At 43.9% G+C, this 70237-nt stretch overlaps 8 protein-coding genes across 8 annotated transcripts in view; 4 read left to right on the forward strand and 4 right to left on the reverse strand.

Moving 5' to 3' along the window:
* LOC128709144 (cartilage oligomeric matrix protein) overlaps positions 1-5121 on the forward strand; it is a 6924-nt gene extending 1803 nt beyond the window's left edge. Inside the window, exons 7-17 of the mRNA XM_053804129.1 lie at positions 1-134; positions 203-320; positions 415-536; positions 2494-2594; positions 2758-3119; positions 3186-3405; positions 3476-3763; positions 3828-4062; positions 4145-4373; positions 4457-4965; positions 5045-5121. The exon at positions 1-134 is cut by the window's left edge and continues 43 nt beyond it. Of these exons, the coding sequence (XP_053660104.1) occupies positions 1-134; positions 203-320; positions 415-536; positions 2494-2594; positions 2758-3119; positions 3186-3405; positions 3476-3763; positions 3828-4062; positions 4145-4373; positions 4457-4965; positions 5045-5121 (2395 nt within the window). The remainder of the gene's footprint in view (positions 135-202; positions 321-414; positions 537-2493; positions 2595-2757; positions 3120-3185; positions 3406-3475; positions 3764-3827; positions 4063-4144; positions 4374-4456; positions 4966-5044) is intronic.
* Positions 5122-5583: 462 nt separating this feature from the next.
* On the reverse strand, positions 5584-7358 carry LOC128706854 (adipokinetic hormone/corazonin-related peptide receptor variant I). The gene is made up of 7 exons (XM_053801796.1): positions 7192-7358; positions 6986-7109; positions 6765-6913; positions 6303-6402; positions 6028-6235; positions 5843-5966; positions 5584-5776 (listed from the first exon to the last, which is right to left on the reverse strand). Exons 1-7 carry the CDS (start codon positions 7356-7358, stop codon positions 5584-5586), a joined length of 1065 nt encoding a protein of 354 aa, XP_053657771.1.
* Positions 7359-9591: 2233 nt separating this feature from the next.
* On the reverse strand, positions 9592-12402 carry LOC128709458 (hepatocyte nuclear factor 4-beta). Its single transcript, XM_053804455.1, has 7 exons — positions 12285-12402; positions 11861-12074; positions 11675-11769; positions 10982-11524; positions 10797-10896; positions 10276-10412; positions 9592-10196 (listed from the first exon to the last, which is right to left on the reverse strand). Exons 1-7 carry the CDS (start codon positions 12400-12402, stop codon positions 9592-9594), a joined length of 1812 nt encoding a protein of 603 aa, XP_053660430.1.
* Positions 12403-22777: 10375 nt separating this feature from the next.
* LOC128709471 (myosin light chain kinase, smooth muscle-like) lies at positions 22778-27551 on the forward strand. Its single transcript, XM_053804470.1, has 7 exons — positions 22778-23651; positions 23963-24287; positions 24361-24678; positions 25678-25952; positions 26046-26850; positions 26925-27365; positions 27450-27551. The coding sequence occupies exons 1-7, from the start codon at positions 22789-22791 to the stop codon at positions 27549-27551; spliced, it is 3129 nt and encodes a 1042-aa protein (XP_053660445.1). The 5' UTR covers positions 22778-22788.
* A 4204-nt stretch (positions 27552-31755) lies between these two features.
* Positions 31756-42706, forward strand: LOC128709009 (uncharacterized). The gene is made up of 3 exons (XM_053803993.1): positions 31756-32131; positions 39182-39310; positions 42597-42706. The coding sequence occupies exons 1-3, from the start codon at positions 31756-31758 to the stop codon at positions 42704-42706; spliced, it is 615 nt and encodes a 204-aa protein (XP_053659968.1).
* A 3858-nt stretch (positions 42707-46564) lies between these two features.
* LOC128719426 (zinc finger protein 70-like) lies at positions 46565-48670 on the reverse strand. Its single transcript, XM_053813051.1, has 4 exons — positions 48508-48670; positions 47867-48443; positions 46866-47806; positions 46565-46800 (listed from the first exon to the last, which is right to left on the reverse strand). The coding sequence occupies exons 1-4, from the start codon at positions 48668-48670 to the stop codon at positions 46565-46567; spliced, it is 1917 nt and encodes a 638-aa protein (XP_053669026.1).
* A 684-nt stretch (positions 48671-49354) lies between these two features.
* Positions 49355-58556, forward strand: LOC128709475 (RNA polymerase II-associated protein 1). Its single transcript, XM_053804473.1, has 7 exons — positions 49355-51211; positions 51286-51371; positions 56388-56625; positions 56736-56887; positions 56980-57610; positions 57701-58261; positions 58362-58556. The coding sequence occupies exons 1-7, from the start codon at positions 49355-49357 to the stop codon at positions 58554-58556; spliced, it is 3720 nt and encodes a 1239-aa protein (XP_053660448.1).
* On the reverse strand, positions 51969-53935 carry LOC128719427 (general odorant-binding protein 69a). Its single transcript, XM_053813052.1, has 3 exons — positions 53870-53935; positions 52139-52415; positions 51969-52069 (listed from the first exon to the last, which is right to left on the reverse strand). Exons 1-3 carry the CDS (start codon positions 53933-53935, stop codon positions 51969-51971), a joined length of 444 nt encoding a protein of 147 aa, XP_053669027.1.
* Positions 58557-70237: the final 11681 nt, after the last annotated feature.

Here is a 70237-nt window from a genome sequence, read left to right on the forward strand (position 1 = left end):
GGAGCTAAAGGAAGAGGTGAAAGGTCAGCGACATGAGATTAACTACCTGCGTGGTTTGATCGAAAACTGTGCCGGCTGTCAACAGGCACAGCCATTACGCGAGAACTGTCAGTACAGCAATCCATGTTTCCCAGGTAAGATATGACGCCAAGATCATCGATCGACAGATTGATGGCGACTATATATTGTTTTTGTTTTGCAGGCGTGCAGTGCTATGACTCATCGACCGGCATGCGTTGTGGTCACTGTCCACGTGGGTATGTCGGTGATGGCCGAAACTGTCGCCCAGGTCAAACTTGTGCGGACCAACCATGCTTTAAGTAAGTATCATTCGTCCTTGTATATCTGGCAACCATGCGTGTTATTTGCGAGTATTATACCTTTGCTATTCTTCTCTTTCGTCCCTGGGCACAGTGGTGTCCAGTGTTATGACACGGTCGAGGGTGCCCAGTGTGGTCCCTGTCCGGTGGGTTACGAGGGCGACGGTAAGCACTGCCGGTTTAGGGACGCCTGTGAAGATAAGCCGTGCGCGCCAGGTAGGAACCAATAATCAAAAGCTCCCAGAAGCTATAGCCTTGATCGAACATCTTTCTCCCATATTTAACCACCTACGGCTGACCTACGATACTGCCGTTGAAGAAGGTCTTTAGCCCCTAGACGGCTAAGGGGTTTCTTGAGGCGAACGATTTTCTCCTCCATCAGTTACAATCCTTATCATTGCGCAATTGTGAATGTAAACCAAGGAAGTCCATATCCAGGTCCATGACGAGTGTGCTGATGTTCTCATAATACTTTTTACTCTTTGCCACAACGAACGAGCGAATTATATACTGTGTTACATGTCTCATGGTTCTTATTATTGTTTCTACATTTTTTTCGTTTATCTTCAATAATATACCATGTACTATCTCGTATTCGGTAATGCGCTAAATGTACTTAACCTTAAGCTTCACTAAGCCAACGATATTTACGATACCCAATAATAATAATAAACTGATCATTATTGTTTGTCAAGTTTGGTTAATTGGTTTGATATTAGTTATTTACTTCGAGGTTGGCCGTGTAACACGCATTTAACATCTTTGATAACTTCCGAAACTGATAGCATAACATCGAGTAGGAAACATTGCGCATGCTATTTTCATGATTTCCCCGTTTCCTAGGCTAATCATTTACTCTCGGTTGACTATCCGATCGAGAGATCTTCGATTTGCGATGCTAAAATTTGGGGAAATTATCAAATGCGTTGTTTAGTTCTTTATTATAATATTTACAATATAAATAGCAGTGTTATCAAATACGAACCGATAATGTATGCATTGGTCTGATTGGACTGATTTGAGTAATTTTCTGCATGAGTTCCATTAATTGCTAGCTTCATCCCGAAACAAAGAACTTAGAGAACAAGACAGGAGGCCCATGGTCAGAAGTAGTAATCGATCGAAAAGTGCAAAAAATATAATTACTTAATACCTAGGACAAATTTCCACCAGAAAAAATTCTACTGCTGATTATCAGAGAAAAGGGCATATTTTCTCTTTCAAAAGAAGGCACAAGTGATCATCGGCCCATTATAGGAAAAATAGACCACTTGAGAAGTTTAACAAGCTGATCATACGTTCAAACTCGAATTCCAAACTCCCTCTCCTGTTCATCGCCCTGGCCTGTCAAAACTTTTTGTTTTAATAGTTCAGTTTTTTCGTCACCTTGATTATCAATTGTCGTCATTGCGTGCCCTAAAAATGTATCCGGTCTTGATTTTATTGGATTGGACTTTCTGGCTGAGATTTGACCACTGCTTCCGAGTGCCATTAGGTAAAAAACGGTAAAATTTGTCATTTTTATAGTGATTTTAGAAAAAAAAAATTGATTGTCTACTGGCAAGATGCGACTGTTATTGAATGCGATAAACACTTTCACAAAACAAATTCCAGTTTATCCAATTATTTCTTCTCTGTTTGGCCGATTGCTACAGCTTCCAGGGAGGATACAAGGATCACTTTGACTTCGTTGTTCATCTTTAGGTTCTACCGCACTTTACGGTGAAGTCTGCCATCGCGGAATTACGTACTGTGGCGGCCGTACTATGTGTGTAGAACAAGATCGCCACTTGGCGCTCTGGCGTTCGAAGATACCATGTAAAACTTTTTCGGGGCAGTGCCACAACTGGCAGTTTTAATATTTAAAGCATGTGTCTCACAATTTTAGTAGTGACCATTACACATTACACTGTCAAGTTCTCTTCTAGATGGCAGGGAACTCGTATTAAAAATTGCTTAAATTTGTCCTTTTTTTTAATGCATATGTTATTACGCCCAATACCATAACGCATCTCGCATCTCTCCAAAAAAACTGGACCTAAGATTTAACCCAAGTGTGTGTCCAAATGGAACCGAAGTGTGAATCATGAAACCACAATCACGTACTATATAGATAATGTAATGTAAGCCCGAACTTTAAACACACCCTTCCTTGAATGTTCTCCACATGAAGGTGTACATTGCAGTAGAATAGATCAGCACCCGTTCTTCCGCTGCGGTGCCTGTCCGGCCGGTTTCACTGGCAATGGTACTGCCTGTCATGATTTCGATGAGGTATGTGTGATCCGTTCGTTGCCTTGTGCCCGATTCCCGATGAACTCTCCCGGTATTGGTAATCGGGGCCAAGTGCTGAACGTCCATATCTAAATACGTTGTCTCTACCCTGTTCTACAATCTGACGGTGCCTTTCTGTTACTGCTTCCTTTCCCGTTGCAAGTGTGATCTTGTGGAACCGTGTGATGTGCGGGTACGCTGCACCAACACCGTTCCCGGTTTCCGATGCGATCCATGCCCCGGTGGATATATAGGTGTACACTACGAAGGGCTTACGGCCACCTCGTTTGATGGGTCGATGCAGCGGCAACGGTGCACGGATCGGAACGAGTGTACCGACGGTTCGGCACGGTGTGGGAAGAATATGGTTTGCCAGAACACGGAAGGATCGTACGAATGCCAGTGTAAACCGGGATTTATCCATAGCCCGTTGCACGATTGTTTGCCATCGGATCGGATGTGTCAGGATGGAACGGTTTGCGACACAAATGCCATATGCAAACATGCCGGAAACAACAAGTACAGGTAACAAATGGAGAAATCAGAATGGTACCGAGTGTACAAAATTTGATAACTGCAATGGATTTACAGGTGTAAATGTAAGGTAGGTTGGGCGGGCGATGGGTACCTGTGTGGTTCCGACAAGGATCTTGATGGATGGCCAGACATGAACCTGCAGTGCAACGATGAGAAATGCCGCGCAGACAACTGCGTCAACATTCCCAACTCTGGTCAAGAAGATGCCGATCGCGATGGCATTGGAGATGCTTGCGATCCGGATGCAGACAACGATGGAATTCTAAACAATCCGGTATGAATGGCACAGAGTCTGGCACTGTTCGATGTACAAGGATAATCAATTATATACGATTCGGTTGCAGGATAACTGTCCCTTGGTACACAATCCGGACCAAATGGATAGTGATGTGGATGGGGGAGACAAACAGGGAGATGCCTGCGACAACTGTCCGACGGTGTCCAATGTCGATCAGAACGATGTCGATAAGGATGGTTTGGGTGATGCTTGCGATCCAGACATCGATAACGATGGAATTCGTAACGAAGATGACAACTGTCCCAAGGTGGCCAACTTCAACCAGCTTGATACTGATGGTGATCGAATTGGAGACGTTTGCGATAACTGTCCGCTGATACCTAATCTAAATCAGGTACTCCTGAAATAGCGAATTCAGCTTAATCCTAACTGATTTGTGTTCGCATTTTGTTATTCAGCTCGATTCAGATAATGATCTTATCGGTGATGCTTGCGACAGTGATGTCGATCGCGACCGGGATGGCATTCAGGATAGCCGGGACAACTGTCCGAAGCTGCCGAATTCCGATCAGCTCGATTCTGACGGTGACGGAAGGGGAGATCTGTGCGACACGGATGCTGACAATGATGGCATACTGAACCATGAAGATAACTGCCCGATTGTGTTCAATCCCGATCAGATAGACGCAAATAGTAAGTGTAAAGGGTGTTGGGATCTGGTTTATTTAGAACAAATGTAGGTACAATGTGCCAATTTTTCTGCGCGACATTCTAGATGATGGGATCGGTGATATCTGTGAGGAAGATTTCGATTTGGATCTCATTCCTAACTATCTCGATAACTGTCCGAACAATTCCAAAATCTTCTCCACCGATTTCCGTACCTACCAGACGGTGGTCCTAGATCCGGAGGGTGACTCGCAGATCGATCCCAACTGGGTGATCTATAACAAGGGTGCCGAAATAGTGCAGACACAAAACAGTGATCCTGGCCTAGCAGTTGGGTAAGCCGTGAGAGAAAACGCTAGCAAAAGAATTGAAATTAAATCGAATGCTTCCAATTTGATTCCCTCTTTGCTAAACACAGTTACGACGCATTCGGTGGCGTGGATTTCGAAGGAACTTTCTTTGTCGACACGGAAATCGATGACGATTACGTCGGTTTCATATTCAGCTATCAGGATAATCACAAGTTTTATGCAGTCATGTGGAAAAAAAACATACAGACGTACTGGCAGGCGACACCGTTCCGTGCGTCCGCCGAGCCGGGCATTCAGCTGAAGCTGATCAACAGCAACACTGGACCAGGCGAGATGTTGCGCAACAGTCTGTGGCATACAGGAGATACGAAGGATCAGGTGAAGCTACTCTGGAAGGATCCACGCAACGTGGGTTGGACGGAGCGTACCGCTTACCGTTGGCTGTTACTGCACCGACCAAAGATAGGGTTGATCCGTTTGCGCATATTCGATGGCGATCAGATGGTGGCCGATTCGGGAAACATCTTCGATACCACGCTCAAGGGTGGCCGGCTGGGAGTGTTTTGCTTCTCGCAGGAAATGATTATCTGGTCCGACTTAGTGTACCGATGCAATGGTAAGTTTTTGCAGATGAATGTTTCCTTGAATAGTACAGAGAAGTTAATGCGAATTATGTTCAAATCCTCACTCCACAGACAACGTTCCGGAAGCAATCTACCGTGAACTGCCTGCACGTTTGCAACGTGAAGTTCAGGTGGATCATCGCGCTTAACGCAATGTGTTTAAATCCAACCACAGCAAAGCTGATCGTCGCAGTAGTACAACTTAATATAATGCATGAAATATATAATTACAAATCTGCTTTATATAACCAGTTTCTCGCTTCTCTTTGCTACCTCAGCTGAATGTTGGCGAGACATACTTTTTTCCCAATACATAAGACAATAATAACGAAGAATAAAGCGTCTGATATTTTACCACGTTATCGGTAAAGAATAAAACAAAAGTGATTGTGTAGTTATTGCTAATTTCACTGTTTAGTGGATGAACATGGAGAAACATTAATGAATTATGGATTTATTTCGTTTTATGAACACCTTACATAAATGATTACTATGTTCTATAGTTTTAAGATATAATTTTTAGTTTTTTTTATAGATATATAAGACATTTCCATTTTAATCGTAACCTAGGTTACTAAAACAGACACAAACACTGAACACTTGGTTGGGAGTTACATTTTCATAGTAAGATGACTTCCACAACTTTTATCTTGCACCTTCAAATGGTTTTTGGTGTGTTTCTTCCGCACATTGTAAATACCATATACTACTGGGTTCATGCAGCTGTTCGTACTGGCAAACAAGAACAAACCCTTCTGTATTCGCTGGTCCACATTCTTTGCCGATTCCTTATCTAACCAATACCTAGAAACGGAAGTGAGAAAGGAAGTTATTATTTGACATCCGTGCCGTACCTGTAGAATAACGTACCAGAGTGACATGACGTAGTAAGGAGTCCAGCAAACTACAAACACGATCACGATCGTTATGGTCATCCTTAACGTTTTCCGTTTTGCTCGACCAAGCACATCGATACTCGATCGACGAAAGCTCTCTGTAAATGGGGATGGCGAATCGTAAGCTTCATAATATAGGTATTTATTGAAAAGAAATACCTAAATTCTTCGGATTTGTGCGACTAAATATTTCATAATATATAGATCCATAGCAATAAAGGATTACTATCAGCGGGATCGTGTACATCAGGCACATTACCATAACGTTGTACACGATTTGATAAATTTCCTCCTCGAAATAATGATAAGTCACGCACTGCTGGTATCCCGTGATGTTTGGATGCACCTCCAGATGAAAAATAAATGCCTGAAATAAAGCCCACATAAGCAGATATATTTATTATTGTAATAACTATCCCCTAGCGTTACTATACCTGAGGCAGACTGCATAGACCGGACATTATCCAAGCGCCAGAAATCATCAGAAATGCTCGATGTTCATGAACTTTCAATGGCTTCAACACGGCAAAGTATCTGCCAAAAACAAGGATCGATCATTAGTCGCATTCTCTAACCATCAGTGGCGGATTTAACGGTGTTCCCCGCAGGCGGACGCCTAGGGCCTCACCGTGTGAGGGTCAGAAAAGGACAATTATGTCAGAAAAGGCGAAACAAAACGTTGCCTTAACCGTCTCCGTAAGGTAGAAGGCTTCCTTCTGGGGAAGAGGGAAATTAGTCCGCAACCCACCCTCCTCCCTCCCGCCAGTAATTTCTGAAATTTCATCATAACTCCCTCCCTCCCCCCACGGTAAACATTTTTTAAATTAGGGGCCCAGAACTATCATTCCGCCCAGGATTGATACGCCACTGCTCACCATGCTGCCTATTCCACGCACCTGTCAACTGATATGCAGATCAGAATGTAGCTTGAAAGGTACAGGCCAAATGTCCGGAAAAAAGCCATCACGCGACACATTACATCCCCGGCTGACCACCTAACCGTGTATGCCCATCCAATCTCTAACGGCATCATAAGGAAGGTTACCTGAACGAAGAGACATTGATGAAAAGTTACTACATGTTGATCAATTCCCACTTAAATTCCAATGTTACATACCAACAGATCCGCTATGGCCAAATGGGCAAGCATTATATTTATCCTGGACGATGCTCGTACTTTCCGTTGGGCAAGAATTCGAAGCACTGTAATATTTCCTGTAGCTGAAAACACCATCAGCGTGCTGGAATGGAAACGAAACACCAGCCAACATGATTAAGCTCAAATTGGATTTGAACTTAAAGTCCTATTTAAGGGTCTTTTACCTGTATACCATGATCGACAAAATATGACCTGAGTTGAAACGCATATCGATTGGCATTTCGTAGTACTCCTCGCCAGATGACTCATTGGCATAGAACGACCATTCGACTAGATTACGGTGATCTTCAATCCGTTGGTTCGACTTGATGTGCGCCATTGCTTCGAGCATTATACTGCCGCAAATGTAATTGCGCAAATTACAGTACTTCCTTCTGCTCGATTCTTAACATAATCCATAAAACTCCTTTGCACCTGATGTCGATGCAAGCGTTCCGTAAAAGACCCACAAGACTGTCCTGCATGACATTTTTTACCATATCCGTAGTGTATTAAACTGTTGCACATTCATTCTTATATTTCGTGACTCTTTTTCGTAAACTTCATTCATTTGCTACACTCAATTTCGGTGTGGTGCTTGATTTGGAGTACTGATAAGTATGCGCCTCGCCGATTCTGGAACATAATACCTTTACAATCTCTCAAACACTACACAAAACTGCTATAACCGGACCTCACAAGTACATGAGCACAGGCACAGCGATCGTTACAATACATGCCTTTGATATTCGCAGAGCACTTCACCAGATTTGTTGTTGATGTCCGACGGGTGAACACTCACTTACTGCGTGCCAAACAACTCATAGTCCACAAGCCTGATAGTCGACTACACAGACGATGAACGTGCCGAGATAGATCCTTGGATCGATGATTAGCAACTGATCGCGGGGCTTCAGTAAACAAGAAAAATAAAAAGCTATACAATAATAGACCTTTCCCTCGAATGAACACGATCTACACTAAAAAAAACTAGTGTTTTGCCACATCGGTACTCCAATCGTCCAGCCACTGCCCATAAAGGAAAAGACGTTGTGTAGTGGTAGACTTAAGCATGGTAACACTTGACTTAATCTCCCATTGTTTACAGAGAGCTTGATCGACTCACATTCATCTAATCCTTCGAGCGACAGAGCGAATTATTTTCTCATAACCAAACGAATGATCTATTTGTGCTGCTGTAGTTGGATGGGAACGGGATGGAAAGACTTCCCGCACGAAGACTAGCCTACCGACTGGTGCGCGGGCAGGCAAACCTATGTCACATTAGGTTGCCATCAACGGTTATCAATGTTTCCTACAACTCAACTCGCGAGCATTAAGCAACTTGCTGTCGGCGATTTGCTGCCGATCGCTATATCAACTAGAACAGCGCCGCAGAGATGCGTTCAAATGATAGTGTCGGATCAGATGTGTATGCCCTACCATTCGTGCAAGACTTTTTTGTGTATAATACTAGATGCCCGGACAAGTTATTTTGAGAGGTCCGCTACATTTACATAAAATTTTAGAAGACTTACAATTCGGCTACAGTTATTGCATGGCTTTTCTTTTACTTATCTATTCTATAGTATGAATCTTAAAAAAATATGGAAACATATTCCATGTTTTCGATATTTGTTTCACAAAGTAGCCATCAATAATAATTGCTTACGCCTTAAACGCCTGATCAATCCGCGTGTTGAGGCGTATTTTTTTCGCTGATGATTTATTAGGTAGAAGAAAACAGTTTTTAAATTGCTCTATCGTCACCATTGGTTCGGGTTCGCGGCAGTACAATAAAAGAATGCCCTCTTTTAGAGCACCGCATCACTGGCCGAACTGGAAACAGTAAATAACAGTCATTTTATTTGCACTTTTCGTCCCAGAAAACAGAAGAGAAAAATAAATCTTTAGAAGTTCCCTTTAGGTCACAGGGGATTATATGGACGTGGAGGGAAGGAAATGAGGGAGGAATAGTGGTGGTAGAATCCTAAATACCTAAACTACGCAAAGAGTATAACAATCACCTCCCGAATGCACCCTGTTGTATATGTACAGCAAAAAACCTACCTCTCACAGAATGAGTCTGACTTTTGTTTTCATATTGCTATTATTACCATCGTTGTTCTTACAATTATAACATTTGTTCCTATCTTTCTTGCCATTTATAAAAGAAAACTAAGAAGAAAAAAAAAACCATCACACCTACAAAATATTAGCCATGGCAAAGCACAGTAGCAAGGGATCAAATTTGTGTAAAAAACTCACAAAATCATACCTTGCATATTACTAATCGTGCCGCGCATAACATTGTCGCAATTTCCCATAACCGAAGACCTGACAGATATCCAATTAAATAAAACCTATCGCAACAAAGAAAAGTAATGTAAAAACAAAATTAACGAAAATCAACTTAATTGTGGGCCAGATGCACATGGGTATTCCCAACCTGCTGCATGGTAAATATCAAATGTGTTCTATGCTTTACCCTAACATTGCACCTTAGTGATCCATATAACATCGCTCTTAACGGCTATGCTAGCTGATAGCTTTGGGCTAGAAGAAGAAAAGGGAAATGTTTGGTGTTATGCATTTTCTGGTTCCCGTTTGGTTTCAATTTTCACCATCTCGCAACCCTTGCCGGTATGGATCATCCCTCCTTGACAACAGCTCAGATTGTTATTGTTGTACATCGCCACGTCGCTGTCGAGCTGCAACGACGACGATGGATCTATGTTCGTTGGCGCGTGGAAGTATATGTCCTCTACCGTCACTGCCGCATCTGTCGAGCTGCTGGTCGTCACATGTTGCTGCTGCGTTTGGCCTTGATGCGTTTGCTGTTGCATATAGCTAACGTCTGCCGGAACGTCAACGCCATCACTGCTTCTCGGACCATGTAGTTGTCTGTTTAATGGATCGGGTGTCGTTTGTCCGGGAGTTTTACGGGTACAGTAGCTATTTCCATCGGGTACCGTGTCCATCGGCGATATGAGCAAATTGTCGGGATCGCCACCGTAACTGGGCCCGTTTAGGGACGACATTTGTACTAGAGGGTCTTGCGTTTCATGGTCCACGGCCGTGCCCATGGTAGAAGCGAGATGTGTCGTATCACACGAATGGGATGGACTGTTGTTGGTGTTCATCATATTCATCGGTGAGGTGATCGTCGATGAGGTATCTATAGCATCACCTATATAAAGATACAGAAAACCGAAAGCGGAAATCTTATGAGATAAGATATACTAATACTATTAAACAATATACGGTACCTCCTAGCAGCATTTCCTGCAAAAGGCTATCAATATGTGCAACACCAAACATTTTGGCAAGCTCTATTTGTTGAATCATCTGCCACGTTATTGATTGAAGCACTGGTAATAGCAACAGGATCTCTCCAAATCTACCTCTGTTTAGAAATCATGAAAAAAAATATATTTTTGTACTATTACCGGTAGAGCTTTTCTAGATGAATCTTCCATGAAGAGTCATTTAATCATTTGTTGAGATTCATGCAAATCACGAGTCGATTCTCAATGGATACATGAATTTCCAAACATTTCCAAACATCTGTAGAAATGGTAAATATCTGAAAAGATTAAATTCTAGGATTCTGAACATTTCTCATAGATTTGTGAATTTTTGGAGGTTCATTATTCCTCAAATATTTATACTTCTACATCATTGGGATTCAGTGTCCTTAATTCGATTGTAAAATTTGTTCGAAGCCATGAATCAGAACCGGATTAACCTCCGGCGTTAATTTTCTTATTCTCCAGAAACAACGTCTTACCTCGAATCATACAGTTTGTCAGATATGTAATCCTCTAGATTATTTAGAACCTGATGCCGGAGTGATTTAATCTTGGCGGGTTCGTTCAGTCCTTTAGCACCTGTGGCAAAGTGTACAAAACAAAAAGGAACATCAACATTTAAATATCACTGGCGAATGTATACGGGAAAGCTAATAACACGTACTTGGATCGAAAAACACTAGTGCCTTTATGCAAGCCAACTCTGAATCGTCGATTTGTATCTCTTTCATGGCACTCACTAGCTCGTCGATGATGCGTGCCCCGATACGGGAAATGTCCAGATTCGGAGACATGTTCGCATCCGGGCATTGCTTCGTAATGATACAATTGTTCCCCAGCAGCAGCATATCTTGCAAATGCATGGAACGCCTCGACAACCCCAACAGCAGATGTTCACCGGCGTGCGCGCGCAACAGTGCGACTTGATCGTCCAGTTGCAGCTCGGCGAAAGCAGGGATCGATTTTGCCCATTCGACCAGTATCAACAACTGTTGTTTCATCGAGTCGCACACATCGTTAATGCTGGCGAAGCGCTTTGACGACAGGTCTGCCTCCTCCGCATCGTTCGTCTCGTCCAGGGCGGCCCCAAAGTGGCGGCTGAAGTTTTCTGCCCGAAGTAAAAACTTCACCGACAGTCCGTTGATGGTATTCTTATCATCGGTGCTTGGCTTGCGGCAACTTATACGGTCCCGCTCGTTTTGAACCGCTGCGAGACGGTGATAGGAAACAGTAGCAAAAGCAACAAGTACAAAGAAAAAAGAAAACGCATTGTTATCAATCACGAGATCCGGGAGCAGATGCACCATCAGAAACACCGTAGAGTATCGGCGCAAGGTAACGTTTGGTGATGGTTTACCTTCTTTTTTCATGCCAGCTTTGAAGCATTTCTTCAATCTACAGTACCGACACTGATTCCTTTTGTCTTTGTCCACCACGCAGTTTCGGGAGAATCTACGACAGGCAGATAATAATAGATAGACGAAACTTGTAATTAGTGAATGTTTAGAAGATTTGGTGCAACCTTTTAAAATGTCCGTCTTACCTGCAGGAGTAGGTGTGGTTCTTTCTTACACTCCGTCGAAAAAATCCCTTACATCCATCGCAGGAAGCGGCACCGTAGTGTTTACCAGTGGCACGATCACAGCAGATAGCACACACATTGATTGCATTGAAGCTGCTACTATCGTTCGGCTGGAGGGGACTTAGGCATGATTCATACGCCGTATCGGACGTGTGGCTCGGACTGTCGTGGCTTCCTGCAGAACAGTTAGATCGTTGTTATCGGATAGTTCGTTTCTAGTTAAGGCCACAACCAGAGGTACTTATCATCATCTCTTATGGCAAGGTTTATAAAACCTCCTCATTGCACATTATAATCTTATTACGGGTTTTTGTTTTTCGTGTGTTGTCATCGCGAAACGGTACCAATGCCAAAGGTGGATTGCCAGTAGAATATTTCCGCTTACCTTTCGTGCGGTCATTTAGCTCGCTGTATTCTATTCCGGTGTTAGACATCTTGATAGCAGCATATTGGCTCGCGAGCAGTGGTACGCATTCTGTAAGAGGCAAAAACTGCATCATCATGCCACACGGAACTACACGATTCGACGATTAAGAGCACGAACGATCTGTGGCCCTCGTAGACACTGGGTGCAACAGTACCAGGGTACGCGGATCGTCGTCGTCGTCGCGCACGTTCCTTGTTTCGCTAGTGTTCGTACGCGGTGTGGTTTTACTGATTGTGGTGGTTCGGATCACTGATTATGTGCGCGATACATCAACGAACCCGCGATCCCCCACTATTTGGCACCGGGCCAGAACCTCACACAACCAACCCTAGATCTCCCTTGCGCCTCCCGTGGTTGCCTTGCGCGATTGAAAATCTCGGTATCAATACTGTGCGTCTCAAGAGATGACCAGCTCCGGACTCTACTAGTCGATTACGCGGGCAATGAACGAGTGTTTGTTCTGCCTTCGGACGCTACAATCTCTTTCCAACCCTTTCGCTTCATCTTTCCATCTATACGGACTACGGTATTTTTTGGCCTCGTCTTATCTCTTATCTTTTTCACCCCTTTTCTCGCAAGAGATGGAACAATTATATGCCTCTTTAATTGGTTAACTCTTCACAACTGCCATACACAAAACAGGGCAGAGTTTTTGAAGATACGAGAATATAATCCATTTATGTAACAAAACAACATGTTTTGTAGATACAATGGGATAGGGTGGGGGTTTAGCTTTAAAAGATAACACGCACAAACATCCACAAGCTTATAAAAAACGGGTTCGAAGCCAACTTCTAAATAAATTTCTTAAAATATTTAATGTTTGTTTTTTCCTAGACGCTCAACACATAATGCTTCTCATCTTCTCTAAGCACCTACACATGGACAAGCTGACAAAACTGACTAATGGCAAATGTCGAGTGGAAAGCAACAAACGTTACTTTTCCTGTGCTTAGTGCACAAATGGTCATTTTTGCTCAATTGTAAGACAATCATGAACATGATCTTCTCGGATTGTTCTTCGGATCTTGCTCTAACAGTTTGTGCTCATTCTCCTAACAAATTGTCATTGCGATTTGAATCTAGTAGGACCAAGTCCCCACTCCGTCATCGTACAACCGTTTGATTCACTTTGTTACATTGGAAAATTGAGCTTGATAGTGCTAGCGATAAACGGGTTTGCGTACATTTGCTTGTTAGTGCAGAATTTCTTCTCTACAGACGAAGCATCTTCCGGGGGTTTAAGTCTGTTTAACCGCACTATTTGCATCAGTGCATTTAATCGCCCACATCTTATAAAATCGTGTTCCAGAGCTAGTTTAATGTCTCATATCACCTCCACTTTTAGTTCAAAACGACGGAATTGAGCTGCTAATCCTCTCGCTTGGTACCAATGACGGTAGGTTGTAGCAGTATGAATGCGGTCTCGAGGTACGGGGAGCTATCGACAATTATCGTCCATTGCGATATCAACGCTCAAACTTCCTCGGATTGTGCGATGGTGTCAAGAGTCTTCCCATACGAATGGTGCCTTTATCTACCGTGGTTAATGTTTCACCCGGTTCATAACATGGCATCCCTTTCCATCGCGACATTTTTTGAGGATCACCTAAGCCGAAAATAAAAAAAAGAAGAAAACAAACAAAACAGAGTAGCAAAAACAGAGGTCTCACCAGTTGCGTTGCGTACTGGACATTCCTTGCTTATGTGCCGAGTGTTATACGATTGCTGAGATGGCGTTATTGTTGCTTGAACAAAAAAAAATATAACGCTAGTCACGCAGCTAACTCCGCAGTCACTCCGGTACACAATTTCTTCCAGACCGCAATTTACCCCTTAAATAAAACAGGGGAAGGAGTGAAAAACCAGTATGAGAAAAAAAACACAGTGTTCAAACAAGTTCCTCCAGCTTTTAACCATTCACAACAACCATCGACGTAATGCCATCTATGATCATCATTTGCTTACTACGGTCTTCAGCAACTGCTGCAGCATTCATCATTTAACTGTATGCAGTATTCCTCATTCATCTATGTTACATATTACAAAGCCTACTGTTTGCTTCGAGGATAATTAAATCGTTTTTCCCATATACTCTTTATCTTCATCGATCGGAGGCGATGACACCCGAATCGGATTGCGATCGTGTTTTGATTAAAGCTTATCAATTACTCGCAACACCCAACGATCGAAATTAACATAAATAATGGTTAGCACAAGGAGAGAAATGCAACCACTGCGAATCTTGTGATGGAACCTAAAAGAGCCATGAATTCAAAACATTCATCCATCTCAATCGCGTGAAATAAAGAAAGAAAAAAGAAATTGTTTTGCATCTTTTCCTTCATATAGATAAACGAAAGAATTCATCCTGAATCCAAATCTCTTTATGCCATTCCATCATCATCTTTCGCCTCATTCACGGCACTCGGAGGCTTCCGTGATCTCGGGGCACGATCTCGGAACCATGGTGTTTACATGCTCTGGCCAGAGACTCCGGAACGGTCTGAGATGTAGCAAAACATAATCTCAACTACTCCCATATAATTCGAACGAGACCAGACTGGTGGGAAGTGACCATCATCCCCATCCCCATCATCATCATTGGCAACATCACCACCGAGAGCACACGATAGTCAGATGTAACTTTCTGTACGAAACGTCCGCGGTCACTTGAACGGCGATTAACCGCGAACACAATACTGTGGAATGCATAAGGAACATTAACACAAAATACGTCATGCGAATTTTACTTCACCAACTAACAAATCTATTTTTTATGCCTGAGCAGATCCTTCAATTATCAACATTCGGCACAACCATTGACGGGAAGGACATGGTTGGAGGACACGAAATTACCCATCCCAAGCATTCCGGGAACACCTCTGTCTACTAACCACTCCTCCAGGGTACTTGAACTACGTTCTTGTGCAGGGGAAGGCTCTAAGCCTCACGACACGGGCGGGATAGGTGCGGTAGGTGCGCGTCCGCCTTATCAATGCCTTCCCATTCCAGAAAGATACGATACGGCACAAACACGACAACACTGTACGTTCCGGGACAAGTGCGATTGATCCGCGATGAATAAACGGAGCACCATGACGCAATGACACAATACGAATACACAACCCCATACAGAAACAGCGACACAACGCGACGGTGACAACGAACGGGTTCGAAATTTCCTATGCGCTGCGTTTGTTTGCTGTTATTGGCTGCTGATCGTACTGCTGTTTCTGCTACCACACAGCGACAATCAAGCACACAAATCCTCGACTTCACCGTACCGGATGTGGTACATATTTACCTCCTAATTAAAAACAATAACAGAATTGTACGCTACAAACGGGGACTACAAATATTTACAACACAAAATTACATAAAACAACCGACATCACTACAGTTATATGCACTTAATTTCGACTGCAGCTGACAGCATTTTCACCTTGCGTGCGTAGATTAATTTCAGGATTGTTATAAACAAGGGTACAGGGTGTGGAGAATTTCGTTTTCTTGTTGGGAGGCAAACGAGGTGAATATAATATTGTGGTGGAACATTGGTAAACAACTCATTTTTATTGTTCCAGCTGGTTTAATTTACTTCAACTTTAGTCTAGTTAACTTTCGCAATAATTAGTTTTCAAACCATATTTAATAATTGGTTTTATTTCATATTAAATGAAATGAGAAAACTATAGGCAGCAAAAGTTCTAAAAAAGGAAGAAATTGCATTTCTAAATTGAATTAAGCATTTGTAACTAATTTGTAAAGTAACATTTTGTAGACGGTATAAAATTATAATCCTCCACCACCTTATCCACTCGATGTATATAGACCTTGACAGCTGTCATAATGACAGCCCAATATTCGCCTGAAAGCACGGCACTGTAAATAAAGATCATTACCTCCGTTGTTTGAAATTGCCCGCCATCTTCACAATTTATAAATGTGTATTTTGGGAACTTTTAAACAGCTTTTAAATAGCGTAGGAGTTTTAATGCAGTTAATGGAGCTCAATCATAAATTATTGTTGTTTGATAAAATTCTGATGGTGATGGGTGATGAAATCATGATACACAGTCATTTCCCGAGTTACGCGACACTCGAGTTAAGCGAATTCGAGATACGCGAATCCTAAAATTTTGACATATCGTGTAATTTGTAAGTGAGAATTTTGCTGGAAACCCAACTTTTATGTATCATTTATTTAATACTTTCGAGTATCAACTGTATTCGTATTGGATAACTTTTTTACGATTTGCAGTTGAACAAACATCTGAGGATATTTGGGCTCAATATGATATGTTTGTTTCTTTGATTCTATTCTCTAGTGCATTATGAAGGTTTGGTCCTGTTCGGATTAAATTCTTATGCCGTTGTTTCTTTTCGTCTCTTGTTCAATTGGGATATCGGTTGGTGCTTAGCTTTGGCCGGATTCCAATTATTTTGACCTATTTTGACATGTATCTGTCACAGAGGTGATTTGTTTAATTTTTAGTTGTTTTGATACAAAATCGGTGATACATGTTTCAAACGTATTTTTTTCTTTCGACCTTTGCAGTTTTAAAGAAATAAAATAAAATTTATTGATGATGCGTTTCGCAGCGTTATTCCAGTAGCGCCCGGCCCCGGCCCGGTTTGACAGATAAACGACAAAATCGTTTGACAGAATTGGACAGGTCCAATAACCCCATAAGTGGAACCGTGTATCTCGGGAACTGCCTGTACTATTCTTATATTTCTTGGATCTGTTGTTCTCTAGCTCTGGAAACAAAATGTTCTGTCCGTTTCTCTCAACCTTAAAAAATTTGTTAATTACCTTATAAAACTGTCGCACCAATCTGGAAAACAATGATGTCCACGACTATATCGCGACCAAATAAATGAACATTACAACACGGCTTCACATTCATTCATTGTAACACTTCCCCTGCAGGTCGCAACTTGTCGACTTGCATCAATTCTTTGTGTCTTCGAATATTTCCTCCGCACTGCATTGCACACCCTGTAACGGAGAAGAAAAAGAAAAAAATCTCAACCACATTTGAGTTGTGGTTTTGCGCCAATGATATAATCATTCCATGAAAGGAGTTTTGTAGAACAGATAAACATTCGAAACGAAAGAGAGTTAGTGAGTCAAACGAATGTAGCTGCAAAATCGTAGCGTTTAACAGGTTTTGTACAGTTGTGTTTAGCTTCCCTGCAGTGAGAGAGGGAGTATACCAACCTTTTTGTGTGAAGGAATCCAACGTCCTTCAACGACATCCAACCCAAAATCGGGTACATATTGGCTACGGTCGTATCGCTATCATCCGGTCTACGGTACCCGGATCTGTCAATGGCACTAAGATTTGGGGCCGTTGAACATAAAAAAAATCATGTAACTATCACATTCGAAAATGTATCGTCGGAATGGGGTCAAATGGTCGGATGCCATTTTGAATACTAAATTGAATTTTCTTGTGTTGATCACTGATTTTTTTTTTAATAAAGCGTTCAGATTAAAGTAAGATATGCGATCGTTTTGCTCGATCGTACTGTATACTGTGCACCCACAACCACTGGAGAATATCGTGTCTTAACATGCCCTTACTCATGTGGAGAAATCTATCCCAGCCCTATTTGGCAGTGTATGTGTGAGTGTTCAGGCGCATCAGCGCCCGCTGAACATAACGTAGCGCCTCCGTTTGGGATAGCAAACACATTCGTTGTTCATCCACTGATCGCGTCGGTCGGTGCAAGCTGAATGCATACGTTGCGACAAACAACAACAGCAAAGCGCCATTTGGTAATTAACCAGCAGTACTTGTTCTTTTCCCTTCACGCTACGAGAAACCAGAATTGTCCCGCAAAAAAACTGCGATCACAACAAGCGATTTTAGGCCGAAGCGTGCGTGCGTGCAATTGCGTACGATCGCCTTGTGAACCATTAGTGGAAAGCTCTACAACCGGTTATCGATTTGTGTAAGCGCGTGAACGCTCTTGGTGTTAAGGTGTGGAAAATTGCCGGTTTCAGTGCTAGAAGTGTGATTGGATGAGCAGAAGAGAACGGTGTACATTATTTACCTGTTTAATGTTATGTGTCAGTCACACAATATGTTGTACGGAGTGTTGTAGTTGCAATCCCTAAGTACAAGCGGACTACATTCGCTTACGTATACGGCTGACTAATTAAAGCATGTTGATTAAAATTGATCAACTGGGAAGAATGTAGCTGCTACTGCTGTTTAAGCGACCCTGCAAGCAATTACACTATAACATGCGTGACAGATGTTGTGGAATTGGACCGAAAGCTTCAATGATTGCGATGATATGATAAGTGTTAGCACTGTGGGTAGACGAGAGAGCGCTCACCCACTTTGGGAAGGTCGAAGTTGGACCAAAAATTTCATTTAATAAAACCAGCTTCATGGTAATGACCAAGAATTCATTAATCCTTCTATATTCATCAATTCGAAACGAAACGCTTTCTCCGGGGCCACTTAAGGCGATGCCCTAAAAGGCTGCCTAGGCTGCCTCCTCTCACCGCTAGATCTGCCACTGTGCAAAGGACACCCTAGAATTCTTTCGTTATTCTCGCAGTCACTGCAATATTCTTATATTGATGTTGTACGTGACCATTTCTAAATACATTTGATTCTCCTGTCCCTGAAAATAGTTCTTTGACATCATGTCGCTGTCGCATCATGTGTGAACAGCCTGGCCAAATTGGCATTCACTAAATTGTGCGCCCGATTCCATATCCAGTTTTTGTGTTTCACTACCAATCTCACCGTTTTTTTTTCTTATTCGTTTGTGCGATTCAATAAGTTTGGCACGCCACTTCTTATCTATCGCTAGACCCTGTAATGTAGCAGTGAAAACAGTGAAAGGTCACCTTATCCCGGATGTACTCGGCCGATAAGTTTAATCTATTAGGCTATCAATACCCTGTCATAGAGATGCTGTGGTGCATAATATTTTGGCTGCGAAGCTCATCTAAATACCTGTTTACTCATTCTCTGTCACACGCATTCCCTCCGCCACATCTTTCTCTCTCATTCTTTCGCTTTATAGTCAGCAGAATTCGTCTCGCACGTCAACTTCGATCGAAAAGGTGAGGGTAAGAAACGAGAGCATGGTCGCTTCAGCGCAGCATCTCAACTGTGATCGTGCTCTGCCAGCCAGATGGTGCCCCTGCCGCACTTTGCGTCGTGACGTTCGACAGTGCAACACGCTCCGATATACTGTGCAGTGCAGCGTTCCAACTCAAGATCGGGCACAGCGTGTCAGTCTGATCGATTTCAGGCAATCGGCCAGAGCTGGATCCACTAATTAGCACCTGTGCTTTGAGCAAAGTACGAAATAACAAGTGTGTGTATGTGTGTGTGTGGTGATCGCGTACCAAGACGAAGAACTAAGATCCATAGAAGACTCGTCGAGGACAACACTGCAAACAAACGAAAAATATGTACAAGGGCGCGGAAAGAAACGCCGATTTTAAGCTCTCCGCGTGTATGTGAGTGCATTGGGCAGACGGTGCCAAATGGTGGATCAGCTTTGCAATCTGCTACAGAAACGCTTGTTTGCGGGTGCTAACATGAATTAAAACAGTTGTTTAATGGAGCAGTTCCATCTGGTTTGATGTAAATGAGCGATCCGGTACGGTTGGGGATAGCTCCCGGAAGTTACCAGCCGGAAGTTTGACACACTAAAACCTTACCAGCCTTACCTTAGCCACCGCGGCTAGTGTCTTTTTTGCGTGTGACCTTTGGTTTCAAGAGAGCTCTTTTGAGGGGAACAGTGAGCAGCGAGCTTGTAAAGACGACGCAAAACAGACGCAAGAAGGGCGAATCTCGATCATTCGCCAACGAGTGTATGTGTGTTTGTTTGACTATGTGAACGGTTTTACCAAGGCTATTTTTCCCTGACAGCGACATTGTGCCGCCACAACTCTGCGGGTATTGTATTGCGCGGTTCTGTGGAACCGCCACGCGCACATTTACATTGTTTGGGAGGCTACGAGCGTTTGCAGTGTCTGTAAGTAGCGGGTGTACGGGAGGAAAGAATGTTTGCAAATACGGTTTAACAAATGTGCCAACCCTTTATAGGCCAGTGTGGAATTGCAATATTTGTGTGTTTCTGAAGTCCAGCTTGCGCACAACTATGGACAAAAATCAATCCGGTCATATAGGATGTGCTTGTGGTTGTGTGGAACTTTGTACTGTTCTCTGCTTGTTTCATTAGAAGCGCAATATATTGAACCCCCTTGCGTTATTCGTTCAATCATGGCGCTTTCACTATATGATGTCATCGATTATTCCCTTTCCGGGGCATAAAATACGTTCGTGGCAAAACGACGATCACAACACACAACAAACGACCAAAACGCGCAAAGTACGACACAATCACGCAATACTAGACAAAACAGGGCTGTGAGATTGTTTTCGTTGGCAGTGACTGCTGTGCCACCTCAAGCAACGAAACCATGGGTAAAGAATTTTCGGAGTTCCTTTGGATGATCTCCGGTCGCCTACACATCCATTGAGATAAACATAGTACGTGTAGAATGGTACAAGGCACGTTTAGATAGCACTGCGAATAAGGAGCGCCAGCTAACTTACGCGGACTTATCGTACCGGCAACTCATCGCCGTCACACCGTGTGACCTACACGGTGAGTAATGGTGTGCGCTCGGGAGTTGCACTCTGTCCTCAGCAACAGTCACCAGCAACAGTTGGTGTTGTGGATTGGTATTAATAATTGGTCTCGTCTTTTCGCACTAATAATATTTAAATGTACATTTCCTTTAGCATTTTGTTGTTCAACAAACTGGGCTGTAGACATACTCTCCATATTGAAAAACTGTTCGCGAGACAGTTGATGGCCAAAATGGAAAAAAAATAACATAATTAAATCCCCTCATTGCAGTCTCACTTTGGACCATACATTATCCATGTATGTTCGTAAAACGGCCATTGCATTCCCCGATTATTATTACCTCATCGACAACGCCACTCAGCTTGGAAGGGGACCTATTATTGGGGTGGATTTCAACATATTTGGAATTTTATTGTTTGGCCACGCCCGAGCTCTCTTTCACGGCGACAGTGTACAGTTTTATAGTAAAGATCTTGTGCATAAAGCAATGATTACACAAATATGTAGTTAAAGAGGCTGATTCTTTTGAATTCGTATTATTATCGTATTATTTTTTAATCGTTTCTCGATTTCGGTACCCAGAAATTTTCGGAGACCTGTGAATTATGTTTGTTTGGAAATTTTCCCTAATATAATATCCACGAAATCTAATAGTTATTGTAGTACGTTTTTATTTTGTTTAAATGGTGTTCAAATGTTTTATTTGAACAGTAACAAATTTTCAGTTTATGCAGCTTTAAAACATTCACAAATTTTCCATTTAGTAAATGTTTCATAAATGCTAAGACGTAGTTCATATAAGTAGCTCATACTATGTTCCTTCAAAATATTTTCCAAGTGCTTGTTTTCGATTATTTTTTGACGGAATACTAATACGTGCCAGACAATCCAAATTCTTCGAAACTATCCGTTCGCCAAAATGAAAGGCATAAAGGACGGGTATCAGAAGAAACCGAACAAGTAGATAGATAAAAAGGAGTTTGCGTAAAAATCCCTTAAATACGTTAATTAATCAGTTAATGAAGCGGGTATCTATGTTTTATCTTATTGTATATAACGTAACAAAAAGTTAAACCCCTCCTTCCCCATCTGTAACAAGTGTAAGTTTCCACAGTTTTTTTAATTTTTTTTTTTAGTGATGTTTAGCGATGTTTGATGTTAGTTTTTTTTAGTGATGTTGATTTGTGAGGTAATATCATCTTTAAAAAAAGTCATCTTCTCAGATCTCACATCAATAAACACGACACGTCTCTTTCAAAATATTTAAGAAAGTTATCCATCGTTAAGATGGTACCCGGTTAACAGTTGCATCAGCATTTGATTTAAGATTCATTTCACAATGCTCTGACAATGGTCATGAGAGCAACTTATGCCAAAAAAGAAAATGTCATTGTACATGCCATGACACACAGTGTCGTGGAATGTAACTTCTGCTACCAGCAGCAGCATCCATGATCTTTTGCTGGTTACCATATGCAACCACTGTGCCAAGATCCATAAAGTACGACCTTCTTTCGCTATTAAAGGCACATTCATGGACATAAGTAAGGAACTTCGGTACAATGTACCACAACAAGGTTAATGCGGAGCTACACAATAAAGGTATAATGCGATGCGATATCGTTCCTGTATGTGCATGCTTAGCGAATCACCAGGCCAGTGTCTGAATCATTGTACGGATCGTTGGTGAATCAGCATAAGATCATTTGATCCGCGTGTGACGTCCACTAAAATTGATTCCGTTGAATGTTCTAAATGTATAATATGTTGTGTATTCCAAGTAACGATGGGATCTTTATTTTCTTTATTAGCATCGTGCGAAATGACTAGCAAAGCGGAGAATCAGCCACCGACGCTTTCGTGCGCCAAAACCAACAGTGAGCAAAGCGGTACCGTGCCGCTAAAGTGTATCTATGTACCTCAAAAGTTGGAAGTGTACGAGTACGAGACGGCCATATTTCAGTGTATTATTGAAGGTTATCCTACGCCGGTTATATCCTGGCAGCGCAATGGTAACACGCTAGCACCCTCACGTACCGTCACGATCCAGAGCAAGGGTTCACTGTGTACGATGAAGATACAGAACATCCACGCAAAGGATGCGGGCCAATATCAGCTTGTAATCGAGAACGAAAGTGGCCGGGTAGAGCGTACCATCGAGCTGCTAGTGCTTGAGAAAACTCGCATCATTAATCGGGTGAAGCGCAACAGTCAGGCCGCAAGCTGTAGTATTCGCATCTATCGCCACATCAACGACTATTCGCCCCTCGTCGGAGAGTACATTATACTGAACGCGGAATACTACGCACCGTCCACACCAATCATCCGCTGCTTTCACAATGGACGGGAGCTAGAAGAAGGACGAATATTTCATCGAAGCGTAAGTCAGAGGAACCTTTCCCTGGTGTTGGAAAAGGCCAGGGCGAGCGATTCAGGCACGTACACATGCGTTCTGGAAACGATGGACGGCAGCATGAAGGTGATGTCCGCGGAAATCGATGTACAGGATCCAAAGTGGTCCGGCCCGATAAACAAACTGCCACGAATTGTGCACGACTTGCCGAAGGTGATCACCATTACCGAAGGATCGGAAGTTGAGCTAAGTCTGGAGCTCCAGTGTTCCGAGGTGGTGAAATGTTCGTGGAAGAAAAATGGACGCATTGTGAAGGATTCGATGGATTTCGCGTGAGTAGCAAAGGAAAGACTTGGAAGTTAGCAAAATGGATAGTACGGGATCCGGATTGGATTTATAGAAATAGTTAATCTCCGATGCTGGTAAACCGGGTAATATACCGAAATTAATCGGGTGTCAAATTCGGTACTCCGAACTACTCCTGTGTAAAATCCAGGGTCAAATACGGTCTTGAATCCAAAATCGTTTCTAGAGAGGAACACGTAGTTCAATCAGCAATCGACCCCGGACTCCGACAGATTACGGAAAATGTTGAATTTTACCCGTATCTCATGGACATCTTTTTTGCTCTTCTTTCTTCCAGATACATCGACCATGGTAATGGGAAGTTTGGATTACGGCTGAAGGACCCTTTCCTGGACGATGCGGGACTGTACGAGTGTGTACTCGAAACGGCTACGCAGCAACTCGTCTCGAGCTGCTATCTGGACGTACTCGAGCTAGACCAGCAACAGCCACTGATGGATTGTGATCCCCGGTTGACGGTTCGCTTCGTACGTTTCCCACTCGCACAGATTGCACTTGAGGGCGATAATGTGGAGTTTTATGCGTGTGTACATCCACCGGACATACGGCTACGGTGGTTCGTCCGGGGCATAGAAATTACGAGCCTTACCAAAGGGTTTTCGGTATGTAATGTTAATGTAAAAACACCCTGTACGCCTGCCTGACCTCTTTTGTGTAATATTTGGTTACACGCAGATGGAATCGCACGATGACGGTGGAAACATTTTGCGAATATTCAACAGTACGTACCGGCAAAGCGGCGAAGTGAAGTGTTGTATCCCATCGACGTACACCGTTTCACTTGGACAGATGTGTGCGTACGCTGATCTGTGCGTTCTGCCCAAAGCTTACGTCGATACGCTGGAGCAGAAAGATATAAAACGGTTTAGTGTGGGTCAGAAGCTACGATTTCTTCATTGCCTTCAGGATGAGGTGGTACTGCAGGGTGATCATGTGGTTATTGAAGCCTGCTACCAGGGTCACCCCCCATCCGATTTGCGCTGGAAACGTTCGGTAAGTTTGGCCATTGATTTACATACTATCTGAAGGCGTTTTTGTGTGGTATAATTGCATATGTCAACAGTTTTGAGTCTGTGGCTATTTTAGGTGTGATCAAAACCGGTTCTTAAACCCGTCTCATTTTTATATCAGTAGCGGTGCAATAGGGCATTCGATTAGATATTCTAATGTCATGTTACTTGGTACTGTTAACCGCATAATCTTAATCCCAATTATACAAACACTCGTTGACGTAGAGCTCCGAGCCAGTTGGGCAACGTAATCACACATTTGCATGTGGGTATTCAGGAAGTCAATGTTAGAGATATTGTGTTGAACTTTTTAACACATAAATATGAGTAATAAAGTACGCACATGCGTACGTAACAAAGGTAGGGTACAAAAACAACAGTTCACTTCACATTTTGCGTTAACAGTAGCGATTATACCTAGTTCCACCTACATTCGAATCTCATACCGTTTGCATTGACATGCCATCTCGTTCCGATGCTTGCCGCTACGAATGGATCATGTGTCGCTACGTTTGGATTGTCTACTCTTTTGGATTGTCTACTGGATGCTTCATGAATAGGGTTAGACAATTATAATGAATTCGAATGTTTGTTTTCCTAAACTGTTGTAAGGATTTGAATAACTCTGCATCTGAATAACGCTATTTGTAAATCTATTTGTCTTTTTAATCATACTGCCAATAAGTCACATACTGCCAATTAGTCCAGTGTTTCTGGAGTGTTAAATACGCTTATTAACAAATTTCCTATCAGCTCAACGTTACGCGTTTAATGATCACGATGATTGATAGTGATGATAAACACCATGTCATGGTTATGTATGCTTCATTACCACTATGGTTAAAGGGTCGAATCATCATCGATAGCAACGAGACTACGAACAATTTATCGGGACTCTCCAGAACTCCTACTAAAAAATACAGAATCTGATGATAAACAATGAGTCATAATTATGCATGTTTCGTTATCACTATCGTTTAAGGGCCGAACCATCGTCGATAGCAATGTGACTACGACTAATCTACCGGGACGCACCCGTCTCCTATTAACAAATATAGAATCGGCTCAAGGAGGCAAATATAGCATTCAGCTTGACAAAGCCTGCCCAGACACAGAGCTGTCCATGTGTTTGCGCGTTGAGTCACCACCGGAACCACCGGCCGGTAAACCAACGGCGACCATTGTCAGCCAAACCGCGCTGTCCGTATCTTGGAATCCTGCTCCATACGATGGAGGAAGTGCCATAACTGGATTTGTGTATGTATCTTAATAAATCAGTTCTAATTTGAATACAAAATCGGAACACGAATTTTAACAAATAATTGTTTATTAACTTTCCTTTGGGCGCAGGATCGAAATGGAACAGAATGGTGAAGGTGAAGAGCGTTGGGTTTGCGCCAAGCGTGTGCCAAACTCGTTCTCATGTTTACTCGACACTTTGCAGCAGGACGATTCCTATCGATTTCGAATACGGGCGGAAAATGTACACGGAATGAGCCATCCAACACCTGCGAGCGATCTGGTAAAACTAAGCACTGGTAACACTAACGGAATATCGGAACTGGGAGTGAACAATCCGGTGACCAGTCCCATTTCCAGTGGGGCAAGCATCTGCAGCAATGTTGATAATGGTTACCTCAGTTACGGTGATGACCAGGGAGCGTTGGAAAGCAATCAGCATCAACATTTGGTTCCATCTACTGTAAAGTTTTCTACCGGCGGAGACTTTACTGAACAGTTTGAGGTACTGAGGGAGGTCGGCAAGGGACGGTTCGGGGTAGTTTACAAGGTGATTGCTCGCCATGGTGAAGCGGGTACTGTGCTGGCGGCCAAAAAGGTGAAATGCATTCGTATAAAGGACAAGGAACGGGTCTGGCAAGAGACGGCCATTATGGAAAGCTTGGAGCATCCCAAACTACTCCGACTGTTCGCCACATTCGAGCTGCCGAAGGAGATTATAATGGTGGTAGAATACATTTCAGGCGGTGAATTGTTTGAACGTGTAGTTGCGGACGATTTTACGCTCACCGAGAAGGATTGTATTATATTCGTGCGTCAGATCTGCCAGGGCGTGGAGCACATGCACAGCCGCCAGATAGTGCATCTCGATCTGAAGCCAGAAAACATTATGTGCGCCACTAAAACAAGTCATGAGGTAAGGTAATGTTAGGACGTCTTGCTGTTTAACCAATGATTGATTTTGGTTTCGATTTAAATTACCTATGTCAGATAAAAATTATCGACTTCGGTTTGGCACAGCGACTGTGTGCCTCCAGCCCGACGAGAGTACTCTTCGGGACGCCCGAATTCATCGCACCGGAAATCATCAACTACGAACCGATCAGCGTACAGTCAGACATGTGGAGTATCGGTGTCATTTGCTATGTGCTGCTTTCCGGTCTATCACCATTTATGGGCGACAACGATGTGGACACGTTCAGCAATATCACACGCGCCGAGTACGACTTTGACGATGAAGCGTTCGACTTGGTATCGGACGGAGCGAAAGAGTTTATCGCGGGACTACTCCGTGGTCGCCAAGAAGAACGGCTAAGCGCTCAAAAGTGTCTGCAGTCTGAGTGGTTATCGTTCAAGAGCGGCGATAATGTTGGCATTAATCAGATCCGAACGGATAAGTTGAAAAAATTCATCATCCGTAGAAAATGGCAGGTTTGTGTATTTGCTCCCATTTCAGTATAATGTTCCGTTAAATGAGTAATTCGTTTGATTCGCAATTTATTACAAACTCAACAGAAAACAGGCAATGCCATAAGGGCCCTCGGAAGAATGGCAAATTTATCCGCTTCACGTCGAGTATCGGTGGTGCCTCGTGAAACAAAACCTGAGTGTAAGTAGTGGATTCTATTCCGATCGATAATAAACTGTGCTTTTATTGGGTTTTTTTTTCTATTTACAGAACATGGCATCAGGATATGATCTACAATACACACAGAACGGCGCAAATGACGTTTCCAATACCAAATTAAAGCATGCGATGTTTAACATAAATGTGTGTTAATTGTTTTAAGCTATGTTTAGTACTACACAAACTACTACATTAATAAAATAATGAACGATAATGTTAATGCGTAACGAAACTCCCAAGATCTAGTGTACTTAAACGGTAACGGTATTATATCTGGGGGTATGTAATTTAACTTTATTTGATTTTTCAAATAAACAATTTATCTTATGTGCCACGGGATGGGATGTCCTCGTAGCTCATTAACTATGGCAAGTTTCCGGCGTAACTGTACCATAACATACCATAGGAAATGGTCTGAGTCGAGGTACTTTTTACATCTGTACGTTAATAATATTCGAGAAGGGCAGTTTTTTACCCTCGTGATTCGTACGCTGGCAGAAAGACAGAATTTGCTCGAACTGGTTCGCCTCCAAATCGTAGATGCGTACTGTGCGATCCTCGATCGAACGCACCGTGCCCGTCAGTGCGTCCAACGATCGGCATTGCTTGTGGTTGGAAACCATTTCGCGCAACTTCTTCGCCGTCAGCTTGTCCAAAAACTCCCATCTCCTCGTCGGAGTCCGACACGTCCTTCCGAAGTTTAGCCGCTACGCCCGCACGGTTTGCCTGGCCATTGTTTTTGTTCTGACAACTGTTGCTATTGCTTTCGATTCGATTAATTTGCTCTTGCAGATGGCCAATTTTGGTCAGTATCGCGACTTGTTCCGCTGCCGATTCTAAGCGATCGTTACGCCGGCCCCGATTGTTGGCACTGCTGCTCGACAGGGCATACACGGTTTTCGTGATGTCGTGCAGCTTCTCGTTGATCACATCGACCTTTTCGAAGATGTGTTGTACCTTAAAGTCCAGACTGGAGAGGCGCGTCTCAAGCGTGGTGTGTCGTGTGCTCTGAGGAAGGTGGAAAAAAGAGAAATCGGTTGGAAAAATCCACACTTCAGCGGTACGGTTTATTTACTTGCGCAAAATGTCCAGCTTGCTGTCGACGGATTTGATATGCTCGCTCCAGGCACCGATATGATGTTGGAACACATCCCAAATTTGCGACTTCTCTTGCAACGTTTTCACGTTTGCGTCGAGCTAATTCATCATTCCGCGCGCTGGGAGATTCGAAAACCATCTTTCTGTGATCAAACGATGGCACGTGGTTTCCGCGTTATACGATCGCTTTGTTTACAAGCTGCCGCCCACACACTTAGACACGCTACTACGGTCTTATGCTACGGTTCGACTCGACCAGCGTTGGAAGAGGTTAGCGTAAGCACAGCACTACATCTACACACACGCGCACTCACGCATTCACACGAACAATCCAGGGCTAATCCGCAAACGGACCATGTAAGATCATAATGATTTAAAAATAGCGCCGTCAATCGGCAATTACGTTGGTTTACGATCGTACGCTTGGACACGAAATCTCACTTCGATCCATATTCCCCTTGCTGCGCCGGTAGAGATCCACTTTCGGTACAATTCTTTGCGCCACTGAAACTCGCGAACAAGTTTGACGTGCGTGTTATGCGTGTGTGTCTAAAATTGACACACGGAGATCGCTCAGGCTGTTCTTATCGGTTCGTTCCAAGCAGAAATTCTCACTGTTGGCGAAAGGCTGTTGTTCTATGCAATACGTAAAACCCGTACCGTTAGCTTCATCTTCAAACAGTCGACCGGCGTCGTCAGCTGCCGAAAATGCACTAAAACGCTAGCAGCGCTGGCCGAGTGGGGCAGATAAACCGAGTTTATTTTGATGCTCCATCCTCACAACCATTTGCTGAAGAGTGATTTTGAACTTGAACCGCGCAGAAACGACAGTGTGAGTGTGCCGTGGCTGTACCGGGTTTTAATATAACAAACTTCTTTACTTATACTTCAATTATTTGGGAATTATTCAATCGTTTAGTTTATTCGTTTGTATATTTATTTTAAAAATAACAAATTCATAATAATGTCTCAACTTTCTAAATAAGGCGAAAAGTATTTATTTGGATTATTTATCAGCCTTTACAATGTATTCTACAAGAAAGTGACTAATTGTAACAGTTAGGTCAGATAATAACAATACAGATATTTTATACAATTATTGTTTGGCATAAAAACTATCAGCAACAATGCTGATGGGAATTTGCACATTCAACGAACTTTTTGAATGCGATGTTTTCATTTATGCTCCATTTCAAAAGTAACCAACCATGCAGTATAACTCGAATCGCGACGTGTTGTTTGGTAGTTCCGTTGGAGGATTGCGTAATGGTTTTGGAATATATTAAAACAAGCCGGGGTTTTATAAAATTCAGACGCGGTTTTACATTAACATTACTTTATGATTGTTGTTAGTCATAATTACTTGAAGTTATTACATTAGAATTGTGTACAAAGGTAGGAGAAAGCTGTCGAATGTGATGCAGTTCAACATAGGAAACTTACACAGCGCTCGAGCAGAAGTGACACCGGACGAACACGCACAACATGTCGAACAATTCCATACGAGAAAAAATTTTTTTTTGGTTTCGTTTCTACCCTCACTAGCAATTTGTTTACATTACGTGTGTTACATATTCTTGGATTAAAAACAAACATATCATGACATAATTGTGTTCGTATCCGCATTTTTCTTTACATAAAATTATCAGATTAATAATTATTCTAAAGTTTTTATTTCTGAATACTTATGATTAGAAATGTGTAAATGGTTGCTTACATAACGGATAACGTGGCGGGTTTGATTACCGACAAGCCACGGAGCGCGTTGCTGGATTGTCACGGAGCGAAAGATTGTCCGGTTTTGGGCCGGATAGTCAGGATTGTTCGGCCCATCGAGGGGATGTAAAAGGAACGAGGAAAGAGCCGCGCGGGTGCCTGGTTTTCATTCTCTCGCGACAACGTTGCTGGAAGCGGTCTCACACAACGGCTGCGTTTGCATCACAGCTGTTTTCGAATGTGAATAGAAACAAATATGCAACATTTTGTTCGTATTATTTAATGTACATTTTCTAGTGCATCAATTGAGATTTTATTTTATTTATCATAAGAACACAATTAAAATTGAATAACACTCAGATTTCTGTGCACTTTTTTACTGCTCTTCTAAGCGGCTGTTTGGATGCCAGTAGCATGCTGTTGCGATGAGTTTCCTGTGAAATTTTGAAAAGACCGTAAAAGCGTTGCTTGATCGATGATGTTTGATTCACTTGCCATTTTAAACCGATATTTTAGTTTAATCTATAATATTCCTAGAGTAATCCCCACGTGCCCTTCTCTTCAATGCCGCCTTTAACAACTGCGAATGTGTTCATCACAGCGAAAACAAAACGGTCTCAGAAGAGCGAGTAGTGCAATGTACGAAAGGGATAGGTATAATATCTTACCAACAGCCGCCCAGTATGTGGAGACAGCCGATGTATAACGCAGTGGAACTGTTGTTTGCGGAGTAAAAATTGCTCCTTGGGTACTCCAAGTGGGGTTTGGCTGTTTCCCGAAAAGCAACAAACATTCATTCACGCTCAAGCTGCCTTCACGCAAAGTTGCGCAGTCCCGTGTGTCTCGTTGGCCCGGCGCTTCGCACACGTGCTCTCCCTTTTTCATTACCGGTTCCTGCGTACGTGCGATGCGTGCGTGTAGTTGTGTGTTTTCTAACTGCGCTGGCTCCGGTGTGGCGTGTTGCAAGCAAGTGTCCGTAATGTGAATGTTATCCTTTCTGCGACTCCGCGTAGCACAAAATGATTCGTTTAGTGAAGGGATGTAAGTGAGGAACAGGAGTGTACAGTGAACTGCTTATGCTGTTGCGATAAACGCGATAATGTAAATAAGGGTGATTTTTTTCCATCTGTTTCTGTTTTATGTGATACGGTTTCGCGTAAAATAGAAACACCACCGACAAAAACTCAATAAAATGCCGCTCGATTGTTTCGTCATCGAAAGGTAAAGCAAGTGTGTGAATTACTACGTTCAAACGAAATCCCTTCCCGGCAAACGCAAGAGCACGCGTGATAAAAAAGAAGGAAAGAACGCAGTCGCAACCAAATCCGTGACAAAAGCAGGAAATAAAAGCCAAGCACACCACATTGGCCTCCTGTTGCCATGGCGCGGTTCCAACCGCTTCCAATGTTGGTGGTAGTTTTCGCGGCTGGAGTGTTGACATCGGTTTGGGCCGCCCTGGCAACGAACGATGTGCATCTTCCGGAGGAACAGAACACGCGTCGCCATCATTCGTACCAGAAAGATGGCCAACCGCACGTAAAGGCATCGTATCCGGAGTCGGTCACCAGCAGCCCAACCTTTCAGTTTGAACACCAGCAATCGGAAAAGGACGCACGTCAGTTTGTGGCCTCGATGACCGATGCCGACATGGTTGTACCCAGCTGGTGCAAGGTGTGCAATGCCACAATGCTGCATTATTGCCGCACGTCACGTTTCATAAACGATCACTGTTGCTGTGAATATGCGCACACCAGAGGTAAGTTTGAGTAGCGTGAATCATCTTCGCCCGATAGTCGCTAGGACGATTCATGACGTCAGGTTGCGTTCGTACAAGTGGTCCCTAGGTGGGACCCGCGTCCTTTTTCAGTAGCGTGCAAAGTGAAGAGTGAAAGGTTAGGATTTAATTGCTAAATTAGCCGCGTTTTGTTGTTCCCAGCGCAAAGTTGTCCTATTTCTGCACAACGCATTCGAGTTGGAGTCATGATAAAAGAGGTCACGCTATATGTTTGCCATGGATGATGTCATAGGGCTGGCAGAGACAGAACCGTTTTCTGGCAAGGAAATCCTTACGTATGGCTTTAGAATGACAGCTTAATTCATTCATGATTGCAGCGTAATCAGTAATCAGATTATTTTTTTGTTTTGAAATCTGGAACCGATTACAGAAACTACAGTTTATTCCATTAAGCGGCAGCATTGCAATATGCATTACGTATTGTAACATTCGTACAAGCGTATTCCTATTAATTACAATAATTAATGGACTTTTAAGCTTACATTGTATAGTACAAACTTCCACAAATACCTTATCCAGTCGATTGAAATTAAGCACTATAGTGCTTTTTTGTTATTCAATCCATTATTTTTAGCGGAAAGCATCAAACATTTGGTGCCGTGACCAGGATCGTATCAGCTCTAAATAGGAAAAATCGTCTCCGTCTTCCGCAGTTCGCTTCCATTCGCGTTGTGTTGCTTCATCCAACATCTGTGGAAGAATCAGCGTTAAAAGTACACTCCACACACAAAGTTTCTGCAGCAGTTTATGAAGTAATCACCGACAAAATAACGCATAAAGTACACGGCAGTTCCAGCGTGCATTCCGCAGCATGACCTTGAACTGACGTCCACTTGCGTTGGCGTCCAGTTGCGTTTGCCGGTGCATTCGACAGGCGCAATGTTTCCGATTTAACAACTCAACACGGTGCGCTTTATATGATAAAAAGTGACCTGTTTGCCAGAAAAGCATTAAGCATCTTCTTTTCCTGCTACGGGAGAGATCACAGCATGCCATGGGCGCAATTTAAACGGTTCTAAAACGATCGCCTTTAGCGTAAACCTACTTCGTCATCTCGTGACAAGGTGCGTGTGTGCTACCAACATAACCTTGCCGCTGGAAAACGTACCCCGACCCACCAATTGCACCGTTTTTCCAACTGCATCTGGAAAATGATGCAGCAAATGGTCGGTAATTCTAAAATTGCACGGGAAACAAAAGGTTCGCCGATCGTACGGTGACAAATTGTTTGTGCGAGGTCCGGTAAAAGGGGCGATGTCCCTCCCTCTTGGATAGAATCATTCCCGTGTGCTGCCTCTTTTGGTGTCTCCTCCTGCTTCTACCCCTCGTGGCGCTGAGCCCGCACACATGATAATGATAACGAGACACTAACGCAATTGCATTTGGCATTGCAAAGCTGATTAGTTGCTGTATTCTCTTCGTTCCCGTGCCGGGTTCTGTTCCGAGGGAAGTTAACCACGTCATGGCTGAATGGAACGATGCAACGGCACGCGTCAGAATGCCGCATCTCTCTCGCGTCGGTCGCAACAGTGCTTTATAGCGTGATGTTAGATTGCCAGTTCGGAGCCTGTTGTTAATGCACACACCTTTCGGGGCGCTTTCTTTCCCAGTGTGTCCCATTGGTCAATCATTTCCGCAGTTCCACATGGTTGCCTGTGCTTTGCGTACCCTTCGAACGCTCAATCTTGAAGTCACCAAGGGAGTTCAGCAGAAAATATTTCTCGGACGGGAAGCAAAAAAAAGACGATTTGCATAACAATGCTGGTAAAGAAGCGCGCTGCGCTCGTTGTTCGGTTGGTTACATTTTGTGCGTCACCTTCAAGAAAAGCGACAGTTGAAGATCTTTGTAGATTTGTTTCCAACAGAGTCGCCAGTTTTAAGCAAGCAATGTGCCATCGGGACTTTATTAGATTTATACGCTTTGATGACTAATTCAAGCAGCCAATATGTAAGAATTGCATATTTCACCTTGAGTTCGGAGAGTCGCTCATTCGCTGTTGTGTTTTTACCAGATGAGCAAACCCCAAAGTTTGGAAAATGGATCAAAATGTTAACGATGCAACGGATGTTGTACCTATCCACGATGTATTTTCTTACACTGATGTTATCGGTATACCTTAGGTCAAGGATAGTCTAGAAATTCTGTTTCTTGTAAGGCATTGCAACTTTTAACGCGATGCTTGCACACATTTCTCAATTAGAGTACGACATCTGAGGTTTGACGATCATGTGTGCCGTATGTAAAAGTTTCTTTTCTGTGGATTTTCTCCATACTTGGTGCTTTGGTTTTATGCTTGGTGTGGATGATGATGATATTTTTATTTCTTGACCGAAGAACACCCTTATAATCTAAAACTATTAAACAAAACAACGTGTAGCTAGGTGGATGAGGGACATTTGCTTCTCTAACCTTGAAATTGCTCCCGGAGTTGCAAGTCGGAAATAAGTTTTTATTAAATACAATACGCTTATTCTGTATGCCTGGATATTGTAGTTCTTTGGTGTGTCGACAACATGGACAGAGGAGTCGTGGTAACGGATTGAAGGCGTAGATGCGTCAGCCAGAAAGGTTGGGATAATGTTTTGCCAAACGGCAGGACTCGGCCGATAGCATTGGTCCTATACATAGTAGAAATTGTCCTGATAATATCCACGTTAGAGATGCAATGTATTGTAGAGCCATCAACAACAACAAGGAATGGGTTCTTCCTGATGCCCGGACGGCAGCCAGGCAAACCTGGGTCTTGCCGCACAGTATTCACCAGTGGTTGATGATAATATTTGTTAAAACTTATATAAATGATTGATTTAACAAAAATTTACATAATTTAATTTTAGTAAGCCTATCTTAATCGCCGAAGGAATTGAGTTCCACAGGGGAATTGAAATTCGCACCTGACCGGCCATCTCTTTTTGGGGTTACGGTAATCATCCACTCCATAATAATAATTCTCTGATATTAACGATCCCACCGTACCATCTTTGTAACTGCACCTACATTCGCAACAAGTAATGCACAAAGTTACTAATATAGAGAATTCGCTGTGGAATGTAAATATTCATTCCAGATTACAGACTCGCACACACTCTTCTATCAATGTTATTTTAAAAATCATCCCCCAACCAATGTGCTTCCCATGTAACATCGACGAGATAGACAGGAATCCATCCTACTATCTACGTACGTGACCATGGGCCGGGTCTGATTCATAAATCTTGGAAGCAATCATGTCTTACTCCAAGCTGGCGAATCTTATCAAAATGTCAATAGCGAAGCAAAAAAAAAAATCCAATGTGTGGTCGGTTTCCCGAAGCCGGAAACGCATTCTTATCCTCAATCACCACACCGGCTTTATCAAAATCATGTTTGCCCATTAAACATTGCAATAGAACGCACACTACTGCGTGTCTGCGTCTACTTCGATGCTTCCTGTTTATTGGGTGCAAGGACACAAAGCAATTCTACATTCCGCTCGCATAATTTATGCGCCAGCACCCAAAAACAAAAAACAAGCGGACGGCACGTGTGTCTCGCCTGTGCTCACGCAAGAAGGTTGTTGAACTGCTGCAGCACGAACACAGCGTTGTCCAGGGTCCGCGCGGAACACCGCCTGCTAATGAGACCAGGGGAGAAATGTAGGTCTCGATCGGATCGGAGAACGGGAGGGGACAAGAAAGACACAGATGTTTGAATGAGGGATCCACGAATGGGTGTGCGTTTTGGTGCGGTTCTTTGTGCGTCGTAATACAATGTCTGGAGAAAAGGGCAAATAAGGACGGCGGTTTTGGGACATGTACCGTGGGGTTACGAAACGTAGAATGGGGACTGTCGGTTGAATCATCCCAGCTTGACGGTGTTGGTGTGCTTCTGTCGGCAAATTCGTGTGTCCTTAGGGGAGTTGCAGCGACCCAGGACTCGGTCGATCGTTCGCTTCGGGGGTTCGGTCGGATCTATCTTAAGAAAAACCCCATCCCTAGCTGCACACGACAGTGCAATGTGTTGGATGTCATTTTAATTAAGATTCCAGTAGAATCGTTCGATTAGCTGGTTCATTGAATTAGTGTGTCTTGCTGGTTTGTGTTCAAGGAATAGCGCAGGTTCGTTTGGTCCACTGCACAATGAACATGCACACACATGCGTTTGATGCCGACGTATAGTGACAGCAACGACGGGCAAGGCCCATCGGCATGAATTGTGCTTTAATCTAACGCTCGGCGCAGATTGATTATGACAGTTTAGAATCGGTTCGAACAATGCGCGCCATTCGCGAGGGAAGGTAGCGGGAAGGAAGGTGGTCCCACCGCCAAAGGTAAGACCGTTAACAGTTGATCAAGCTGTCACGGTACCGATGACGCGACGACAATCGCGCACATCTTCCGTTCCGGTGCTCTGCGACCCCACAATCATCTTGATGACAAGTACGAGCGCGCGTGCCCTTATTCTTGCGCCGGTTTCATGCGCGCACCCGCACAATTCAGAACCGTGCTGTGCCCTTCAGATGGCCGTTGTTTGATTCTTTCAAAATTTCACGATCAGTTGATCACGTCCTACCGGTAACCGATCGGTGCTGTCGCGGGTGCACTACCATTTTCTGGAGCTTTTACACCATTAGTTACGCCAAATTGCGCCGCCCCGGAACAGCGTGCTCGCTTGTGGACTGCTTGGCCCTCGAGCAGGGTGTGTATTGGTATGCAGAACACGCACCGTGCCATCGATTCGCGATTGCATTCGCGAGCATACTGTGCGGTTTGGTCGGACCCACGTCAATAAGGAACGGGAGAGTGGTACGTGGTTCCAAACAACAACAACAACACGCCTGACACGCGTAACCCAGTGTCCGAAAGCCGTGAGTCAGAAATACGAAGCCGAAGTAACTGGATGCTTTACCAACTGGTACCAGATGCCCTTCGTACGCGCTAGCGAGGTTGACCAGAGTAATCTGATATCGATTCTATCGGGTATTATCTAATTCTACCAACGGTGGAGAACCAATTTCCCCAGACCGCACAAGACACAAACTCGTGCATCGTCAGCACCGACCGTCAGTTAATCCGATGAGTTTACGCGGATGCGCAGCACAATTAATGAGAGATAATAATAATAACGATAGGGAGCGAGGGAGAGAAAAACAAAACAGCGCTCCGGCCTCCACCAAAATGGTGGCCACTTTTCCTCCACCCTCATTAGACATTCCGGGGTCGTTTCTTCGCGGGCAACAACGCAGCGATGTATAAATGCGGCACCGAAATCGGATACGATCGGTTTAGAAGTTGGCTTAGGTTAAGGCGCTCGGGTTGAGCGAAAGTAGCGCCAGTAGCGACGGTGTGGCGTTTAGTGGGAATTCGATAGTTATTGGGAGAAGGTGTGCTGCTAAACGGCGCGGCACGTTGGCCTTCTATCGGTATGTTCGATATGGTTCGATTTGTAATGAAATTTACAGTACGGTGAAGCATTTTATCGAATGTTTGTAGTTTGGAACTTAAACTCATATTATTTTGTAGCGAATTCATCTGTCGTTACCATGTAGAAATATTCTCCGTCGAGGATACAAGGGATTCTTATTGTAGTTCTTGTGCCATCGACAGATTGTTAGACACTTCAGGGCATTTCAGTTAGAGTCAGAGCACCTCTTATTTACTTCCTCTCTAAACCGTACACGATCGAACGCCGTCGTCAATCACTCCATTATCCCAGCCTTTCCGACCGCGGACCCCTCAACGCCTTCATTTCATGGTAAATGAAGGTGAACTGTCCATGTCCGGTGCCATTCTCATGACGTGATCAGCCCACCCGAGCCTCACCGAGTTTAATCCGCTATACGACAGTGACTTTGTCGTACATCTCGTAGTACCTCCACACATACGAGGCCACACATTTATTCTGCGAATCTTCCTCTTAAACGCGGCTAAGTGGGTTAGTTTTGGACAAAGCCCATGTCTCAGAGGCGTATGTGAGTATTGGAACTGTAAAGGTTCTATATAGACCCAGCTTCGTTCGTCGCGACAGGTGATTAGAGAAGTTTCCTCTGTTAATCTCCAACCCGAGCATCCGCTCCGTAGGAGAACCGTAAACCAATCATGTCTATGTCATTCACGTATGCCAGGATCTGGATTGATTTATAGAAGATGGTCTCCGAAGTTTCCACCTCCGCGTGGCCCCGGATGGCCCTCTCTAGCGCTACGTTGAAGAGTAGACAATCTCGCCTATCTCCTTGGTGCAGCCACTGGCTGGTAGCAAAGGACCCTGAGGTTTTCCATCCACCATCCACCGTTGGTCATTGTCATTCGTACTAGTCTGGTAAGTTTGGCCGGGATTCCAAAAAAGCGCATTGCGTCGTACAGTTTTCCCTGCCTTCGCTATCGTATGCGGCCTTGAAGTCGATGAAGAGATGGAAGAGGTGGAGTTGCTGCTCCGCCATCTTCTCCAAGATCTGCCGTATGGTTGAGAACCTCTGGAAAATCTCAGTGACTCCAATTTAAGTACTTCATTAATACCAAATTTTCTAGAACGTTCATAACACCGGTAATCGATAGAGGTTCCTGTAGCTTTCTAAAATTGTGGAATAGCATTGCAATAATTGTTGGTGAACGTGTTGAGAGGATATACGCACCATCTACATATCACATGGAGTTCCAGCCGAAAACGGACTTAATCTTGCCAATCGAAACAACGGTAACGTGTGCAATCCAAAGTTCATATTTTAATTCCGCCACCAAAGCAAACGATCTGGCGCAGAAACAAGATTCGATGCCAATTGTAAATTAAAGCATTTCGCTAAAGAAAACATACACCTCCCTAATCGAGACAGGCATGTAAATATGTACACTATTTTTTCGATTTGTTGTGAATGAGAAGATCCCTCAAGCTAATCGCGTGCGCTTCTGTTCTTGGCGCATTTCACACCTACACAATGTAGCAGTGGGGGAACGTGTGACTCATGTTAGCATCTACCTATTCGCTGTGATCGCTGCTATACTAACCACGGTACACGGTATTATCTTTCCTTCCAGAGCAACTGCCACAGATTCCCCACACCTGCCATCGTCAGTTGCAAGGAGACTGCGAGGTGAACGCCGGATCTTGCGGCAAGTATCGCGTGATCAAAGAGTGCTGCTGCGATCGGGAAACGAAGCAGGAGTGTAAGTGCGTTAGTTTTGTGTGCCCTGTGCCCATATCTCCATTACCTCTCGCGTTCCAAGCAGAAAGGGAAGTGTTTATTTAACCTTATAGGCAGATCGATAACGATCACCACCATCGCGCCATAACACGAATATTCGGGTGGGGGGGGGTTTTTTCGAATATGAACTTCACCCAGATTAACTGTGCTGGACGATCTTCTGCTCTTCGCTTATCGACCGACCACTAACACAAACCAGAAGCTGTCCCTCTTTAGCGCTTCAAAGCACAGCTCACGAACCCTGCTGTGAGGCGTTCGCATCACACCACACACACGACACTTAATAGACGCTCATAATCATTCGCCCATAATCAAGAGGATCTGCTGCTACCGCTGCCACTGTTGGATACTTTAATAGTTCCGGCATTGCACCCACAAACCTCAATACGTTTCGGGCCACGAGTAGGTCATTCGGATGCGGGTTGCATTATTGGGTGCTTCCAACTGCAAGACAGACGGCCAACTAATTCGCGGTGAGATGATGATTATTCGCATTATTGCGGGCCCAGCAATAAAAACTGATCATGATTTGCTACGTGAACGATGAGAGGGAAGATGTGGTGTAAATATTTACGCACATAAAAACTCTCCTGCAAACGTAGGGAGGCGTTGAATAGAATTAGCCTCTGCATTCTTGCTAATATTCTGCTTCCGAAAATGCAAATCGGTTGACGTGTAGCTCCGCTTGGGGTTGGACAGTTTCCACATTTCCTCTAGGTGATACGATCGGCCGCATGGGTTGAATTGGGAGGAGGATTTTACAACCCGAAAACGATGCGTATTGTTTACCGCACCAAATCGCTTCCCGAAACATACCAACTCTCGTTTGCCGAGTCTCGCAAGGGGAAGACACGCGCCGTGCCAGAAGTATTGGAATCTGACGGACATTTCTTTCCCTGCTTGCCCTGTATTCTTACACCCGCAACGGGGTTTTGGAAAGGAAATAGTTCCATTTTTACGACGCCACAAAAAACACAACATGCACACGACAGGCAAAATGCGTGTTTAGCAGCAACAGTTGGCAAAATATGCATGGAAGGGAGCAAACTTGACTTGGTTTTGGGCCAGTTGCTCGTTTAATTTATGATTGATTTTTGAACACACATTTGGGAAGCTACCACAATGCTGACTGTTGTGACAAGACAGAACAGTGCCAGTTGAGAAATTCATGATCGAACCAGCGGTGATCGTTGTCCGTAGAATTCGCGTTGAAAGTGTTCTACGCGTGCAACCTTGCAACCTGTAAAGACACGAGCATGATCGGAATTAAATTAGGTCGGATCGTGAAGAAGTATAAATCGCTCCGCGCTTCACTAGATCGCGCAGGTTGGCACGCGAGACGCGCATGGAGGAAAATATTTAAATCACCGTTTCCCATCTTTCGTCAGCTATCGAAAAGTGTGGAGCTGAAAAATGTTGCCCATCGCGAACACACTTCCAACAAGACGTTAATCATTATTTTCCATCTGAAAAATGTAACCTTCCTCACCGAGGGGAGAGTAGCGAGAACTCACACTCCGATTCAGAGTAGATTTGTGAACTGCCGACGGACTGGTTGGAAGGCTTTGGTTCCTCTTTTCCCCCGGTTTCCATCCAGCACGTTCAACATCAGTAACGTTTAACACCTTCATGTTTATTGGAGGACTTGGAACCCACCGAATGCGGTTCGATTGACTGACTGTGCATACCACGGAATGAATCTGTCGGGCGCTACCTACCGATAAACAAACACACACAGAACGGGCGCTTCTACTGGAAATAGATCATGTGACGACGACTCGATCTTCAAACGGATCAGACGAGGATGAGGACAACCGCGCTACGGTGGAGCGTTAGACACGCAAGTGCAGACCGTTTGTCACTTGGTCTGGTAAATATTGGCACCTTGCTACCAACGCCCTGCATGCACCGGAAACCATTGTGCCTGCTGATTGAAGTGGTGTTGATGTGCTTGTCGGTACAGATCGCAACATTTCACTGTTGACCTTCGACGTAGATAGCAGAGGTAGACGTTCCAGGACGTGGAACTGGGACTGGAAATAGATCAACCCCATTTTCTAATGGAAAAACATGATTGTATTATTAATAGATAGTTTGGTAATAACTTCAGTAGTGTTTGCAACTTAACATTCTAAGTATAAATTAGTCATAATGAAGTTGTCTTTCTAGACAATCTTAGTATATTCCGAGATCTCTGAGAGATCCGAAAAGAAAGAATCGATTATCAAATGGTTTGCCTTTCTCTTTCGTAATAAGGCTTTTCTATTTTACAGATACATATGTCTAGTGCGGAAGACTCTTTCCAAGCCTACGGCTGCTTATTGTAGGAGAATCACTTTAAGAATACGAGCTATCTCTTATCAGATTTCCGCTAACTCCAAAAACACACCAAAAAGTGTTGCAACACCGCAAAATGAACATCAATGCACAACTATGACTAGCACATTACGTTGGGAGAACATCATCTGCATGTTATGACTACAGACCACAGGGTTAACTACACATCTACCCCAACAAATCTCGTTTACGGATCCAATTCGAGCGGGACAGCATGTTTGTTGGTGCAATTTACACGCGTTGCTCATGCGTATATGACGATATTATGCGAATAGGATTGTAAAACAGTCTTATCACACATTCTCGCTTCATATCTGAATGCCATTAAAATGGTTTACAATTGCAGACGCCAAAAAGCCAAAAGAACAACTTTGACGCTTTAAGGCCTCCCACTCGCAACGAGTGACCAGCGTAAGCCATCTGTGTCAGTATTGGCGGTGATAATATTGTTGTTTCGCGACATGACATTCACGCGCTCTGACCGCAAGCAATGATTGCTGTGATCTACATTCTTCGTTAACCCTGGCGCATGGTTTCCTTCGATCAGAAATAATCCATTAGGAGTGTCAGCGTCATTTCGCCACCTAATGCGTTCCTCAAGGGCTGACGAATGCGGTTTAGGGTGTTATGTTTAGGAAATATCACCAGCAAATGGTTCGTATCAGTGTGGATAGAATTTCTAGGTAGTGCCAGACTACTCTCCATGTTGTTTGTACCGGTTCCCGGTGGAAGTATACTCAGTTTAAGAATACCCTCGAATGGCGTTAGCGGGCAATCTGTCTGGAGGTTATATTTCTCACCACCCTTTCTAGCTAAAATGTCATTCATTAATAACATGGCTTTAAACACGCAACAAAAGTGCCATCGTAGGCAATGTTCATATTCCATTTTCTACGTCCTTTTATTCGCAGATAAACAGAAATACTCATCCGGGTCCAATATTGGACCAACCAGGATTATGCTGCTTCTTGGGCTAGCCTGTGCCTTGATCCGTTCCGTTCTACTGCATCAGCTCAGTTAGTCAGTCAGCCATCAAGGCGGAAACCTCGTACTTAAGTGACCTTACATTCGTTGCCGCTGAATTTTGTCTCAATGTCAGAAATTTTTGCCTCTATAGTTTCAATTTTGTCTCTACGAAATCAATTTTTAATAGCGGGCAGAAACAAAAATTCATCACTTAGAGACAAACATTGATGCCTTAGAGGGAAAATTTCATGACTTCGAGCCAACATTTAGCGGTGATGAGTACCCGTTTGGATTCTGAATCTCTAGCGGATAATCCAACAGGAAAAAATCATCAAGCTCTCTCGCTCTGTCTAAGTAACATTCAAACCTGCCAAAGCGAGAAAGCATGTGGTTTTTTTCCAATTGGGTTATCAGTTAGAGATTTCGAATGCTGGTTTATATCAAAGTCTATATAACATACAGGATGATGCATGTAGAACAACTGGATACGACTTTCACTACGAAATAGGACTAACGATTGGAAACTCGGCTCGTGGAACCATACAATGGTGTAGGTATGCACCAATTTCAAAATGGCGAACTAGATCTGAGCTATGTGATGATCTGTCTCCTATACTGACTTTGGAATATTATTCTGGACCCCTTGTTCCGAATCTCTAACGGATAATTCTAACGGAAAAGTCAACAAGCGTTCTCGCTCTGCCTAACTAACGATCAAACCTGCCAGGGAACGAGAAAGCAGTTCGGGTTACCCATTACAGATTCGTAATAAGGGGATTTACCAGGGGACAATTCACTAGGAACAAAATTTTATCGAAAAAGGATAGGTCTTCAGCATTCAGCAGGATGTAACGTTTGCATTCCTTTCCGGTATCATAATGGGAAAATTGTATCTACATTCGTACCGCACTGTGGATAGCGATGGTGTAGAACACCATAAACGGCTATGAATGATGTGGTTATATTTGTTTGTTGGCTAGTGCATATGTAAGAATCATAGCAAAACTATGAAATCGCAATGGAGATGTATTTATTTTGAGACACACTACAATAATCGATAGCGTCCCCACCTACCATTTTAAGAGCAAAAACATGGGAATAGCAAATTAATAAAGTTGAGAAACAAACTAATAAACAAAGTATAGATTTTTAAATTTCGAAGCAAATGTGAAATAAAATTATGGAACATAAACGCTATGCATAGTTACTAGTTTTAATTACTGATAATAAAATGAATTATTTGTCTAGTTGCAGCTAAGGTGCATACCAAAGGGTTGACCTATAAATAAGAAAACACAAAACTTTACACGTAATTTTGATTCACAATAAACGATAATGATGACAAACGTTCCAGTAAAATGCTACAAAGCAAATGCACATTTCGACTACAAAAACGTGGTGGAAAAGCTGCCGTTGGATTTGAATTTTCATTGCGATGAATGTGGCTTATGAACCTCACATACAGATGGCGCTGTATCATGCACATTGGGAATGTAAAGCAGATTTTTTTTCGTTTATCAAGCTCTATAAAGATTAAAACAATTTACAAGTTATTTATACTGGTCAACCATATTAATAAATTATTTCAACAATGAAAAGCGTTCAATAAATTTGTATAATTCAATTTCTATGTTTTCTATTGGCTGTCCGTTCGTGTTCGTGTCAAAAAATAGCTCCCAAAACGTTGACAGCATCGCATTTGTTTACCATCGTATTGCGTCATTTGCGGAATTGTGTTGCGAGAATAATGAGAGTGTTCAGTTAAAATGATTTGTCTTTTCGTACGCGTTATTGCTGTTTATTGTATGCTGTTTGGAGTCCTGTGGCCGTCTGCTCTCGCAAACAGGCACGGCCAAGATTCCGAATGGATTAAACCCGGTGCGTTGGATCGATGGGGCCAGCAGCAGAAACTTCACGGGAAACCTAACGATGGATCGTGCGAAGTGCAAACGGAACCGCTACAATGTGATTGTCCGTCTACGCCGGAACCAACACCATCCACACCTTGCAGCGAAGATATCATCGAAGATCAACGTTTGGCGCTAATTTTCTATCAGAAGCTGATAAAGACACTGTTCGCACGTGAAGTTCTCCGTGCAGATCCAGATGCACCGGATCACCACTATGTGGATTTGTCACTACAAATATCTTCCCGACAGCTGGACAAACTACTGGACGACTCATGTTCCGCACGAGAGATCAACCTGATCGTGTCGGCAATATTGGGAGAGTCCACCAAAACGCGACGGAATTCGATTTTCCGCGAAAATCAATGCGAACGTTTGTACAACTTTCTGATGCAATGCTTCGAATCGAAAATCCTGCACAATCTACTGCCCCTGATATTGCTGATTGCTGTATGCTATACGGTGCGCTTAATTTCCCGCCTCACGCGAATACATCCGTTCCTAGTGTTCCTGCTGTCGATCTTTAGCATCACAGTGTGCAACACGTGGAAAGAGTGCAACGAGGAGTTGGCAAAGCAATCGTTACGAGCCATGGAAAGTACTCCCTCATTCTGGAGAGCCATGTTTTTGACGAAACTCGACGATTCACTACCAATTTGCGATCCTCTGCACGTGCTTGTGAAATCAACGGTTCAGGTCCAAGCGGTGTACTTTGAAAGCATTTTTAAAGAGCTGTTGAACGCATACGAGAAAAGTACCGCCAACGCGGGAATTGTCCAGTCGTTCATAATCGGATTGTTATTTCTTGGGTTTACTTACGTGGTGATTACATCGCTTCTAACGGTCGGTGTTAGCAGTGGATTCAAAATGTTCGGTAACTTGGTCACCGTAGGAATGCATTCATCCAGAAACTCGTCATCGATAGATAATCAATCGTCCAATAGCGGACAGCAACAACTGCCATCGGTAAACTTAAATTTTCACATAGGAGATAGCATCGCAAAAACCATTCCGCTCAATGAAATATTGCAGCAAGAGAACCAACGCATAGAGATTGTGCCGGAAGAAGCAACCGGGGCGATCGAGCAAGCTCCCAGCGAATCCGAGACGAATCCTGCCGAATCATTGACAGATTCAGAAAATGTGGAAGAATTTGTCGCCAAAAACCAAACAAAGAAAGAAATGATGTGATGTAATTGTTAGTGTGCGTTCAAAAAGGTCTAAAACAGTATAACGCTTATTAATGCGCATTTGTAAGTGAATGTACTTTAGTGATTAATGCCCTTTTTCTAATAACCCAGGATGCATGTACAGGCTGGGCAATCCAGTCCAATTGTGTGAAGCTTTCAGAAAGTTAGAAATGTAATAGTATTGTGTTCGTTTAGCATTAAAACAGTTTGAAATGCACTTTGCCTGTATGTTTTTTTTTCTCCATCTTTAACTTGTGTGGTTTGTTATAAAAATGCCAACTCCAGTTCCAGTTGGGTCTTGGCCAAACTTGTGTAATATAAATTAGAAACATATACGTCCTCTCCGGTTTTAATAAAGATAAAAAACAGTACAATATTTTGTTTGGTAAATTTTTAATTTGTCTCCTTTTTTTAGTTCAGTCAACGTTGTGGATTTTAGTTAAAAAAGAATGGAATTATCATCGATCTTAATCTGATTCGCGCGTACACACTCACACACAGACACACTGGATTGAATCGATATTGCCTCTCGAGGGCCACTTCTTTACCCTATCTAATCACTAGCCTATTATCTTAATTTGTAAGCGACTTTTATGTTGAATCTTTGTAAAGCGGGCTGAACTATAGGACTCAGGTTATAGATAAGAAAAAAGGGAATAAACAGCCAGTGGCGATCGGAATCAAAATAAATCTTCGGCAAGTCTTAATGTGTGGCAGGCTATGACCACGGAAGAAAGAAAAAAAAAATATATATATATATAAAACTCCCGCTAATAATTGCCCAATAACCGATGCCGGGACGCGGAGTGGATGCTATCATTCACCGATGGAAACCGGCACAGAGCTACTGTCCGGTGACATCCTGGAACTTCCACTAAGAAATGTTGTGCTATTAGTTAGGTGTATGAAATGAGGATTTATAAGCCGGAACTGTTGTTCTTCGCTGTTGCAAAAAGATGCCACTGCTGGCAAAATTGGCAGATGATTATCGTACAGCAAAGGCCCGGTGAACGTTTCCTTCTCGCAACTGGACAGTACGTTGCTGGGAAGTTCTAAAAAAAAAATGGGAAATTGTTATAGACGACTCCTGACAATAATCAGCCGGTAGTACACTTACCATGCTTAATGAGATCAGTAGACACGTCTGGGTGCTCGTTTGGGCTTCTAACACTAAAATCACAATCCACTTCCGGAGACAGTAAGCTGCTACTTCCCAAACGTTCCTGCTGTTCGTCTGGAACGATCGCGTTACATAGCTGCTCCAACGGTTCCGGAATGCTTAGCTTCGACTCGTCAGACGGTAAACACTGAAATATGTCCTCAATTTCGTCCGCAAGCGGCTGCAGAAGATCATCCTTACATACTAAGTTGAGATCGATGTTGGAACTTTCACTAAAGTAGGGTAGCGACTCATCCTTCAGCACATCCGGCAGAGGTACGATCGGCATTTTAACCGTCCGCTTTTTCGACCTTTCAAACCCAGCCGTTCCGGGTTCGGAAGGTTCCTTTTTGCGCACGCCTTCAGCGCCCTTTTTCTTCGTCATAAACTTTGGCACACTGTCCAACTTTTCGCCGGTACGATGGTCTACCTTGTGCCGGCGTCGGATGTGCTTGAGCCAGTTGGGAAAGTTGGTGAAATCGCGCGTACAATATTTGCACTTGAACGGGCGCAACCCGGAATGGATGTTGCTGTGTTGGCGCAGCTTAGAACTACTGAGAAACCCTTTGTTACACTCAGGGCAAACGAACGGACGCTCGTTATTGTGGACGGCCGAGTGCACCTTTAGGCAGCGCTCCGTTTTGTAACATTTGCCACACAGCTCACAGCGGTACGGTCGCTCTTCCGAATGATAGTTAAGGTGGCGTTGAAGGTGCGCCTTTTCACAGAATGCTTTATCACACTGGCCACACTGGAAGGGACGGTCGCCCAGGTGCGTTTTGTGGTGCTGAATGAGGTTAATTTTCTGCACAAACGTACGTCCACATTCGGGGCAGGAAAATTTTGGACTTTCCGAGTGTATCTTGCGATGGGAGTAAAGGCTTCCGGTAGAAAGAGATCTGAAAAAAAGACGTATTAATTCAGGAAAAAACAGCGGACGTATTGTTTACTCTACGTACTTTCCACAGTCCGGGCAGTCTACCAACTGTTTTGGGGTTCGATGCAGTTTCCTGGAGTGTTCCTTGAATTCAGCTTGCGTTGCAAAGATAGCATCACACCTTGGGCAGGGTATAGCTTGCAGCTTTACTTCACCATTTTTCGAACTGCGATCCTTCGAGGATCCAGAGCCGTTGTTGGGTTGATGGATGTTTTGGTGACGAGTGAGATCCGACTTTTGGTGAAACGTTTTAGAGCAATCTGGACAGCTAAACCGTTGGTTGGCGCTGTGCCGGTAGCAGTGCAGCTGATACGCCCTATACTGTTTGATGCGCTTGCCACACACCGCACACACATAAACCGGATCCTGCTCATAGGTTGTACGGTAGTGCAGCTCATACGCTGCTCTGGAAGTAAATGTTTGCTCACAGTTGCAACATTTGATGCTCACTTTACTTCCTTTCTTTCCTTGATGGTCCGTGTCGGAGTTTTGTCCAGGGCTACCATTTTCCAGTCCTTTACGCAGTGGCACACCGTTGATGTCGAAATACTTCGTGGGTGAAGGATTTTGAGGTTCCATTACCAACTTCAACTCGTTACCTAAAAGTTGTATATAATCACTTTCAATTAAACCAGCAACATACGATGGTGCATCAATACGTACCACTATTTTGTTCTTTTGGCTTACTGTTGCCATTGACGGTCACTTTTCCGCATTTTTCATCTGCTGCAGGACGCATTGAGACATCGGAGGACGAATCGTTTATTACCGGTAAGCACTTCATACTAGCTTCACGGTCCATCATGTGTTTACGCAATAAATGCATAGGATTTGCTTCTCCCAAATCAAAACAAACAAACCGGGAGATCGCCGGACGTCCAACACGCAATCAAAACATTCGGCCTTCGTACCAAACAGAAAGTGAGGTTAGGAAATCTTCGAGCGGAAAAACTTTAGCCCCGTTTAAAACGGGTTCCACTTGGCAGCAGCTACTGACCGATATATTTCTCATGTGACGGATAACTTTTTCTACAATAATTCGATAACATTTAGATGAATGCTTGGACAAGACACCGAAAAAATGCATTATTTTACGCACTGCACCAAAACAAACAATCACCAAGGGTAGCCATCTTTCTTTTCCCGTTTCCTCTTCTACTGCCTACCTGACATTTCCTCTTCTTCTTCTTTTTCACACGCACAGAGGTGGACAATGGAAATCACATTTTATGAAACTAATTTTCCTAAAACTGGACTAGACGTAAGTGTTGTCAATACAAAAATTAAAAAAAAAAACTTATTTCTGCGTTCTTGAAATTTATTGGAGTGCATTAAATCATCATTTCAAAAAATAAAAGTTAAAAACATCGAATAGCTTTAACGAAGAATCCAACCTTCCATATTTTAACGAAGAAGCAAATGTCAACGCGTGTTTGTGTTTAGATCGCGCACAACTTATAAACATTCGAGTGCTGCGCATACCGTTCGCTAAAGAAACTATTCCCTCGACATGATTAAAAGACCCTCGAAAAAGGATAGTGAAAATGAGATCCTTCGTATGCAACAAGAGTTTTATGCGGAGCAAAACCGAGACACGAATTTCCAGCCTGCTGCCAAAGTGGTACGTATGCAGCGGGATGGAGAAAAGCCGGCTAGCACCGGAACTGCAAGGCAATCGGAATTTGCCAAGCGACGAGCAGAACGTCTTCAAGCCTCGGTCGTATCCGAACCACTGGATAACATGTGCGCAGACGACGAACCTACAGAAGAGCCACCTGAAGAGCCGTCCATAGAATCGCTAGTTATGGGAGAGGTCGTAGAACGTAAGCCGGAGAAGAAATTCCACGAAGGTGTTGCAACGATCGAAGGTTCTTTTCCCAAGACGCTACACATTACGACATACCCTGCAAAACCAAAGGCGAATGTGCCGAAGAAAAGCATTTTTGCGCAAATGATTACGAAGGAGAAAGTGACTTCAAAACCGATAGAATCACCAGAAAGTCAGAGCAAGATCGAGTTTGAAGAAGCAACTGGAAGTGCACTACTGGAAGGATGGGATGCGACGGAAATTCATAATGAAAACATGCGTAAATTGAATCAAATGTCGATAGAGGAAATTAACATGGAAAGGACCCACCTGTTGAACACACTTGATCCAAAGTTGGTAGAGTTTCTCAAAGCGCGCAAAAAGCCCGAAACTTCTGCAAAGGAGTCTTTGTCCGGGACCAGACAGGGTACACGGTTTTCCGATCTTTCTCCAATCGGTATGGAAGTGCTGAAGGAAAAGGGATCCGAGCAGTGGATAAATTTCGACGTATTGGAACCGGAGAAGCTCGAGTGGACGAAAGATATCGAGCGCAGTGTGAAGGAACTTAAACCTGGCGAATCGTATGAAGCTCGTTTCGATTGGAAAGGTATTTTGCAGCCCTATGTAGCAGAGCCTAATCATCAGCAGGCAGATGACCGGGAGCTGTATCTGCATGGTGAGGATGCCCAGCGTCCCGGGTACACACTACAAGAACTGTTCCGTTTAGCTCGTTCGAACGTACTACAGCAGCGTATTTCCGCTCTTGGGGCCATTGCTGGAATGCTGAACATAATGAATCAAGGCTTCTACGATGGGGTACTGGAACTTCCCTTTTCGAAGGTGTTTTTCTTTCTCCGATTTGCGCTCGATGAAAACACACCATCCGTGGTAGAAGTTGCCTCGCGTGCGCTGGCTAGTCTATTCTACAACGATACCGATGAGATTCTGCTTGATAGCGTGTTTGATTCGGAGTACGGTATGTGGCAACCGGAACTGGCTCTAAACATCACTCACAGCCACGAAGAACAACGTGGACAGCAGCAACAACATCTGGAAACAGGTCTCGGAGCCATGAACCTTACTGGTACAGCTTCTCGTCAACCACGTAAAGCACACTTCAAAGCCAACCTGCCCGACCCAAACGATCCGGATGATGTGCACAATCGCGAAACGATGAACGATTTCCATCTGGCGGAGACGGATCTTGTCGAGTGTTTGGCACGAACGAACATTCTCGAGCGCATCCGGTACATTTTGTTCGCGATGAAACCGGAAGGCGCTACCGTCATTAATTGCACTAAGATGTTGATTCGATTGGCACGTACCAACGAGCAGATGGCGCTAAAAATTGCAACCAACGAAGCGCTAATCGGCGGATTGGTGAAAAACTATCTCACCTCGATCGAGAGCAGTGATCTTGAGCATCAACCACAGCACGTGGTGTTGAAGCTGGTACGCATCCTGTGCGGATATAGTTGCAACTTCTACGACCAGCATCTGAATCGTTATCATGTGGCGAACCTCGTGAAGCGATACATCTTCAGTAGAAAGGATATCGATGTAAGTAGTAAGGAGGTGACCCATGATGCAAAGATAGAACTTTGTAAGAGCAAGATTATTTTTTCTATTTTTAGGTAAACATGATTCAAATACAAATCGAAGCATTCCGATTCTTTCGTTTGCTGTTGCGGTTATACAAGCCCGCTGCTGCATTGTACAAGTAAGTGCGCTTACATTTTTTATCTTTACTTTCCGATTTCGGTTAGCGATTTGGACTAGTAGTCGTACACAATGGCTCTAAATTTACACCCGTAGCCGAATGGTCAATACAGTACGTGTGGCAGATAAAGTCCAATATCAATTTAATCTCAGCAAAGGCGTCATATGTCATTCGATCTAATATACGATAGTGGAGACTTTGGGCCTAAATATCCTGCATGAACATATCCTTCTCTTGAACACATTCATAAAACTCATTTAGTTACACTTTTCCGGAGAGATTTATGTCTAGACGTTTTCGAAGAAATTTTATACCAATTACAAATAATTGGCTTTAACTAAACGCTGTGGCTCCAATGTTCTTGGTTAGACACTTAATGATGTAACATTTTCTAAAAATTAGTCAAATGTTTTTATATGCTTTGCAATATATTTCGAAATTGAATTAAATTAAAAATGGGTCCTGTACACACGCTGGCTGTCCTTCATTGGTAGTCTAAAAGTAAATATTTCCACTGAACTTCATCCGCATACTGAAACTGTACATGGTAATATACTATAAATGTAGTAAAATAAACGCCCGGCAAACCGATCGCCTTCATTCCAGTACCAGAAGGTGACAAAATTTGATAACCTCATCGTGCGCATTGAAGTAACATTTGACCGTCTCGAAGGCGGTGTCGCATTTATCAGGAGTAACTGCAAACAAAAAGGGAATGGTTTAACTTCATATTGTGGAATTGGTAGCCCGCCGGTGTGTGCACTTACCGATGTGGCTACATTCGCGCGTTAAATGATTCACCGCTTCCTTCACATCGTCCGGAATGATGTACAGCAAACGGTCCAACAAGATGCGTCCCGTGTCCTCCTCGATAACATCGATCTTGTCGAAAAGACAATGTATGTAACACTTCACAGCCGGATCATCATGGACCGTTCCATCCAAACACTGACGCAACAACTCCTCCGATGCGCCCGATTCCGCTACACAAATATCGTGCAACATTTTGGCCGGCTTTTTGTAACGATCCGGTATTTCGAATGCCTGTTGGTGTCCACAAAAAAAATCGTTACGAACATTTGTGTTTTTTGGGAAAACAAAGTTGGTTCGTTGCACAACTACTTATTGTGGCGAGTTGAACACAGGGAGTTAAAGAGGATGAGAATGTCCAGATGTTGCTGGAAGAGTTGTGGAAACAAAACAAAGAACTAGGCAGCTTCGCATGATGCAGTAAACTAAACAACATCCTTGAAAGTTGTTTCCGGATACGAATTTGGAGGATGAAATCGGCTTTAAATTGAGTGCAAAAAGTAGTACTCTTTCCTTGTCCGGATTCAGTTGTGTTGTAACATTGTGTGTGAAATGCTTTCCTGCTACTCTGTGGCAATGGTGGTGTAAAACATGGCTGAGTCAGCACTCTCCATGACCCACGTATTAAACTTTTGGACGGTTCCTTTCTAGAACCATGTTAGAAACATGTGCAGTTCACAGTTTGCTCGACTACAACATACAAGCCGATTTAACACTTTCTCTTCAAAAGGAAATAACTTCGAAAGATCGAACACTGTGCAAGGTATTGTGAAAAGCTGACGCAAAAATGGTATTATGACGCAGAACTTCACAGGACATGGGTTGATGTATGTCATGTAAGAGGAGTAAACTTTTGCTCTCGGTTAGAAAACAGCGAGGGGTTTGCTTGGGAGGAATTAGTCATTTTAGGGACGGTCAGCAGCCAGGAAAGTTTTCGGGAAATATAGTTCCCCAGTGTTTGCTTGGGCTCTTTGCTCTTGGACGACTCGTACCCCGAGCATGGTTCGTAATCTCAACGCTCAACTAGTTAAATAATGGTCAAGTATAGCCCATTAATGCAGCTCGACACCCCCGATTGGTTCAATGCTAGTAGTATCAAATTCTTGAGAAATTCATCTTGAAGGACGATGTACTCGTACCAATTATATCCGATTTGCAATTCGATCCCATTCAGCCCGGATAGAGTCTATTTCCTGGAACGAAGAAAAACTCTTGGCAGACGTTTGATTAACATGTTGTTGCCCACCAAGCCGCCCAATCAGTAATGATGAATAACGCCTCCCCTGGGGTAAAAGTTTCCCTGATTTTGCCTGGAAGTTTTATTTTTGAACGCATGCTACCAAACAATCATGCTTTTTTATGTCTTTTTTGTTCAACTTTATACACATTTTTTATGGCTTTGTTAATATGGCCTGATTATGCGAGGCTCCCACTTCCGTGCACGGATGTATCTTGGGAGCTGTTGTTGTTGACGATTTGCATACGCGTGAGTGATGAGATTCTTTCTTTTGATACGTAATCGTGGCATGCTTTAAGTTCGAAAGATTCGGCTAGGGGGGGGGGAGGGGGAGGGAAAACTTTTTCGGGAAATCTGTTCCTTCCAACTTTTCCACTAGCGGAAGCGGTAGGAGAAATGTAACACTAATCGTATGCAAACAGCGTACAGTGTGCGTGCTTATCAAACTTACGGCCGACAGCACAATGTAAACCGTCAGGACAACGACTACGGTGAAGGTGACGACCGGTATGTTCATCCTTTCGTCAACGACGAGTGTTCCTTTTTTCCTGCTATCGAATTCACACTCACTGTGTACACTGCCGTTGGTTGGTTCCGTTTGCCATCGGCATGATCCAATTCAACGACGGCAAAGTGCGTTTACGCCGGATGGGCTTTACCACGCTTTTAACAAATGTTGTCACTTCATCTGCTTGATGTTTGGTTTTATACGACCCAGCGAGTGAGCATTTCCGGCATGATACGCACGAAAACATTGCCACGAGGAACGACGAATCTGCATATCATCTTCGTGAGAGTGCAACTAACACTGGCTAGAATCACAGCCAACAACCGTTGTCAAGTGGAGTTTCGGGGGGATGGGATTTAAATTTTGTACACCGAACCGCATTGCTTGCCTATCAACAGGCGCTTACGTGTTGTACTGCCCTATCTACGCAACTTGTTGCTGGTGGCAGCATGTTAATTTGGGGTTTCGTTCTGCCAATATCACTGAAAAGGTAAAACTACAAGCAAACAAAAATACAATTACAGAAGCAGAAACAGTTACGCAAGGGGAATCGATTTCCCAATGTCAATGCTTTCACCACTCTTTGATGATGCAACAATTAATAACCAGTACTGCAATGCACCTGCTGCTCATTTACCACCCGTCCACCTCAACCACCCACCAGAAGGGTCAAGGACCATTCAACGTGGTTGGTTCAAAAGATCCCAGCCAAGCAGTGAACGATTACATCGTTCAATTGAATATTGAATAGAAAGTTGCGGTTTCATCGAGAGAGTGAGATGACTTCGTTTCTATACCGTACGTAATAACAGGGGCGTTTGTCTTTTTTTTCGATGGCACGGCAATGTGAATTGTAATTTGCATGAGGCTGCTACCCGTGGTGCAGGTGTGGAGGACATCGTTTTCCATAAATCACGATGCAGCTGGTGACGTGTGGCGCGACAATGCATTACGCGATAGCATTCGGGTGCGGAATAGTAAAATTGGCCGATCAGTTCCCGATCGTTCGTCGAGAGTGTTACGTGATTGCGTTGGGTAATTGTGGCATCGCAACGAAAAATGTTCGAACGACAATAAACAGAATTGTGAAGCAAAAAGGTAAGGAACTTGTCAACGTGAACGTAACAAAAAAGGGACTGATTCTAGTTATTTTTCATAAGGGTTCCCTGCCTGTTCGTAGTGGTTAATCAAATATTGTTTCGAACTTCTGTAGCTATCCTTCTGCACACAGATTGGATAATTGAATAAAGTTATTATTTTAAATTGTAACAGATGCAGTATGGCGACAACTTGCGTGAAGAAATGTCGAATTATTTTGAGGAAAACCTTCCACACACAATGTTCTTTCTTGCGAGGACTCACGGCAATGATATCTTCCGGAAGTTGTTGCTTTCATCAGGCAGTATCTCACTGCACAGAATTTTTCAATCTTCAGAGAATTGTTCATCTTTTAGATTGAGCTGGGGTCTCCCATTATACCAAGAAAGGCGTAAGTAATGAAGGGTATGTTAAAGATAGCCGTTCTACCGAAGGCTATCAACAAACTCAAAGTCCTGTAGAGGTGCCTAATTAAATATTGTTATGGCCAAACTTCAAACAGTGGATCTACTTCTTTACTCTTGGAGCAAAACAGGTACATCTCCAAGGTCACTTGAAAGGTCTCCGCGAGGAAGGTCCTTCGATCAGCGATCAGCGAAAAGGAAATTATTCTTCCCTTAAATATTTGAGAAGATGAACACAAAGTGTCTTGAGGAAATTGTAACTCCGGAAGTATCACGCCTCAGAAAGAGCCTGGCCTGGTCAAGCCCATTATGTTAAAACCTCACTAAAAGAGATGGACTAGCTAAAACTAATCGTTCCACCGAATACCACCTCTCACCACCACTGAGATCCACTCAAAGACACTCAAATGCGGCCAAACGAACATGATCGAACTAAACGGAGTTTCAACTTCTTTAATTTTTAAAACCAAGAGGAGTATGACGATTGTTGAATCCATGAAATCCATCCACGATGCATGAATCCTAACGTTTATGTCGGTTGATTTCGTAAAGTTCATCAGATAAGATTTGGGCTTTAAGAAGGTATGACTGAAACCTTTTTTCATATCTTCAGTATCCAGATTCATCATCTTTCCTCCATCCACCATCTCCAGATTCAGATTTAAGACCCCGACAACATATTTTTTAATTTATTCCTTGGCATATTGAGGGACCGGTCGGAGCGAACTGTGTATAAAGGAAAATTAATGCATTTTTATCCTTGAAACTAAAAGACGGTTCCGTTTCGAGTGATAATATTTGTTATTTTAATGGTTGTACCTAGTGGCCACTTAACATTACGGGTGATTTGAGAAGAAACCATTATGTGGCTGGTTACCCCCCCATTAGCTTCAAACTACCCACCTTAAGAATTCAACCCACCAATCGTTTCATTTATTCCCATTTTTCCTTCTGTACAGCGATCTGCGACCCGCCCTGTGCTACCTGGTCGAGTGGCACTATCAGCATCTCATTTTCGCCGAGGATGGCCCATTTATCATCCGCCAGCATGCTGTCGCCTTGTTAGCCTTAATTGGATCCGGCCTGCAGCAGGATGCAGATGCAGCTTCCTGTGGTGCAGCAAGTGCGCTTTGCGAAAAGTTGTTCGCCTGCTCGTCGAAATGGTTCACGGTGGCCGAACGTAGCGGTGCTAACGAGGTAATTAATTATGGGCATTGGGATAATAAACGCGAGTGACGCGTATAAAGTCATTGCAATCTTCTTCTAATTTTGGTTTTGTTTCGTTTCTTCCCTACGTTTTGTTTCAGTTCTCCCAAAAGATGCTGCTGGCGGCATGTCTTTGGACGGTGGGCCGTGCTCAACAGGTGGTTGGGGCCCAAGCGCACGAGACGTTCCTGACGAAATATGTTACCCCATTTGTTCGCAGCGCACGGTTCGGTGAAATCATCCAAACGCTAAGGTAGTTCCGTATGCTTTGGCTGGCATCAACAAACAAAACATCACAGACACTGACAAGGTTTTCCGATATATTTTCCCGACATTTCCTACCAGCTCATCGTCACTATTGCTGACGCACTTTGAAGACCGGTCCGAGTACGGGATCGGTTCCTTACCATCGTTGGGCGCTGTACAGGTGCGTCGTTACCAAACCGTCCCGACGCTAATTGTGACGAGAAGCTATCCCGTGTTCCTGCTCCATGCGCTGCTACATCTGACGCTGGACGAGCGATATACGTCGTTAAAGGAAGACATTTTCGGTTGCGCTGCTCATCGCCATTACTTGCAGACACTGTGTGCACGGACTCGCAACCTCGGCACTGGCCAGAAGAGCAGTTTGATTGGAAATTGGTTTGTCCAAACGATCGAACAGCGTTATCTGCTCGACGTGTTGCAGCTGGTACTGGTTGAGATTGGGAACGGGCGCGAAAAACGAGGCACTGAGTTAGAAGTGGATATCGGTAGTGAAGTGGCGGTTAGGACGATTGCTCTTCAGCTAGCCTTCTTCCTTACGTTTTCGCTTAGCGAAGCGTTCTATCCCGCGCTCGTGAAATTGTTTGATGATATAATTTTTGCTCCCGCTTACTTTGGAACGATCGGGTTGGAGTTGGGTGTAACCGGAGCGGACATGCAACGATGGAAGCTTAACTACAAACTACTGGTCCAGAAAACGTTACAGAATGAGGTAAGGTTATTGGGCATGGGGCATGGGGTACAAGTTTCAATCAAAAAAATACTCCTCCAACCGGATGGTTTGGGCGTGTTTACTCAACAGGTCAATTACGTCCAGGATCGGGACGGATTTACGGTGACGGAATGGAAAAGACCGCTATTGCGGCGCAGCTGGCCATACAGTCCGCTTTATCTTATGGTGGACAAGCTGGAGAAAGGTACCGCAAAGCTGGAACTTCTGACCGAGACAGCCATCATCGGTACAGGGTTGCGATTCCCGGAGCTCGTTGAAGCGGTCGGCATTTCGATTACCAGCCCGACCGAACGGTTGATGTACCTGATGGCTGCCTTCCTTGGGCCGGACTCAAAATTTCTCGAACCGGATCTATCGGTGCTGATTGAACGACGGCTCGCCGCCCTCCGTACGGTGACCAAAGGTGACAATGCGTTTGATTTCGAAAGGGCAAAAATTGAAGATCGTAAAAGCTACTACGGGCTGTACCAGTTGGCGCTGGATACGTTCCAAAGCTCCAGCTACGGTCACAGTGGGTTCGGGTGTCTTTTGATGGCTCCGTTAGCACAAAAGTACGATGTCCGCTGGCGCAATATGGTGTGGTCGGAGTATGTTGCCGTGCTACGATTTATCACCTGCGAAGAACACGAGGTAAGCGCGACCACCGTGTCTTGGGGTAACGTCGGAAAGTATCGATTTGATTAGCTCGCTTCACTGGATTGCTTTGCTTTATTTCCTTTCCCGGGGTTAGCTGTTTGGCGAGATGGTGCAGTACCTGGAACCGGTAGAGAGTGACATCGTGCTGTTACGTTCTTATGGACAGGCGCTCAACTCGAACCTGCTGCGACCCGGATCGATACCGCATCGGGTCGCTCATCACCACCTACAGGCGTATCGTGCGAAGGTGAAAGTGATGCCGGTTTCGAGCGCGGGACAAGAAGGATAACCAATGGTAAGCAAAAGTAGGATGCTGCACTAATGAAAGGAAACGGTAGACGGTGAACGGGTGTGATAAATAAAGCGTAACTTGCGGGCTAGTTTGTTGGCTCATTCGAACCTGTGAAAAGGGTAAATGGACGGGAGTGGACGGTGTAGTGAATTTATCACAATTCTTGTGGCCTTCTATATATTCCAACCCTGATGTGACGGTTGAAGGTGCCAGATAAACTTCAATGGAAGAAACAAAGCGGAAAAGTGTTTCCATTAGGAAGTGAAAAAGCTAGCTTAGTCGTTTGGCTAGTTTAGTATGGGTAAATGGAGAAACATCGCGACAGTTCATTACACTCTTGATAATCCATCAAACTCGTTCAATTAATATCGTGTAGGAAGGCCAAAGTCGTCCGAAGACGATGAACTGGTGGGACCGTAATCGGTATTTTCTACTATGACGTGTTTGAAATCGGATAATCACTGGAGAACGCAACCGAACCCAATTATTAGAACAAGGTTATTGAGCCAGGCACTGCGCGGAAAACGACCGCATCAACAAAACACAGACAATATCAGATATCGGCATTTCGTTCGCAGACACAGTTGGTCATGCGAACCAGCAGTGCCAGTAATGTAAGGATATGAAAAACCTACTTGAATCAGGATTACTTTAAAAGCCGCGGACTATTTTCATAAAGAACGATAGTAGCGATAAGTAATATACTAGACCTGGACCATTTGGGCCTGGTTAAGCATTTGGTACTTTATACACACACACACACACCAAGAAACAGATTTTAACAGCTTAGTTTTTGCTCGATAGCACAAAGCTACCCACCCAACTGCTCCACAATGTATGTTCCATCAGGTTAATGTGCAGCGCTCAATGACTTTGGATAGGATTTGTTTCGCGGTATTACTGTACCGATAATGGTTACAGTCTCTTGAATGGATGGGATAGCGACAGCACACCTCGTTTAAACGTCTAGCAACCTGGCACTGGGTCGTTCTAGGGCAAAACATCGCCATACGTGAGCTTTCACGCCTCGGTCATGGGGGTTGGGTGGAACACGCCCGTACAATGAAAAGCACGCGTACGAACTCACCGAGGCGTGCAATTCGTGGCATTCCGAAGGATACAATTTCGCAATGCCGCCGTTGTGTTATCCAGCGTACCAAATCCCGTCGCCTACGCGAGTTTGGCGCGCTCGGTTGAGTGACTTTAGCGTGCTTTCGGTGATGCTGGAACGCTTTCACGCTTCCATGGTGAACGGAAAACATCCGCGCCCCTTCAGGGGGAGGGATGTGTGTGTGTGTGCCATCGTTTCTTATTCCATTCGCATTTTACACCACGGAGGGGAGATTTTTCTCTCTAATATTGTTTTCAGTCCAACACGTTTGAAGAAGGAATAGTAGCAATAAATGCAATGGTAACGGCACGGGATAATACGGATTCGAGTTGGGCGAGAATGAAGAATGGAGCTGGTCGGAGCTAGGCTGCAAACAGCACACAAGGTCGTCCAACGGGGGTCCCTGCTTCATAGCGATTTGTTCCATTTCGCAAGGAAGGAGATGAATTGAAAAGAAAGTGTGTAACGCGCTGTGAATAAAAATAGGCTCAAGCGCGAGTTGTTCAAGCGTGCTTTATACCGTGGTTGCCTGGCGGTAAGATAATTTAATTTCAAGATTAAATGTCTCGCTACCCAATGTGCTGCTCCGTCGGAGGACGGAGTGTCGTGTTGCGATTGAAAGACAATCCACTGGTCTTTTGCAGAAGCTTACAGAGAGAAGGTGAAATGAAGCGAATAAACGTTACGCATAATGTGGCGGGAAAATCCACACGAAAAGAGTTTTGTCCTTTTAAAGGTTTCTCGCCACCTTGTGTGCACGTGGATGGAATTGAGAAAAAAATGAACAATCCAAGCTGTTTATTGTACTTCAATCGTTCTGGACAAATGGACTGGAGCAGGCCTTTGTCGGTGCTGTTGTGAAGCCAATAATCGATCATTTAATCATGCATCATAATGGATAATTATTTCACCTAATGAGAATACATCGAGAGACAATATTTGTTTCGTGCCGCATCCTGACAGCATCCCCCGATTCAATCGGCCGAAGGGGTTCGAAGTGGTGGCATTTAACATTCGAACAATTAATTATCGTCAATTGGCGCTAACGTGCATGTGTGGCTTTGTACATGCGTGTGGCGCTTCAAACGATGAATGGCACAAAACCGGTACGGGAACGTCGGACTCGAGACCCAGTGCCGAGCGTTAATGTGTGTCACAGAAACCGCCGACTCCTTCTCCGTTCTCCGGAACATTCGAAACCATCAATGAGCGATGACTCAAATGTCGTCGGAATGGGTCAGGTGGCGCTTAGGTTAAGTGTTTAATATGACGGACTCGAACCACTACGGAATTGACACCACTCGTTGCAGGGTCTTCGACTTCGAGGAGTGGTGTTGTTTAGGATTCCAAGTGCTACTGCACGGTTCGTTGCTATTTTGCTTGCTATGTTTTGACCGTTCTAGTGCTGCAGATGCTCCGTGTGAAGTCGCTACCGAACCGCGAGTGGTGGATTTGTCATGAATGAACCAGAGTTACGGCGGTTGTAGTCGTCGCAAGATGAAGATGTGGTGGGAATTAGCGAATGTAGCAACATTGGTGTCAACGCAAAGGTGTGGAGTAAACACATGCCACGTTGTAAATTGCTTCTTCAACATTTTCCAAACCAATGACTTGTTCGCGTGCCTTTTGTGTACTTAACAAACACATGCTTAAACACGGCTGGCACGGGTAAATGGCTTCTGTTTATTGGATTTGTGTTCTGGCACCAAATTCAGCCCGCACATCAAAGAAAGATTGAATTGAATTTGATGGCGCCTGGATTTTAATTTTGAGCCGCGTTTTTTCCCGCCGATTCCTTTTTCATATTTCTCGTAATCCACTTTTGTAATCAATCTCTATTCGTAGAAGAGCACCTGAAACGGAAACGCGGGAGCATTATGATTTATTTTTACAGAAGTACCTTTTTGATTCCTGAAATGGATTTTCGTATCAATGCGAGGAATATTTGCATGTCGATGATTGACCTGGGAACTTATGCCATACAATCACGGGAGGAGATTATAAAAGACCAACTAAAACCTGCTCCCAGCAAGGCTGATGATCCCAGACAGATTCGGTAACTGTGGTGAACAATACACCAACCTCCCACGAATCCTGCGCAAAAGTACTTCAGAAAAAGGGAAGCAATCCCTTCCTGACGTCAGTGGCCAGACATATGTAACCAATTGACTTCACGCGCACACGTGCTGTTACCGAAAGGAAGTGTGTGTGTGTCGGATTACATCCCTGCCAAGGATTCCTGCACACTCTCCGAATCTTGGTGAATTTATTACATTTCACTCTGGCCAAGGGTGCCGTGCAGTGCTTCACCACCAGCAAGAATACGTCAGAGATCAGCTCCATAACGGCACAAAAATGCGGCTAATTAATCATCATCAAGCAGTGAGGATGACCGTACAGTGATGACGATTCCTGCCAAGCACATGAGGAACCACCGGATTTGGGCTGTTGGCCACAAAACTACACCGCATCATCATCGTCATCGGGATCAGGAGTGGTATCACCAGCATATGGTGATCCATCCGGCCAACCTCGCTTTAGAATCGATTTTCTGCCAACGAAACCCACTGGGCGGTGAGTCAATGGAGTCACGTGCTCTGGTCTGGTTGTCGTGCTTCAACGTCAAAGAGTCAGCCCGTTGGATACACAGTCGAGGTCGTCTCACGTTGGCTTTAAACCATCGGCCAGCTGGCATCGTCCGTCTGGGGCTCTTTCTGCAACCGAGAACCGAGAATGATGTAACAGTACACGCTGTTCTACGTCTCGCACTCGTAGCTGCTGCGACCGGGCGCGAACTTGCATCCGATGTGCAAAGAAGGAGCTGAAGCGTGAAAATACTGTGATGCATTTTTCACGCTGAGTGCACTTTTAATAGCTACCATTGACCGTGATTCTCAAACTGGGAGCAGCTGATGATAAGAGGAAAGTAAAAAAATAAATCTTCCTACAGTTGATTGATATTTATTTGCGGTTGGACAGAGCCGGCAGTGGAGGTCGATGGAACGTCTGGGGTGGATTTGACTCAAGATTCAAGAGCTCGTTTGAAGGTATCATACGGATGAGCCAGATGCCTTAAGGTATGGTAGAAGATAGAAAGGCAAACAATATTTTCACGATTCGAACGCTTTGTCTATGGAGAATTTGGAAACATACCCACACAGAAGGGTCGTTGCGTTGACAAGCCCTTCTGTGTGGGATGTAGATGGAAAACAATCTTCCGCGGGTACAAAATCTTTTTTTTACATTGTAGTACAAGCAGTAATTTTTTAGTAGGAAAGTATATTATATGTAGCGCCTTAAAGTATGCAAAAGGTGTATCATAAACTTTTGCATTTAGCTGGCGAATCATGCCAAAAACCACGTGTTGAACGAATTTATACTATTTCTGTTTAATTAATTGAATTCCATATTGACATTGATGATCATAAGCTTGGCTGACGTATGTCATTAGTGTTCTAATTTCTCTCATTCTAAAATAAATACCCAACTGGCTGATACTACCGATGGTTATCTTCAATGTTTGCTCATGACAGTGCTACGATCGTTTGTCCAGTGCTGACGAATGCTGCCATAATTGAGGGACGGAGATAACTTTAGCCTTACTCACATCAAAATTCATCTAAGGTATGGCAGGAAGTGGTCACAAAGCTCTCCTCCATAAACGTTGTACGTTGTTGCGCGTTGTACATGCATTATGTGCCATTATGAGAAGTTCGGAAGATAAGGAGTAAGAGTATTTGTCGAATGAATGTTTAGCTTGCTGAAATGAATATATTAAAGCTAGTTATTATTCGCCAACCGCCCCAACGGTACCAAATGGTTATACGTTTCGGTGATCACGACTCATTGCATGACACAACCCGAGGCACAACTTCAATGTCGGTATGTTTACTTTATCATGCTTTAAAATGCTGTTTGCTCCCATTCGCCAGCACACACCAGGGCGGTAGGATGGTAGAGCGACATCTCACTATTAATTATTGCCACCCGCTCGTACGGCTTATTCCGTTCGATCGCCCAAAACATGCTACCCCACCACTGCATGAATGCCTTGGCGATTGGGTGATGAATCAATTTACATACAATTCTTGGCCCGCTGAGCATCGCCTCAACGTCGGTTTAGCACTTTAGACATTATGCAGAAACAAATCAGCGTTGCGGCTTCGAGTCGGTGAAGCATTTCGAGCGCGGAAAACTCATCCGTCGATACGGATTATTTATCACATGACATGATCGCTTCGCACGTGCACGGTTCGGGCTCTGGGGCTTACTGTGCCCGGCAATTCGATGGAGGTTTCGTGGGGAAATCGACGGGGTAGGCGGTAAACCGGTGAAACTAAGCGACCAGCTGACGCCAGGAACCGGAAGCAGAAGATAAACCTCGACAGCAAACTTCAGTGCGTAAACGGAAGAGTAGCTGAGAAGAGGGTTAGTTTGCTGTGGAGAGTTTCCCGAATTTTCAGACCTGTTGAAGAAGCTTAATTTAACATAAAATCAATACGATTGTTGTTAACACGAGTCGAGTGGAATCTCTTCTGTGCATGTGCAAAACGTGTTTCTGTCGCTCATGTGAATATCCTTTCTCCCCTTTATGTTTGTGTTTGTGCAGTCTTCGTTACTATCTGAACGGTTGCTATGCGAACCGTCGTCCAACAGCAGTGCGTTTTCTCCGACCGGTTCCCTTGTTTAATTAAAAAAAACAGTACACCCATTAGAAAACTCAGCAAAACGAGTTCTGCAGTTTGAGAAAGGAAATGCAAAAAAACACACACACACACATACACGCAACAAAACGCAAACGGAAGGGTTAAAATGCGTAGCGCCGGAATATCTGCATGCATTGCGCACACGTTGTAAACAAAATTTCGCCCGAGAGCCCGATCGGTACGTAGAAAGAGAACGAGCAGAGAGCAGAGAGCCAATTGACAGTTGCCGGGAGAGCAATGTGCGTGTGCGCGGCCGACTTTGAGTGTATAAAACTGCGGTTCCGCGAAATCGGCGGCTTTTGTTTGAGCGTGTCGTTCGCCAACAGCGGTGTTGTGTCCCATTCCCGCGTCTTGCCGAAACACTCCAACACCGTACGGAAGACCAGCCGGCGCTGGACGATCGTGGCAGGTGTGGTTAAGAAGGAACGCACTTCGATCGAGGTTAGTTTTCGCGGTAATGGAGCATGACCGTGCTTGCGCGTGTGAATCCCGCCAAACGGAAGTGCGACCAAACTGCAAAGTGCAAAGTGCAAGTCCCGGCAAAGTGCGACCAAACTGCAACACTATCAGTGTGTGGTGATTCAAACGCTTAATCATCGACATTTCACGAATGTCCGCGTCGAGCAGGAGAAATGTACTTGAGATTCGTGCCGCATGTCGTCCAAGTGCCAGTGACTACAAGTGCGATTATGCCGGCCGTGATCTGATAAGCCGTGGCCCGGGCCGGAGCAGGAAGAAAAATTACGGTTGCTCAAGAAATCTCTGCAGCGTTCAGCGTTGGTGATAATCGTGTGTGCGTGTGCGATGTTTTTCCCTTCCCGCTTATGCCCGCGCATGCAAACGGAATCACGGAACGGCCGATTATGAATGGTGTTCCACGCGAAGGAACGGGTTTCTGCTACGGTTCAGCGGCAGAACAATAAACCCGATGCTCCCGTGGAATTGGAGTCTAGTGTATTTTGATCAAACTCATCGAACCAGTGCGAGGACGCATCGTATCGGGCGGAAAGCAACGGAAGAAAGCTACTGTGAAAGGTTTTTGTTTTTGGCAAGCTTTTTGTTTTGCTTTTTGGTGAAAGTTAACCCTAACGGGTTGAAGATTCCAATATTTTCGCCAGTGGGTCGCAAAAAAAAAACCACCGTGAAAAGAAGCCCGATTTTTACCTGCACCTTTGCCTAGTATGGCTCTACCATTTCCGCTTGGTGCTCAGATTCTGCAACTTAATAGTGTACGGAAACAAAACACACAAACAAACTACCCTTCAGCGGTGGGTTTTTGGCTTCCGGGGTTTAATTTATTTCTCAACACCGAAAAAAAGGGCTTCTCTTCACTATCCAGGAGTTCCGGTGTGTCTTTCGGGATTTTTTTTCTCCTTGTTTTGCTGTACCCTTAGCGCAAATGTCATCCTGTTTTTGTTTAACGTCCGCTTGTTTGCCTTCTGACAGCTCCCATGGTTTCCTTTGATGTTGCTCCGCAAAAGTTCTCCAGATGGCTAGAACCCAAGTTACGCACGGTAGCCTTTTTTTTGGGGGCGATTTTCCCCCTTCTTGAGTGGTTGTGAAGTATCTAATGCCGCCGAAATAGGCCGAAGAGTTGGCTTCTGATTAAAATTAAAATCCATTCCGGTTGTTGTACGTTTCGCGAGAAGGAGAAAAGTGCTAGCAAACACATCCATCCAGTGAATCCATAAAACATGCATGGTGAGTCATGTTGAGACCTAAAATTGGAACAAACTCGTCCAGTAACGCGCGAGAAGCATCACAGTGACAGTGAAGCGAACACGATTGCGAAGAATTGTGGTGATCGAATCCCCATCAACGGTGTGCAATCAACGTGTGCGTGAAGTTCCATTTCCGCACACGCAGATGTTAAATTCTTGCGAATAATGACGCCTTGGTGCCATCAGCGAAGATGTTGGTGCGGTTTAACCCAGAACACTCTTGCCGCGATGTTTTAGTGGAAATTGAAGAAACGAAAAGGGCGAAACAAATGCCCTGCATGGTGAACGTTTGTGCCGTACGTTGCGTGCGTACATATGTGAGTGACTTCTTGGAAGTGGAACATAAAAAAGCATAGCAATCCGGGAGATGATCTGTTGAGCATTGGTTCTATGTCTCTCCACTACTTCTCGAGCGCATTCTTCGCATGTTTGACAAGGTCACGTGTGCTTTTTTGTGTGTGTGTGCTTCTACTGGTAGACATCTTTTTATACGTTACTGTGTTCATGCTCCTTTGGGGATCCTCTTGTTGACCCTTTGGTACTTGATGTTAACTGATAGGAATTTGTCTCTTTGTTGTTTTCTTCTATAGCTCGAGTGCGATTAGTGCCTTTTCTATTGATTTGTTTTTATTTTCTACGACTCATTCTTCTCCTTTGAAAACGGTGTATTGTTTGTGGTTTGTGTTTACGAAAAAAAAACTCATTTCTTCGCGGATATAACAAGTGTTTGTTTAGCATTGCATCTTTCTTTGCTGTTACCTTTCCCGTTCAGTGCGCACCCATTTACAAACCGGCGATCGAGTATCGAACACACGGCGGTGAATGTATGCTGTATGATAATATTGACACAGTTTGGATTACTCTCGTGAGCCCATCAACATGCACGTGTAATTTCCTTCGTCTATTCCGAAGCAACAGCAACCGAGAAACAAATCAACACAAAAACGATCTCCATGTAAGTTTAACATTTGGCATTAATCTTTTTTTTTAAGCCACTTTTACCGAATCATAATGATTCAAGATTTTGCTTTGCCAAAGCCAACTCATGTATTCTCATGTATACAAACAAAACCTCCGTAGAGGTCATGTTTGTCCAGCGTTTTTGGTTTGGGTTAGCACAATAAATAGCATCCCCGTGTCACGTTATGATGACGTCAGCAATGGGCTGAATATATTCCATCTCGGGTCGAGTTTTGGAACCTAATTTCCATGTGGAAGGAAAAGTTCACCGGAATGGAAATGAAATCGATCCCAAAAAGCTGGGTTTTTTTTTGCAAAGCCTTGCTTGGGAAAGATTTCTGTGGTCTATTAGAAGTTGGTAAAAAAATACCATGTACCACTCTGTTTGTGTGTCGCCGTCCGTCATAATATCTCCGGGGGAAAAGTTACTTTCTTTACATGATTTGTTTCGTCCGCCGTCTTTTAATTTGGGTTATTGATAGACTTATCCGAGATTTAAACTATTCGCTTGTGTAGGGTAGGGTGTAGTGATGTGCACAATGCATTAAATCTATCTAGAGAGTGACTTAATTCTTATCTCGAAGAAGAGTATAACTCTTTGCAATTTAGCTCCTTCCCATTCATCCTCATTTATTCAAATTATTAAATTTCCTATCTTTACTAGGGTGGTCCGGTTGTGTATCCAATCCTCCGTAGCAAGGACTCGACTATCAGGCTACGTGGTAAAATAAGTCTAGTAAGCCGGAAATGACCTATAGTAGGTCATTGCACCAAGACGAACAAACCGCATAAAATTGAACTAATCACAATAAAAAGACATTTAATTTAAAGCTGAAAACAAAACTTATTATCCTCATTACACAGAGAAACGTTAGGCTATTTCATTAATTTGTATATATTTGTTAAACAAAAATTGTTAACATTTTACAAGCCACTTTCGGCTGGAAACGACCATTCATGCATGCGGGTGCATTGATGGAAGAAATATAATGAATACAATGTATCGGAATGGCCACATACACCGTTCCATCACGACCTGACATGCGGTTTGTGTCGACGTGCTTAGAACGGCGCTTGCACAATGCATACCTTTGGCAATACCACCTGCCAGCCGACTTTACAAGAGGCTTACGTCAGTTCCGCGGCTCGTACGATTGTCATCCGGCGGTGTGGCGCGATTGTTAGTACCATTTTATGGACTCCACCTGCTACAATGGAAAGCTCTCGGCCAACGGACAGCAATATCCGTTCTCTCTCTCCTCACACGGTAATTCGATTCCGATCCTCGATTTACACTTGCTACTACTGCAATGCAATAATTGTTCAAACGATGCTCCCAGCCAGACCTTAAATAATGTAGCGCGGGTGCGTCAACATGAGCAACCAGAAAGGGCAAGCGGTAGTATTAATCGTAAATAATGAGTCGCTAATATTGCTGGCCACTCTGAGCTGGCTGCAGCAGTAACACTACATGGGCGAAATGAAAAATTGCACATTAACCTTTTGGGCTGTGATAAAACGCATCATTGCACGTGACGTTATAACTGTTGTACCTTTTGCTCCAACAAGACTTAATGTACCATTTAAATTGCTTCTAAGATGCCTGTTTCGTTAACACTTTGTGCAAAGATACTTCAATGGTTGGAAGATTTTATTTCCGGTCTACCTTTTGATTTTAAAATGGAAACCGCATAAAATGGCTGACCGCATTTATGTTTGCTTTTGAACATTGGCCGCTAATTAGCGTTGTTGAGTTCAACTGCCTGCATGATGCGAGATTTTTTTTTGTCTTGTGCGGTGGAAAACAGTTTGAACTGTGTGATTGCCTTGGGAAATTGGGAACTACCCCTTCAAAATGGCGTATAATAAAAGGATATATCAGTGTTTTTTTAAAATAAATATGCTAAACATCTTCTCTGGCGGGAAATGTATTTAATTGTTAATTAAATTAGTTTAATCCAGCTGAGATATTCATGAGCTCGTGTCGGATAGTCGATTAACTCATCAGCACAGGGTGTATGTTTCGAGTGCATATTTGCTTCCCAGGAGATAACAGCACGCGTCACGCATACTCTGCTCCACGGGAATCTTAATGCCACTGAAGGCCCACCCCGCTAGTAAGCTCAGAAGTTCAGAAGTCATGCAATAAGAAGCGGCATGAATGTCATCGCTGGCGTGCGCTCGTGTGCGTCCACGTCCAGCGATGAGCACTAATCGGGTACGAGACACGCGCGACCAACAATAACCGGTGGACCAAAGACAAAACGGCACGTTTCATTCGTGAACCGCTTAATTCGACCCGGGGTGACGATGACGGTCGGTTTGTTGTGGCCCGGGCCGGCACTGGAAATCGCGCCCTGGAAGCGGATCCTTACTCGCGGGGGCATTCGACTCGCGAAAGGAAATTATCAATAAACGTAAATAAACCTGCCGTACCTTCTCGGGGTGCGACTTGCGAGCTGGTTGCAGCGTCCCCGATGGTCTCCATCGGCCACGAACGTGGACCTCACCGAATGGGTGCTGTCTTTGCATTACGATTGAGCAGCACCCGGTCAGATCTTGTGTCTTGGAGTGAGAATGTAATGGGAGTAGTTTACGCTTGTGTCGGTTTGATAACGCTGGAGGGAGCATCATCACCATTCAAACAGGCGGTTGTCGATGGGTCTTGGGATGTAGGTCGAAACAAAACGGTTCTTATCCAGCTGTTCCGGTGCTGGAGATAAAGCTGGGAGTCGTTAACGTAACCAGACGAAAGTGAAACATGTCTTTCAAGGTGCGTTACGAAACATAAGCAAACAGTGTCACCGGGTCATCTGCTTCTGTCCGGTTGGTTGTGTTCTGTTCGGATTAGGCGTTGATCAGCATCTTACTGATTCGTTTCCGATTTGGAGCAATTACCCAGCGAAGGGAGTGCCCCTGGCGTGAGGCCTGGGAGGTTAAATTCTTTTGCATTCAATCTCGAGCAGAGTCGGCTAGACGACAAGCTACCCGCGCGTATACCAACTACACCACCGGATGATGGCGGATGGAAGGGAATTTGAAATTTAAATTTTCGTCTAACCAACTTAATGAACGGTCTACGTAAGCGTGACGGTCGTTAGCTCTCGGTGAACGAGCAAGATAAACGTGGCGGTAAAGAGAGGCCCAAGAGCGCCGCGGCTACAGCCTTCACTTTTTGGT

Source organism: Anopheles marshallii, chromosome 2 (genome assembly GCF_943734725.1).
Source record: "Anopheles marshallii chromosome 2, idAnoMarsDA_429_01, whole genome shotgun sequence".
NCBI lineage: Eukaryota > Metazoa > Arthropoda > Insecta > Diptera > Culicidae > Anopheles > Anopheles marshallii.

Coding starts and splice junctions, on each gene's coding strand:
- LOC128709009 (XM_053803993.1), top strand. CDS start 31,756: ATGGCGCGGTTCCAACCGCTTCCAATGTTGGTGGTAGTTTTCGCGGCT. Junction 32,132..39,181: donor TGAATATGCGCACACCAGAG/GTAAGTTTGAGT, acceptor CTTTCCTTCCAG/AGCAACTGCCACAGATTCCC. Junction 39,311..42,596: donor TCGGGAAACGAAGCAGGAGT/GTAAGTGCGTTA, acceptor TTTTATTCGCAG/ATAAACAGAAATACTCATCC.
- LOC128709471 (XM_053804470.1), top strand. CDS start 22,789: ATGACTAGCAAAGCGGAGAATCAGCCACCGACGCTTTCGTGCGCCAAA. Junction 26,851..26,924: donor CCACTAAAACAAGTCATGAG/GTAAGGTAATGT, acceptor TACCTATGTCAG/ATAAAAATTATCGACTTCGG. Junction 27,366..27,449: donor TCATCCGTAGAAAATGGCAG/GTTTGTGTATTT, acceptor CAAACTCAACAG/AAAACAGGCAATGCCATAAG.
- LOC128709475 (XM_053804473.1), top strand. CDS start 49,355: ATGATTAAAAGACCCTCGAAAAAGGATAGTGAAAATGAGATCCTTCGT. Junction 56,626..56,735: donor AACGTAGCGGTGCTAACGAG/GTAATTAATTAT, acceptor GTTTTGTTTCAG/TTCTCCCAAAAGATGCTGCT. Junction 56,888..56,979: donor GAAATCATCCAAACGCTAAG/GTAGTTCCGTAT, acceptor ATTTCCTACCAG/CTCATCGTCACTATTGCTGA.
- LOC128719426 (XM_053813051.1), bottom strand. CDS start 48,670: ATGCATTTATTGCGTAAACACATGATGGACCGTGAAGCTAGTATGAAG. Junction 48,444..48,507: donor GCCAAAAGAACAAAATAGTG/GTACGTATTGAT, acceptor TACAACTTTTAG/GTAACGAGTTGAAGTTGGTA. Junction 47,807..47,866: donor GACTGCCCGGACTGTGGAAA/GTACGTAGAGTA, acceptor TCTTTTTTTCAG/ATCTCTTTCTACCGGAAGCC.
- LOC128706854 (XM_053801796.1), bottom strand. CDS start 7,358: ATGCTCGAAGCAATGGCGCACATCAAGTCGAACCAACGGATTGAAGAT. Junction 7,110..7,191: donor TTGTCGATCATGGTATACAG/GTAAAAGACCCT, acceptor TTTCCATTCCAG/CACGCTGATGGTGTTTTCAG. Junction 6,236..6,302: donor GTCTATGCAGTCTGCCTCAG/GTATAGTAACGC, acceptor GCTTTATTTCAG/GCATTTATTTTTCATCTGGA.
- LOC128719427 (XM_053813052.1), bottom strand. CDS start 53,935: ATGAACATACCGGTCGTCACCTTCACCGTAGTCGTTGTCCTGACGGTT. Junction 52,416..53,869: donor TTTACATTGTGCTGTCGGCC/GTAAGTTTGATA, acceptor GGACACCAACAG/GCATTCGAAATACCGGATCG. Junction 52,070..52,138: donor GCGCGAATGTAGCCACATCG/GTAAGTGCACAC, acceptor TTTTGTTTGCAG/TTACTCCTGATAAATGCGAC.
- LOC128709458 (XM_053804455.1), bottom strand. CDS start 12,402: ATGATGATGCAGTTTTTGCCTCTTACAGAATGCGTACCACTGCTCGCG. Junction 11,525..11,674: donor AGCTGGCATGAAAAAAGAAG/GTAAACCATCAC, acceptor ACCGTCTCGCAG/CGGTTCAAAACGAGCGGGAC. Junction 10,413..10,796: donor GACAAACTGTATGATTCGAG/GTAAGACGTTGT, acceptor ATTTCTAAACAG/AGGTAGATTTGGAGAGATCC.